Source organism: Colletes gigas, unplaced genomic scaffold (genome assembly GCF_013123115.1).
Source record: "Colletes gigas isolate AHSC1104 unplaced genomic scaffold, ASM1312311v1 Colletes_gigas_Sc00019, whole genome shotgun sequence".
In the NCBI taxonomy this organism is placed as follows: Eukaryota; Metazoa; Arthropoda; class Insecta; order Hymenoptera; family Colletidae; genus Colletes; species Colletes gigas.
Genome location: NW_025106648.1, coordinates 5,656,029 through 5,728,117, shown reverse-complemented (window position 1 = coordinate 5,728,117; position 72,089 = coordinate 5,656,029). Strand labels below are relative to the sequence as shown.

Below are 72,089 nucleotides of genomic sequence, written 5' to 3'. Positions count from 1 at the left end.
GAATAAGAGTTTTTTTAGTTAAAAGAAATTTTTGACAATCCAAAATTTGTTATCAAAGACCGCTTGTAAAAAAAAGAATGTTGCGAATCACAATTGTCAAACCATTGCTTTCAAGAAAGTACATTGAAAAACGATTAGCATAGGTACCTAGAAAATTAAGTTATTCAAAGAAGTGTTAAACACTCATAGAAAGTGCACGTTTGGGCTACTTTAACGTTCGCGGTTTTGGTATATTATACGTAAATATTAAAAATTAATTAAATTGTATGAATAAGATCTTCTAAAGTTGTCAAAACAACAATTTAATCATAGATGAGAATAGATTCTTGAAGAAGAATGATTCAAAGCACCGAAGCCGCGTTTCTGCCAAGTAGAAATACAAGAATTTTATCAATGTGTTAGACTGGTTCTTCCTATCCCCAGATACCAATCCAATAGAAAATGTTTCGTCAGTCATAAAATATAAACTTCGCGGATAACATAATATGCCACTCAAAACATTAATTTAAAAAATTCATAAGATATGGAAGTCTTTATCTACATCGTGTACCGAAAAAGTTCATAGAAAGCATGCCTAAACATTTTGGAGCGATAATCGCAAATGGAAGATAATTGGATCCATTATTAAACAAATGTGTATTAGTTTTTTAAATACACTTGCAATTTGTATAAAAATGTCTACAAAACAGATTAGGTTTTATAGATCTATTGCACCCATGCTTTTGGGAACAAATTATATATGTATTTTGAGAGTGGAGAGAAAAGTACAACCTCATATAATTTATTCAAAATGGCAGGCTCCGTTTGTATAACAAAGTTACAGACAAGTTAGGAACTTTAAGATTAAATACAAGCTCTCAGGAGTTCAGTATTCAACTGTAACGAATGTAGGAAAACTGATTTCCAATCAAAGCTGACAAGGGAACATCGCGAACTCGAAAATTGAGAAAGTTTTTCGTCCGTGCGGAATTCCAGTTTGAGGGATTGAAGTTACCCCTTGACAAAAATGTAGATGTTTTTCGTGATGTATCTTTAGAATGGTGAGAGATATAGGACAAAATAGAACTGTTGGATCCCTTTTTCATATCTACGGAACTACGCACAAATAATTGTCCAAGAATAACTATAAAACGACTACCTAACGACTATTGACATGAATTATTTACATTATTAATTATTTATTTATAATTTTGTAAATATCAAAAAAAGAATCGTCTTTTGCGTAAACTTTTTTTCGATAATTACTACACGATGAAAAAGATCTGTGGAAGGTGTTAAGTCGATCATACAGTACAAGTATATACAGGGTGTTCGGCCACCCCTCGGAGAAATTTTAATGGGAGATTCTAGAGGCCCAAATAAGACGAACATCAAGAATATCAATTTTTTGACTGAGGCTTCGTTAAAAAGTTATTAAAAAATTTCATATCATTCTAAAAAAATTATTTTTGATTGCGGAGATCAATTACAATCGTTTTTAATAAATACACATATCCCTGAAATCCTCCCCAATTTCGAAAAAAAAATTCGAGTAAGGGCTGAAATTTTTCGGCGAAAAAAAATTTTTCAAATCTTTCTAAAAAAATTATTTTCGGTTGCAAGAGTCAATTACAATCATTTTTGGTCATTATACATAGCCCGAAATCCTACGCATTTTCGCGAAAAAAATTCCTCACCGAAAATATAATTTCAGGCCAGAAATTTCTTGAGATTTCATGTGAATCTTTTAAACATTATAACTTCTGAACGGATTGGTCGATTTTAATGTTTAAAAAGGCAAACAACGCGTATTTTAGTGCAGAATATGTAGAAATTTTAACAATATTGAAAAAGTTATTCTTTGATCTCATAAAGTGAGAAAAATCTCTAAAAGTGGTCCAAATTTCAAACAGCCATATCTCCTACAATAGTGAATATATTTCAGTGAAACTTGATTTTGATGTAGAGCTCATGGATACCTACAAAAAGGTATTAGACAAAATTTCTGTACGGCGCCAAACAAATTTATTAAAAATGAAAAACGAATTTTTAAGAAAAATCGACCCAGGTGGTGCCTAAATTTTTCGGTGAAAAAAAATATTTCAAGTCGTTTTAAAAAAATTATTTTCGATTGCGGGGGTTAATTATAATCATTTTTGGTGAATAGACATACCCCCGAAATCGTGCGTATTTTAGAGAAAAAAATTCAATACAGACGAAACTTTAAACGTTAATAACTTCTTAACGAAGTCTCAATCAACAAATTGATATTCTTGATTTTCGTCTTATTTTGGTATCTAGAATTTCCCATTAAAATTGTTCCCAGTGTTGGCCGAACACTCTGTATATGTATTTGTAAGACCACATACGAATTATGTACTATTTATTATTTATAATACTGTGGGATAATCCATCAAAAAGATAGTCATCTTAAACTTCTGTCTGCTGTTGTATCTCATTCCCTTTAACACAATTAAACAGATACTACCCTCGTCTCTTGAACTAGTCTCAATAAAAGTCTTTTATCGTTATTTTCAACAATTCTAATTTATTTTATTAGTATCTATACGAAATTATAAATTTGCAATACTTATGAATGCCAAAACTAATTGTCAAGTTTTATTTTTCGTTTCAAATACCATCATGGACTTGTATACAGAATAAGAAATCAATAATATTTAAAGTAACGATTTTCCCTTTCTTTTCTGATGCAGTAACGAATAACTTCAAACGTATTTCAAATATCAGAGAAACGTTTATTATATTCTTTTTGCGAAACATTAATGAAAGGAGTAAAATTACGGAGTAGAAGATATTTCGTTCATGGAACTGTGTTTAGTAAAGAAAAGGAAAAGCAAAAACCGAGAGAAACGAAAATTACTGCGGACGGAAGATTTCGTGATTATCCGACAGAAATCACAGTAATTTTCGCAAGCTGGTAAGCCACTGGGTCACGATACGAAACGAACAGAAATAACTTACACTGCACATCTACGTAAAGGAGTTGGAAAATCGAGAATGCCAAGAAATATATTTATCAAAGGTAATGAGATTGGGATTGAAGATAGGAAAACAGAAGGAGATTGAATGAAGATCTAACAAAAAACGCAGGTAACTAAACGAAGTAGTATAAAAAAGACCGGAGTTTATCTACAGAATCTTTATTAATCAATTATTTGAAGTTTGACATCCATCACTTTCAAAGTAATATCCTTCTGCATCGATACATCGATCCCAACGTTTTTACCAAAGACTTCCTGGTAATCATTTTCTCCAAATGTTCAAAGCACCTTTTGCGATTCGCTTTGTACTTGTTCTAAAGTATCGAAATGACGTCCCTTGAGTTTTAAGTACTCCAATGAAATTAATCGATTAATGCCCAACCTTGATTTGAAATAAAACTTATTTTGAAAATATAGATGACCTCCATATCTTGATAAAAAAACAAAATAATACGAAATGGATTACGAAACAGAATATTCTCCAGAAAATCATGCAGCTTATATTTAATACGTTTTTCTATACAGTAAATAATTTACAAATCGCAATTTTACGACTATATAAAGTGAAAACTTGTTAATCAATCCGTTTAACATAAAAATTATAAGGAATTTTATAATTTTTCGGCCATCCCTGGGAAAAATTTACATGAGCGATTCTACAGGCCAAAATAAGACGAAAATCAAGAATACCAATTAATTGATGGAGGCTTCGTTACAAAGTTATTAACGTTTAAAGTTCTGCCTGTAGCATGGCAACCTGCGTACAGCTGCGTTCGCGCGGAAGGTTGCGGCAGGACGGTGCCAGTGGTTCTCACGCAGCATGAAAAATTCCACTTACCGACGTTATCGACAGCCTTAGATTTTTGTCCACTTATGGGAATGCGAACACCTTACGTTGAATAAGATTCAACCTGTCTTATGAAAATCCAGAAGGGCATATCAAAACTCGCCCGACGAGATTTTCACAAAGAAAGGGTGAATGCCACTTTCAATACATAATGTTATGCACAAAAATCACCCACACGCAATCGTCCACAGTGTCCGCAAGTGTCCACAAATAATCCTTTCAGGCACTAACCACTATTTAATTCAATAACCACGCACCGCGATTGTTATTCGTGATTGTTTATGTGTACGTCTACCAGGATTGTTCCGAGTTACTTACGAATAGAAATGTTCTTAATTTTTCAAATACACTTTAATTTAAAAATATAAAAAGGAACTTAATAAGTATTCGCTGATTGTTTATATCACTGTATTTCTTATGTTACGTCAAACGCGTGGAAAGGAATTCGAACAAAGTACTACGCAGTGTGTTTGAGTATATGCTTTATTCACGCTTCTCTTCCAGCGTCGGAAAACGAATGCCCCGGCCTGGGCCTAGTCCCTTTGCCTTTGTCGTCAGCCTTTCCCCATCGGTAGGGGTGGAAGTGCTGACGGACGAAGGCCACACGCGGTCCCTTAACGAACGCCTCGGCTGGGACCTCGCCTTTTCCTGATGCCTTACACTTACATGCTACTTGATAGATACCTAAATGAAATATGTCTAAAATGTGTCGCGTAAACTGTCTTGACTGATTCTTTTTCACGACTGACTAGCTAGCCGAACACGTGCCGATGCTGCCCTTTGTCTCCACTGAGTGTAAAGTGCGTGTATGTGTATGTGTGTGTGTGAGAGATAAGCGAGGCTAGTCACGTAGAATCGGGGTCCTGTTCGGTATTTTTTACTTTGAACCTCGTCGATCGATGGCACAGTCAGCTGCTAGTATAGTTACATTCTTCGACGTGAACGTAAATTGATGCAAAAATTTCATTTATTTTACGATTCCGTTTTACATTTTTAAATTGAAGTGTATTTGAAAAATTAATAACAGTTATATTCGTAAGTAACTCGAGAGAATCGTGGTGCACGTACACATAGCCATTCACGAATAACATAACCGCGGTGCGTGTTTATTTAACTACATAGTGGTTAGTGCCTGAAAGGATTTTTTGTGGACACTTGCGGACACTGTGGACGATCGTGGGGTTTGTATGATCGCGTGTGAGTGATTTTTGTGCACAACATTGTGTATTGAAAGTGACATTCACCCTTTCTCTGTGAAAATCTCGTCGGGCGAGGTTTGATATGCCCTTCCGGATTTTTATAAGACAGGTTGAATCTTATTCAACGTAAGGTGTTCGTGTTCCCATAAGTGGACAAAAATCTAAGGCTGTCGATAACGTCGGTAAGTGGAATTTTTCATGCTGCGTGAGAACCACTGGCACCGCCCTGCCGCAACCTTCCGCTCGTACGCAGGTTGCCATGCTACAGGCGGAACTTTAAACGTTAATAACTTTGTAACGAAGCCTCCATCAACTAATTGGTATTCTTGATTTTCGTCTTATTTTGGCCTGTAGAATCGCTCATGTAAAGTTTTCCCTGGGGTGGCCGAACACCCTGTACAAGATACCTACCTAAAGGTGTCGATAACGAAGAATTGAGTCTATGTACTTATTACGCGACATCTCTGACTGCTAATTAGCACTAGGTACATACTTCTAGAATATTCGGTAAGAATGTACATAAAACTGTGGTAATATTGTTATCATAGATTGTATGAAAAGATAAGAAAGTGAATCTTATTTGTATTTCGTGGCCTGGTGTTTGTTTTTTGAAGTAAGCATGATAAAGTGTGCCTAAGTAATATGTGTATTATGGTTTGTAGGCGGTAAGCGACCGAACAATGTATGTAATGGTCAGTACGAATCAAGGATCGCGAGAGAGAGTACTGAACTAATTGTGAGTTAAAAGACGTGAATGAGTAAGATAGAAAGAGAGAAAAACGGACTCGTATATATTAGTGTGTTTTAATTGTTCATACCATTTATATTGTGTCGTCGTTATGTAAATAAATCATTTTATTGTCCATTTTACTCACAAAAACCACATGTCCCAAATCCTGTAATACGGAAAGTCGTAAACCGTTAAAAGCAAAACATATATCGAGTTAAGTCAATCAATTCTCCTAAAAATCCAATAGGTTTAAAAAACATTAACCCTCGTGTTGGCAAATTCAAGATATTTGAACCAAGCTTGCGATCGAGTGAGCTGAAATACCCAGAGGATTAAAATTTTATCTGGCTAAAAGGCGTCCCTGAGCAACGACATTTAGTAGCCACTTATCTGCAGCCGCAGCGTCGATGACACGAACGTTTTATTTATATTTCCTGTAAATTCTCGTTGAACTGGGCACAGACAGGCTCTTTGCAGCTGCCTTCTGCTCGATAATTTCTCCATAGTCACATTTTACGATCGCGGACAGGAATGAAAGAAGTCAAAGTAGCGACGGTTGTCGACCGGCGTGAAAAGCACGAGGGAGGATGGATTCGTGTTACCGGAAGCGCGGAAACGAAAAGAATCCGAAGCTATAATGGTATGAGGTCCAAGAGGGGGAGCGCAGATTCGTTGAGGATAGTGGAGAGGGCGAGAGGAAACATGCGAACGCTATTGTGATCCCGGATATAATGGTGCGTCTACACGGAAATGTGGCTCTCCCGGAAAATAATGGCACGCTATCGGGGCTCCGAGTCTTTGCGGCTTGGTTTTCACAATTCGAGAGAAAACGATGTAGTCATGGACGTGGGGCTGGCACAGTTTTGTTCGAAGGTACGCGATGGGTGCCGTAAATAATTTCTTTATTACGAGAAAAGCCTGACAACAATGGAACTTACAAACCGCCGTCAAGGCAATGCTCATTGCGGAAGTCAGTGGTAATTTATATAAGGTACTTATGGCCGAATGCAGAGATATCTTTCAGATAATCGCTTAAGGATTCATTCTATTATACTTTGTGGATTCCAAAAAGTCGTCTTTTTGTACGTTAAATTGCAAGATGCTTGAAAAATGTGTTCGACGGATTCTTGACGAGTTTAGTAACAGTACAAAATAATTAAATAATTAATTGGAGTTCGTTGATTGAATTTAGTTAAAGAATTATCATATGTCATTGAGATTGAAATTATCAAGCTGTAATCGTAATGAGTTTTTTTTATGTACATTTATAGTCTATGCTCGATAGCAAGTTTCCATGATCAACTACTAACAGTATTAACACGAAGCGATGCACAGTGTGCAAAATATCCAAAACATAGCCAAAATATGAAAGGGAGATTTTATTTTTATGAAAAGTATACTAGAGTTTTCGAGGTCGCTGGGTACAAATCTGTTGTCAAATTAAAGATTTAATTAATTGTGTATTAATAAATAAATGTTGTCATTAATAAAACAATAAAGTTTTAAATAACACAATGACATTATTGCGAAGATATTGTTTAATCAAATACAAATTATATTAAAAATTCAGTTTTCGTTATTGTAACTTTGTGAAATTATAAGTAATGTTAGAAACAGGAATAATGACCAGGCAAAATAATGTAAAACAGTGATACTTTTCTTTATTATAACGCTTGGACGCGAAACGCCTTTACAATGTCCTTTCCTCCAGACTCGCCGTTCCTTTTTTTTCTTTTCCCTCACTACCGCGCTCATAGATGGCGCTGACCCCCCTCCAACCGTACCAATCCACAACATCCTCCCCCCTTTGGAGAATCGTCGTTAAATCTAAACCAGACGGATTTACAAAGATTGCACATTCCGAGTCTTACTATATTATATAACACATAAATCTATCCGATTTCTTACTAATTCTTCCGCTTCTTGTTTTAACAGTTTCTGTATTACACTCCTCATAACTATCATTCACGTTTCTTACATTATTATTTTTCGGATTGACTGCCGAATTCTTATTATCTACCTTATTATTTAGTTCTTTAACAAGTTTGTTACTTTATTGCGCTACTTCTAGAGGGTAAATTCGTTGTATTGGCCTTTTTAACAATCCGTTTTTTGTTTTCAATACATACACTCTTGTTTTACCATCTCGCCCCAAAATTGCCTCGACAATTCGTGCTAACGGCCAATCTACTCGCTTGTGTGTATCATCGCCTATTAGGACTATGTCACCAACCCTGATTTCTCGTGTCTCTTTTTTACCCTTCTTAAGTAGCAGTTGACTTAAATATTCTAATCGAAATCTAGCTCGAAGATCGTTTCGAATCTTTTGCCTATATTGCCATTTTTTGTTTAACTTCCGATTGCAAAGCATATCCAAATCTGGAATTCCGGATTCTTCGATTTTTTTGATGAACATTGCCGGGGTTAACGGTTTTAAATTTTCCGGGTCATCTGATACGTATGTTAGTGGGCAGGAATTAACTACCGCCTCCGCATCACAAAGAGACGTCGCTAAACTTTCATATGTTAAGCTAGCCTTTCCCAAAATCTTCCGTAAAATTGTCTTTAAGACGCCTATAAGCCTTTCCAACCAGCCTCCCCACCACGGTGCTGATGGTGGGTTGAAGCGCCACTCGATTTGTTGCACCGACGTTTGTTTAATAATTATTTCCCAATCAAGACTCTCTAGCGCTTTCGCCGTACCGGCAAAATTGGTCCCATTGTCGGTGAATATATAACGTGGTCGTCAGTGTCTAGCTATGAACCTACGAAGACATTCTACTAACCCGTCCACAGATAAAGATGACACTAACCCAAAATGTACAGCTCTATACACTGCGCATGTAAATATGCATATCCACCCCTTCCCCCCACCTTTAATAAAAACTGGTCCAGCAAAATCTATCCCAGTAGTTTCAAAAACCCTTGAATCGCGTACGCGCATACCGGGGAAAGAAGGTGGCTCACATTGCATATGTTTCGTTCAATATTTTGTTACGAGCGCGAGCGCGAGATCCTGGATTCGGTCGAGGAGGAGTACTCGAACGGAGGTTTTGGGTATGGTTAGGAAAGTGACAGGAGGTCCGGACGAACCAGGGGCTCTATACCCTGGGAGCCACGGGGTTAGATTTATAGGGAAAATGTAAGGTTTCACGGACGAACCAGGGACTCTATACCCTGGGAGCCGCTAGTAGGAGTGGACGAACCAGGGGCTTTATACCCTGGGAGCCACGTAGGTTTTTAGGATGTTTTTAGGATCTTGCTCTCTGTCGTGATGGTACACCTCGAGCGGTAAAGGTGTACCGGGTTCGTGAGATACCCCTTTTCGTGGGGAAAATCTTCGAAAGACTCCCTCCCACCTCTTTGGGGAGAGGCGGGAGGGGTGTGTGGGATTCCCCGCGCCCATTATAACGGGCGCGGGACCTACCCACTAAAAACCCCACGGTGACCCTTCCGCACGATTTGGGAGGATACCGGGAATCGCTTGAAGTATACTTCCGGTATCCTCCCCGTGCCCGCGCTTTGCGCCCACCCGCGGGGGGGACAAAACGGTCCCCCCGGTATCTGGGGAAAATCTTCGAAAGACTCCCTCCCACCTCTTTGGGGAGAGGCGGGAGGGGTGTGTGGGATTCCCCGCGCCCATTATAACGGGCGCGGGACCTACCCACTAAAAACCCCACGGTGACCCTTCCGCACGATTTGGGAGGATACCGGGAATCGCTTGAAGTATACTTCCGGTATCCTCCCCGTGCCCGCGCTTTGCGCCCACCCGCGGGGGGACAAACGGTCCCCCCGGTAATCGCCCTGTCTCATAGCGGCAGGACGAGGTCACATCGTCCTGCCGCCATCCGTCCCGGGGCCGCGTCTAGTGGCGGCTGCGAGCCCCAACTCGCAACCGCCGCGACCCCCCTTCCACCCCTCGGAGGCCGGCAGCTCATGGCCGCACCAGGCCACCGAGGGTGCCGCTCCGTGCGCCGGGCCCGGACAGGAGGCACTGCCACCCCATCCGGTCCGACCCTACGCCGCCTGGCGGGAGGGGGCTCCTATCAGGACCCCCCTCCCAGCCTGGGTCATGCGCCACGCCGAGGGGGCCGCCCGCGTCGCCTGACGCCCAGGCGACGCTCTCTCGCCACCAAACGAGCGCGAGCTCAGCACGCCGCTGACGCTCGCGCTCCCTTCCCGCGGTCTCCTTCTGCAACATTACGATTTCGCAGAAGGAGGCCACGGCCCTCCACTTCTCCTCGCTGCCGAGCATGGCGCGCACCATGCCCGGCAGCGAGACATCCCGCCCGATGACGCCGATCAGGACACGGCGTTCACCCTCCCATGCAGCGCATACCTCGAGGGTATGTTCCGCCGTGTCCTGCTCAGCGTCACAATGGCAGCAACGCGCCGTCGGCTCCTTCCCTATCCGGCACAGGTATCTCCCGAAGCTGCCATGCCCCGAGAACACCTGTGCCATCCTGTAAGTGAGGCTTCCATGGCCTCTGTCCAGCCACTCACATAGGAGTGGCCGAACAGCCCCGACTGTCCGGTGCCCCGCGGTAGGCAGAGCCAACCGCTCTTGCCACGCGTGCACCACGGACTGCCGGGCCTGGCGCTTCAACTCGCCCCAAGCAGGTTCCTGCACACCCGGGACCGCCCCCACCCCCGCGCGACGGTCGACGCGGTGACGATACATAATCGCGTGCGACCGCGCGAGGAGATCCATGGGCGGCATCCCCGCAAGAACCGTCGCCGCCTCATGTGACACGGTCCGGTACCCGCGGACGACCCTTAGAGCCATCCGCCTCTGCACCCGACGCAGCATAGTCATGCCGCGCCGGGAGGCCGCCAGGTCGTCCGCCCAGACGGGGGCCCCGTATAGGACCACCGACTGAACCATTGCCACATAGAGGCGGCGAACTCGGCCCGCCGGGCCCCCCAGGTTGGGCAGAATCCGGCCCAAAGCCCCGACCATCCTCTCCAGCCGGGGGACCAGGCAGCGGAAATGCTCCTCGAAGCGCCAGTGGCTATCGAGGATCAGCCCCAGATACCTCATCTGGGGCTTCACCTCGATATTAGCCTCACCCACGCGGATCAGAGGGGGTGGCGGATCCTGCCGAGGTGAATGGAACGCTATCACCTCGGTCTTATGGACCGCCACCGTCATCCCCATCCCTCTGATCCGGTCGACGACGCGTTGCGCCCCCTCCTCCGCGAGACGCTTGGCCCTCCCCCAGTGCGCCCCGACGGCCAGCACCAGTGTGTCATCTGCATAACACACGGCGCTGACGCCGTCGGGGAGGTCGGCCCGCAACACTGCGTCGTACGCGATGTTCCACAGGAGTGGCCCGAGGACCGACCCCTGCGGAACACCGCAGTACACCTCCCTCCGCATATGCCCATCCCGGCTCGGATACTCGATCCACCTGCCGCGGAGATAATCCCCGATGACCGCCCCGAGACAAGGGGGGACCCGATGATATTCGAGCCCCCTCCTTATCTCCTCCCAGGGCAGGGTGTTAAAGGCGTTGGCAATATCCAAGGATATTGCCAAAGCCACCCCTCCCCGGGAGACGGCCGACTCCGAGAGGGCCCTGACACGACCTATCGCGTCGATGGTCGATCGACCCTCCCGGAAACCGTACTGGCAGTCGGCCAGGCCGGGGGCACCCCGCGCCAGGTGCTCGACGAGGCGGGCAGCAATCACCCGCTCGAAGAGCTTGCCCACCTCGTCGAGGAGACAGATGGGCCGGTATGCGGAGGGAGACTCCGCGGGCCGACCCTCCTTCCGGAGGAGGACCATCCTCGCCACCTTCCAACTGGGGGGGAATCGCCCGTCCCTCAGGCATCGGTCGAACAACCGCCTGAGGTCAGCCCCAAGGACGCCCTGGGTCAAGACCCAAACCCGGCCGGGCACACCATCCGGACCCGGGGCCGTGTTACGCGCCCCGAGCCGTCTGATGGCCGCGGCCAGCTCCCCCTGAGTGACCCCCAGTTCGGCCGCCCACTCCCTTGGGACTGCCGCCTCCGCCGGAGGACGTGGTCCCCTCACCCGAATTGGGAAAAGAGTATTGACCACGTCCTCCAGCAGCCGGGGGTCAAGACCCTCGGTGACGGGGGGCGCCCACGGGCGGAGCTTCTTCAGCACCACCCTGTACGGGCGCCCCCAAGGATCGTCATCGAGGGTCTGGAGGAGATCCTTCCATGCCCGGGTCTTGGCCCGTTTGATGGCGACCTGCAGAGCAACCCGCGCCATCCGGTATGCCTCATACAGGTCATCTGCCCTCGCTCGCGCCACGCCATCGTCCGGTCGTAGACGACGGCGCGCGCGGGCGTACTGGCGTCGGGCGCGGACACTCGCGACCAGCAATTCCGCGATCGCGGCCGACCACCAGTACACCGCCCGGCGAGGAGAAGCTCGCCCGACCCGGGGCATCGACGCGTCGCAAATGTTTGCGACTAGTACCCCGAGCCGGGCAGCCTCCTCCTCCATGCTTGGCAACTCGGCCGCCACCTGCGGCCAAGTTGCAGCGAGGGCAGGTGCCATCAGGGCGTCCTTGTCCAGGCGCCGAAGCGCCCAGCGGCGCGGTGGGGTGCCATCCCGGCGGCGGTGCCGGGACGCAGCCCCGGCGGCAGAGACCTCCATCCTGAGGCAACTCACCATCACGACCGGGTTCATCGCCCGGTCCACTCCGTCGACGGCCTGCCCCGTCCGCTTCCTCTTGGAGCCTATGTGGCTCCTCGTGGAGGAGAAGGACGAGACTGACGCAGTCTCGTCGTCCTCCTCCACCTTCCACGAAACTGGGCCAGGCGCTGAGTGAGGCGCGAGCGCCGTCACCCTAGCCCCAACACCGTCATCGTCCTTCCCCTCCAATATAACCCGTCCCAACCCCGTTTTATTTAGAAAATCCATATGAATCCCACGAGTAGGTCGGAAATAAAGGTCCACCCGGGCAGAGCCGCCTTACCCGGGTAAGCCTAATACTCCGGGGGTTCGGCAGGTGCCCCGGAGGTGGTCGCTTGGGATTGGGCCTTCTCCCCCAACCATGCATCCCATCGCCGCGCACCATAGCTTAGGATTGGAGGGCGATTTTATAGAGTCGCCATACTCTTGGCCCAGGCGGTTAAGCCAAGGCCCCCGCTTCTCCTGCCGTCACGTACCATTCACAAAACCAAAAAAGGAATTGTGAATGGGTCGTCGTGACGACCAACAGGAGGCTTACGGTGTGATTAGCTTCAGGTACCTCGGGGTCGCTACGCCCCGTACTGCGGCCGACGATTGCCGGACACAGCCCCTGAGGGGAATTGGCGAGCCTCGAGAAATCTGTCTACTGTCCACTGTGTAATTACATGATATTTTTCATGTGAAGAACCATTTCTTTCAATTGTCTGTTTCCAATGTAATAATTGGCTAGCAGAGCACAGCTGCCTTGTCACACTCCTCTGAAGGGTTTTCCAAGTCCACGTAGGATGGAGTTTTGCAGCGGTTATTGCTTTTATTTTTGGTAGCCCACGAAATAACTTCTCTTTTCTCCTTCTTTGCGGGTGGGCTGTATGTAGATTCATTGTCAGTATTGCTTCCCTCGCTGGATACTTCTTCGTAGGGACCAGTTTCCTCCACAAATTGGTCGTCTGCATTTTCATCCTCTTCACAGTGGACTACTACCTCTTCCTCACAGAGTACCATGCCTTCTATAGCATCTTCGATGCGTTTGAGAAACTCATTCCCAATTATAATTGCAGCACTTGTCATGGTGAAGGATGCTTTTTCGGCAATCAAACCTTTTGACCGCAAGGAACGTACTGCGAAATCCACAGCGTCTGCACAAATAATTTTGTACTCTTCGTTCACTGCTGCGACCGAAGTAGACGGTTGAGATTCCATTTTATTAGTAGATAAAGTCTGCAGTAAATCGGTAGTCAAAAGGCGCGTTTTTTCTATGTTGCAAGAGGTATGGTGTCGGAACGAACTAACTTCGATGACAATTTTTACTTAAAATTACACGTCGGAGGATTCCTGATTGGTGGAGGCTATTTGAGGTAATGGAAAGCTTTGAGCGGATATAATTCTGCAATTGGTTATTAGGAACGTCGTGGGAGGGTTTTTTGGAGAAAATAGCGGGGGTGGTCTTGGAAATAAAAAGTAGAGGTAGATACAAAGGGTGACGGCGACTAGGTTGTCAACGCACTGGTGAGGACAGTTACTTTCCAATTTTTGGGAAATTTCTGGCAGCCAAATGTTGGTATTGTTCTGTAGTGGCTTTGTCTCATCACGTACAGGGCTACGGAATATTTCTTCGCGCAGGGGACGAAATTACGGTAAGAACCTTGGCACTGAATACATTGCAATGCAATAGAGTGTAAGGCCTGTCGCGGTACACGTGCCCAAAACATCCTCCCCAGGTCGAAGGTCGCGCAAATTTAGGGATGAAAAAACGATATTCCGAATTAGCGATGCGGCAGAGTTGCCTTGCGTCTTTTGCAGATGTTTTATGGCTATATGGTCCCGCGAGTCGGCGACGATCGTTGACGTCCGTGCCTAGGTTCTACCTCCTTTACCGTACCGCAATATACATAATCCTTCACTGGTCAACCCGGGCATAACGCATTCGCTCAAAAAGCGCTATTTACTTTATAACGCCCTAAGAAATAAAAAATGCTGTACAGAACAAGCATTTATAACATGCGCTTGGTGTATGAAACCATTATGTTTTTCCTGTTTTTATGATAAAAATCATACAATGCATTGCGAACCCCGTATGAAATAAATATCTAATTTTTGTATTTATTTATACGTGAGATGTAAATATATATGAGAATATGTTTGTAAGTATGTGTGAAAATAAACATTTATAACCATAATAGTATTTTATTTATTTGTAACAGCCATCTTTTTCCATGATATTAAAAATTAAAATTAAAAATAAATAAAAATTCAAAAATAAGCGAAGAAAAGAAAAAAAACAAAATGTTCTAGTTCCGGGGACACGAACCTCAGTCTTCCGACCCGAATTCCTCGACGCTAACTCCACAGCTACCATGACTGCTGAAAATACGCTCCAACTACCGTAGGCCGATGAGATGAAGACGAGGCAAAAGTATGCGGGTACGATTGGTCACTGTCGCTAAGCCACACCTCATGCACACGCATTCTAGATCGTCGCGCGCTATTAGCCGACGCGGTCACACACACTAATCGTGTCGCCTGACAAAGACGCTTGGAGACAAAGTGAGATGAGACGACGTCTGCGTTGCGGTGGATTTTAAATCATGGGCGTAGGCTCGGATTATAGCGTTCTATCTACAAAGCAAATAAAAATATCATTATGTTTCTTAATACACTTATTTACAATTACTTATACATAAATATCAGGGTGTTACTTACTTATTCCGTATCTTCTGAAAGACTGCTTCCACTTGTGCTTTCTGCTTCAGAATTGCTATCTGCGATTGTCAAATCTGCCATCATGTCATCTATTAAGTTATCCTTCTCCCAATACTGTTTCTCGAGCTTCTCGACGTGTTCGCAGCAATTTTTCCAATTTTCGGCTGTTATAGAAGTTAGAGCATCATCTGTTAGTTCAGATAATTCGGCACTGGATAATGTAGAGGGATTATTTTCCCTTATTTTACGTTTTACTTGTGCCCAAATCAGCTCAATAGGGTTGAGCTCAAACATATAGGGCGACAATCTTAATATTATATGCCCATTTGCTTTCAAACTTTCATCAATTTTGTATGTTTTTTCTTTCGATTTATTTTGTTCGATTCATTCATGTAATTCATACCGTCGCATGCTTTCAGCGAACGGAATATTATTTTTAGTTAGCCATTCGATCATTTTCGGCTTTGTTGCATATTTGGAAGGAGGCTTGTTTATTTGCACCGAGTGATAAGGTGCATTATCCATTACAATAATGGTTTCTTCGGGAATGTTCGGTATTAATTTTTCTTGAATCCATCTGTTAACAATTTTTGTATTAAGAACAAGTGTGAAACGTGAGTAGAATAACTTATCAAATATCTAATTAACTAAGAAATTAAAGTTAATTAAAGACACATGTAATTCAATTTCATGTTAATTTATACATACCTTTGAAAATTTTCCCCATTCATTTGTCCGTGAAAATCTCCCGTTTCACACCGGGCTTTAAATACTAATTTCGCACCATTAACAAAGCCTGCCTTCCCTCCAGCATGTACAATTATAAGACGATGTGATGCACTGGTGTTTTTCGCAATGCCAATTATGTCCTCACTTTGCCAACACTTTCCGAAAGATAGGGTATTGTCCACCCAAGTTTCATCAATATAAATTATGTTTTTCTTCTGATTGCGGTAATATTGAAGAGCTTTTAAATATTTGCCTCTCCAGGCAACAATTTGGGGCCGTTCTATTAGGACTTTCCTAATACTGATGCTTTTCTTCCATTTAAAGCCCATACTTTTTAACAATTGCCGAAGTGTATCTAATTTCCAAGGAAACTCAATTTGTTGTCTAATTGCGGCTAATAGTTTTGGGCCACTGGGCACAATTTTCTTCTCGACGTAAAAATCGTAAATTATGTTTCTTATGACACTCCTATCTTCTTCCGAACAATGAAACTTCTTCTCAATACTTCTCGGACGTTTTTCCCCAGGAGATGAAAGATGTTCATCTTCTGTGGACTTGGAATCTTCCTTCCGGATCCTCGTCACCGTTGATACGGAAACACCGGTATAGTCCGCAATACGCGCATTGGCTTGCTTCACGGCATGCAGATATTGCCCTTTATTTGCTTCTTCGTCACACTTTCGGATTACATGCCGAATAATGTTTCGGGCCTCACTATGGATTGTTTGGCCCCTCTTTCGAGATTCCATTTCGTTTATTAAATATTTAATTTAATAAAAAGTAAAACTATAAAACTAATATTGAATAAATAAAAATGTAAAAAATGCAAAAAGTAAAAAAGGATAAATATGTATAAAGACAAAAAGTAAAAACGACAAATATGTAAAAAATGCAAAAAGTAAAAATGGATAAATATATATAAATGCAAAAAGTAGAAAAAATAAATACGTATAAATGTAAAAAACGAAATATATAAAAAATTAACTAAAATTAAAAACACGATAATAAACTAAACTAAACTAAACTAAATTGTAAAAAACACTACACTACTATAATAGAAAAAAATAATTTAAATTAAATAATTAAAAAACGCTTTGGATAGACTCGATACGCACTGGCAGACTACTCTGGAGAAACTGTTGGTCGTTGAAAAAAGCGTTGGAAAAGCAACGTTTTTCCCACTCTTTGCTCGAATCCAGTGTAGAGAAATTATTGCCATGTGGTAAAATGAGAAATGCAGAATAGTTGACCTGCTCATAGGGTGTAATGTTCGTTTGTGCTTAAGATAGTTTATTCAACATAAAGATACAATACTTCACTTTATATCTAAGGCTTACAGCCACGTCCCAGCAGGGGGAGCCTCGTCGACTGCCCCGTCTTCTTACACGCACACTCCTTGCACACATACGCAGGCATCCTACTATTACACCTCCCTTCCTTAGCTTTAATATTAGGTAATGTTAAAGTACGCCGGTCTTCTTACAATTCTACCGCTTCTAGTAATAATATTATTTTTATCGCTTATATCTTTTTTGTCTTTCTCCTCGCACAGAGTTATCTCGTCTTCAATATTAATGTCGGTGACATCACTTGCGCTGTTTACAGACTTTTTAATATGATACGAATTACGCCTAATTGTATTGCCCCTTTTATTTCTTAAAAAGTACGATCTCGGTTTTTTGCATATTTCCGTTATCACCGCCGGTTCCCATTCAGTCTTATTTCTTACCACTACCGTATCCCCTATCTTAAACTCCTTTCTCTCTTTTGCACCGCGATCATAATACATTTTTTTTACTCGCTGCTTATCTCTTAGCGCCTGAATTACAGTACGAATCTTTGGTTTTAGTAACTTTTTCACCATTGGCAGTTTAGTACGCAGTTTTCTCGACATCAAAAGTTCCGCTGGTGACACGCTTAATCCCGCTAGTGGCATATTTCTATATTCTAATAAGGCATTGTTTATATCATCTCCTTCTTCCTCACTCTTTTTTAATAACGCTTTAGCTATACCTACGGCTTTTTCCGCTAGACCATTTGATTTTGGATATAATGGACTAGATGTTATAATTTCAAAGCCCCATTCCTTAGCAAACTGTCGAAAATCCGAGCTATTAAACGGCATATTGTCACATCTTATCTCGCTAGGAATCCCATACATGCTAAATACACGTTTAAGTCGTTCAATGGTTTCTTTACCCGTTTTACTCTTAGTTTTAATTATCTCTAACCACTTAGAATAGTAATCTATTAGCGCAATATAATCTTCCCCTTTATAATCGAAATAATCTATAGCTACTTTCTCAAATGGCAACGTAGGAACTGTATGAGGTATCAATGGCTCCTTTATATTATTTCTGCTATACTTCTCACATATTTTACACTTGGCTATGTAATTTCCTACATCCTGATTTAACTTGGGCCAATAAAATATTTGTCTTAACCTATTTTTTGTTTTTTCAATGCCAAAATGCGGTTTATGTGCTATCTTTAACATTTCTAATCTTAGTGATGTAGGAACTATTATTTTATCATCATTTAGAAATAGTAGCCCATTGTGATATGTAATCTCATTTCTTAATGTCCAAAACTTATCGCTTACTATTTTACAGCTGGGCTTACACTGTGGCCACCCATTTAACGAATAGTTTATTATTTCTTTTAACTCGGCCTCATTGATTGTAGCCTTTTGAAATTCTTCAACTCTTGAGTTACTCATGGCAACGTACAGTGACTCGCATTAATATTCGGACACCATGCTGTGTGCGAGATTATTGCTCTATATATTTGTTTACAATAGTGTTATTGAATTGTTTTTTTCGTAATATATTAAAACACTTATCGTAGTTAGTAGAAACATAAACTTTATTTATTTCACACACATAGTTTTTTGCAAAATAAGTGATAAAGTCAAGAATGTCGAAATTTAACATCGCAAAAATATTCGGACAGTGAATAACTTACATAAATTTTATATAAAATATACATATTTTTTGAACAGTATTAATATTTCGTAGGTTGACCCTTTTGTCTTATTACTTCCTGTAATCGTTTGGGCATATTGGATATAATTTTATTTAAATATTCCTGTGTTATACATTTCCATTCTTGTAATAAACGTTCTTTTAATTCTTTTATTGTTTTTATGGGTGTTGTTCGAATTTTACGATCCAATTGATCCCATAAATTCTCAATAGGATTTAAATCTAGCGATTGAGGCGGAGGGTGTAACACTTTAGGACAGGTATATAGTAAGTATTCCTGTACGATTCTCGATTTGTGCTTAGGATCGTTGTCCTGATAAAACTTAAAACTATTGCGTATGTTCATATTAACAGCACTTTTGATTAAATTTTGTTTCAATAAGTCTAAATATTTCATCTTATCTACAATGCCGTCGATAAAAACTAGTTCACCAACACCTGCAGTTGAAATGCAACCCCACACCATTACACTGCCGCCGCCGTGTTTCACTGTTGCTCTCAAATTTTTTAATTTCAATTCTTCGTTGACTTTACGCCATATCGTTCTTCGTCCATCTGACCCAAAAAGATTAAATTTGCTTTCATCCGCAAATATTACATTATTCCACCATGTTTGGTCTTTAGAAACGTAGTCTTTAGCAAAATTTAATCGTTTCTTACGATTCACTTCGTTTATATATGGTTTTCTTCGTGGAACCCTGCCGTTATATCCATGGTTTTTTAATACCCGACGCACTGTGTCGGGATGCACTTTCTTTCCAGATTCTTGGAATAATTCGGCAGCTAGTTTTATAGCACTTTCTTTAGGATCATTCTTTATTTTTCTAACAATCTTGCGTTCTTCGCGAGAATCTAATAATTTTGGACGTCCCTTTTGCCGAATTGAATCGATTCGATCTTCATGAATATACCTGTGTACAATATCTGCTACAGTACTCTTGCTTACATTTAGCAATTTGGCTATTTCTCGATATGATTTTCCCTTTTCTTTGTGGTAAATAACCAGTTGTCGAATTTCAAAGGATGTATTTTTGCCTTTTCGTCCCATATTCACTAATAATACGTCTACTATTAACGAAGTCAATAACAGTACTGACTCTTGGATGCACGCTAGACGTTATGTTTACAAACAATGTACACTAGCAAAATAACCGACTGGATCCAACGACTTACTACAGCCAGTAAACTGTTGTGTCCGAATATTTTTGCGATGTGAAATTTCGACATTCTTGACTTTATCACTTATTTTGCAAAAAACTATGTGTGTGAAATAAATAAAGTTTATGTTTCTATTAACTACAATAAGTATTTTAATATATTACGAAAAAAACAATTCAATAACACTATTGTAAACAAATATATACAGCAATAATCTCGCACACAGCATGGTGTCCGAATATTAATGCGAGTCACTGTACTTAGAAGCAGAATATGATCTTTTATTTCATTTTCTTGCTGTGCTGTGAAAACTGGTTTTCTACCCATTTTGTTAAAAATGACTGAACGAGATCTGTCTGTTTTCTTCACATAATCTGAGAGTGTCATTACGGGAATGTTGTATAAAACAGCAGTTTTCCGTAATTTAGCTCCACCTTGTACAGCCTTCACAGCGTCTTTCATTTTTCGTGGCGACCAGGTGCATGTTTTGCTTGGAGCCATCTAAAACAATAAATAAATCAACATATTGTAGACAATTGGAGAGGTGGTAGGAAACTTTTACACTCACAATTCGGGTTAAATTGTTCTTTATTTTATAACAATGTACAGACCGACAAATCAACGGAGATCTGAATAAAAAAACTGACTGACTGACTGTGACTGACACTCTGACTATCTCTGATTCTGACTCTCTCGGGCGATCGGGGCCCGGGCTTATATACCCCCAGACCCGATCGTCTTTTGGCTCTTTCGTACCGGGTGCAAAACTTCCCGGCGCGTGCCGTGGAACCTTCTCGATCGTTCGACGATGTTCCACGGACACGTGCAGCCGATCGACTTTTGCACCCGGTCCGAACTGGCGGCCCGCGGCCCACGGCCCACGGCCCCCTTTGACGGTCTACAAAGTAAAACAAATCTAATGGTCTACAGTTCGGCCATCCTGACCTGTTAGCCGTCTCGGCTAACCCGATCGCAAAAGGCCAATGTCATGTCGCGATATACGGTTTCATATTGTCCGGTGATAAAACGCCGCTGTAAGGCCTTTGGCTTATTTGGAATCCGTCAATATCCCCAATTACATATCGGTCGCAATCTAAAACTTTCTTTACCTCGTATGGCCCCTTAAACTTAGGCAATAGTTTTTTGTTTACGCCCGCTGACGTATCGACATTTTTAATCATGACGTAGTCTCCTACGTTGTACACAAATGCCTCCTTATGTTTCCTATTATAATAATTTTCATTGATTGTTTGTATTTTCCGAATGGCTTCCGCTGCCTTCCCGCGGATTTCCTCTAAGTCCCTATTTTCGCTTGAGGCCGTCCGTATCAAAAGCCGCAGGTAGTCGTGTGGCTTTCCTGCCTGCTCAACGCCAAACAATAATCGACTAGGCGTGTCTTTCGTCGCTCGGCAAACTGTGTTGTTTATCGCAAATTCGACCTGTTCAAGCACACGGTCCCATTTATCTGGGGTTTCGCTCAACTTTGCTATCATCGGAGTTATTACACGATTGAACCGCTCTATTTGCCCATTTGCCCGAGGTGTACCAACCGCAATCAAAATATGGCCAATGCCCTCGGTCTCTAAAAAGTCTTTAAAACCGCTTGATGTGAACGCGGTTCCGCGATCGGTAATTACTCGTTCCGGTCTGCTGTAGGCCCGGAAATATTCCCTTAAAAACCTGATTACCTCTTGGGAACCGGTTGACTTACATGGGTATAGTTTAATGAATTTTGTAAACCCGTCAACTATAGCCAGTATATGTTTGTAACCCCTCCCTGTCTTCTCTAGTGGCCCTAAATGGTCCAGATGGATGGTGTGAAATGGCACGCTTTCTTTAGGTAGGCTATGCAGATGTCCCGTCTGTTTACCATCCGATGGCGAAAATTCAATACATCGCAAACAATTACAAATATACTCCTTAACCTTTCCCCGCAGGTTCGGAAACCAATACAATTTCCCGAGATTACTAACAACTTTGTCTTGCCCTACGTGCCCGAGATCGTCGTGACACGTACGAATCACGTTATCTTCCATCGATCGCGGTACGTAAAATAGCAGCTTCTTTGTCCTATCTTTCCGGTACACGAGTCCGTCGCGAAGTTCGAATTGCTTTAACTCCCCCTTTTCCAACTGGTCTCGAATTTTTCCCTATCTCGGGATCTTTATTTTGACACACCGACAGTGTTTGCTCGAAGGTATTGCCCTCAATTACTAGCACGCTGTGACAACGGCTGAGCGCATCTACGTGATTCATTCTTTTCCCCGGTCTATGGTGAATTTCGTAGTCGAAATCCTGCAGGTACAAAGCCCAACGAGAAATTCTTGGATTCACGTTCTGCTTACCTAGTGTTAAACGGAAGCTATCGCAATCGGTAATAATTCGGAACCGTATTCCGCTCAGGTAGACTTTAAAACGTTTTAGCGCGTTCACTACCGCGAGGCACTCCAGCTCGAAGCTATGGTACTTCGCTTCCGTCGGTGTTGTCCGTTGGCTATAATACGCGATCGGTTTAAAATATCCGTCTCCCTGCTTCTGGAGCAACATTGCGCCAAATCCCGATGCGCTAGCGTCACAGTGAAGTTCCGTTTCGGCGGTCGGGGAGTAAATAGAGAGAATTGGCTTACTTGCTAATTGCCTTTTCAGGGTCTCGAAGGCCTCGTTTTCTTTTTCCCCGAATATGAACTTAACCCCTTGCTTAACCAAATTGTATAAAGGCTTCGCAATAAGCGAGAATCCTGATATGAAACGACGGAAGTAGCTAGCGAGGGATACAAAACGGAGCGCATCCTTCGCGTTGCGCGGTATCGGATAATTGATAACAGACTCAATATTGCTGTCGTTCGGTCGAATCCCTTGAACGTCCACTCGGTATCCTAAATAATCGATTGCTGTCTGCGCGAAAGTACATTTATTCAATTTAAAAACTAATCGGTTTTTCCCGGCAATTTGGAAGACTTCCCGTAAAATTTGCAAATGTTCGTCAAGAGTTTCGGTGGCAATCAAAAAGTCGTCGAAATAGACTAGCACCTTCCCTGTTCTGATTAGATCCGAATACAGCTTCTTAATGAACCGTGCAAAAACTTTCGGCGCATTGGTTAACCCAAAGGGACAATACAAGAATTCATATTGTCCGAGAGGCGTTACAAAAGATGTGGATTCGACCGATTCTTCCGCCATGCGAACATTATAGTAGCCGTCTTTCAAGTCAAGTGTGGTATAGTAGCGTTTACCCTTCAATCGATCAATGTTATCGTCAATTAATTGGCTGGGGAAATTATCTTTAACCGTGATTTTATTTAGTTCGCGGTAGTCCACGCAGAGTCGAGTTTCGCCGCTCTTTTTCCTGACTAAAACAATCGGACTGCTATACGGAGATTCGCTCGGCCGTATTATATTCCGTTTCAACAAATCGTCTAAAATAATTTGCACTTTCTCCTTATCCGCGTACGAAAGTCGTCGCGGTCTAAAACTAATTGGCTGTGCGTGTTTCAGGACAATTTTCATTTCGAAATCGACGTGTTCCGTACTCGAGTTCATCGTTTTTATGTAATCTACCGCGTATGAGTCCTTAAGGCAGTATTGTCGTGTATAGTGCTGTTTTGGAGGTAATTTGTAGGATAGAATAAATTTAAAACTGTTGGGGTTTTCTTTCTAAAATTTTTTACACATATTTATTGCTTCGTTAGAAATGTGCACAAATTAAAAAAAAAAAAAAAAAAAAAAAAAAAAAAAGAAAAAAAATGTTATGTATTTTTGTATCCTTGAATACGATGGTGCGCGGGAAAGACCTGTAATTAGCAACCAATGTTGTGGACGTTGTATACATCTAAAAAAAATAAACCAAACATATTCTTAATTTATACGGGTGTTGTGATGGTTGGTACCAGATACGGGCAGGAAAAATACTTCTTTACAAAATGGCGGTATGCTAAACTGTAATATCGATTTTTCCTATGTTTTTGTCTCTTCTACAAGTTAAAAGAAAACACAACAAAAACATTTTGGCTCAATTGTGCTACCAACGTCAGAAAACAGTCTACTGAAGGTGTATACTAAATTTGAGCTCAATCGGCCAATTGGTTTCTGAGATATCGTGGTTGCCAATTTGTAAAACATCGTTTTGAGAAAACCACGTTTAAAGTTTTCGTACTGTTTGATGAGGTTTGAATGAAATTATTGATTCTTACTAATTAATCAGCCAACCCGGATCCATAAATGGCTCCTTCCTCTGTCTCGTGAAATTGATTTTTGTCAGACAGTGCTTCTCTTCTAGCAGTCCTAGCTTTTTTTGAAGCGGCTGACGCTCGTCTTTCGGAACGGTCAATTCTATTTTGGTCGCGTAACATTGCATATGTCTTTGCTTGCTGTCCGATTTTGACACCCATCGTGTCTAATATTTTTAATATGCTTGAAAACCCTTCGTTAAAAATGCAGGCAGCCAAAAAAGTGGCGATTTCAACCGTAGCGGTTCCAGAGTGAATATGTTTAGGAGCAAAAGTCCAAATCAATGAATTTAGAGATTCATTATTATTTTGCGTCTCCGCTCCTAAGCACCGCTCTAACAAATCCTGTGATGAAAGATTTTCATATACAGGTTTTATAGCTTTTAAAACTTCATCACAAAGAGGTGGTTTATCATGACTAAATTCCTCGAGCGATCCAGCAGTCTCTGCGTTACGCCACTTACACCAGCTTGAAGGTCCCGGAGGGCAATATGTGTGCTGAGGATTTTCGTCACTCGAAGCGTAATGATAGAATGTTGACCATACAGCCTTCTTCATTTCTTCGATCGAGTGACAATGTCTTCTAATAGCCAAACCATAGTAAATTGTCAAATCACCGATAACCTTGTCAGTCAATTTTCCTTTGCCTTTCCCACCTATGCCTTTACTCTGCTTTTTCACGCTGCGTAATCTTGCCCCCATTCTTTTTGCAACATGCCCAATACACTCTTTTTTTTCTACAATTGTATCTTCGCCGTAAGGGCACGCGTCTACAATTGCTTTATATGTTTTGCAATCTCCATCGCCGATGTATCGAGTATATTTTACACCATATTTTTCCACCGATCGAAAAAACATTTCTACTGCCGCGTCGACTTCCATCTTACCCGCACTGCCATGGTGGTTATTACTACATTTTTCTTTGTGATTTTCAAACCAAATATCGAATTCCTCAGTAGCCATTTTGCTTTTCGATAAGGCACAAGCTTGGCAAAAGCTTGATTTGATCACAGCATCTAGCACTTTCTTGCTGTATTTACCGATTAAAGTAGTCACACCAAATCGTGAACTAAAACCTCTTTTTTTCCAAGTCCCATCCCCTGACACTGTTAGATTCGATGATGAAGATTCTGTTTCAAGAGTCATTTCTTTCTCCTCATCCATGGCTCTTTGCAGCACGCAATTGTACACAGCTGCAGACGCGGAATGAAACTTTTTCATCACAGAAGAATAACACGATGTTGAAAGTCCAAGTCCGATATCCATTATCCCGCAAAATAAATTCACTCCTTCTCTGCCAATTCCTAACAATCGCATTGCCACTATAATCAGACGATTGACTTCAAATGCTTTATCGATAAACGGAGAAGAGTTTATATACTGGAAACCGCACGTACATTGCAATTTGATTTTGAAACCTAACCCGCGAGAGCTGGTTTTAGTAAAATGAACTTCGTTTTTACAGGTCTTGCAAATAACAGAAGCACTGATTGCAGCAAAAGCAGTGTAAAAATTTAATATACAATAACCATGTTGTATATCAAGCGGAATTTCCATGTCACCAGTTCTTCGCAACTTTGCTGCTGTTGCACTTATTAAATTTTCACTCATTTTCTCAGCATACTGATTGCCCCTAAATTTTCTTTTTTTGGTCACTGAACTCCGACACGCGCGAGAAATATTTGTTTTCGTACCTTTCCTACTACTCATTTTGCTCCTAGTTTCGCTAGTTTTGGGTTTACTAATTCAATACAGTACAATGTTATGTTCGAGCAGATCCGAACAGGTCTATCGTTATAATGTATTGAAATAATAAGCTGCGCGCTCGTTTGTTACCGCGCTTCGCATTGTTACCACGATTTGTTACCTAGCCAACAAGTCATAGTAACAAATGTAGACTATATTTTGTTTTTGCTTACCATCACTTGTTATTTGGTTCGCTATATTGTCCGCTAATTGATGAATTTTATATCCGATATAATATCGGATAATAATAAGTAACAAATGTAAGTAACGCAGTGATAGAGACGCGCGGTTCCTTCTCAGTAAGAGCGCGCAGCTGCGTCTTGGCCGCGCTCCCAGACTGAACTTATAATTTCTATAACTCAGCTGATTTTATGAGTATCGTTATACGGTTTTAACAGGCGTAATTAGAAAGGTTTGCAGTATAATAAAATTCGAAAAACTCAAAATCAATTTTTTCAAATTTCTGCACGACAATACTGCCTTAATAGCCAATTTCTCGGAAGTGGTAAACGGTTCATTAATACAATCGATATTCATAATTTGTGTTGTGGCTACGTCTACTTCTTTTAGCGATTTACTTCTCCGAGATACTACGAGCCCGTCCTCGAAAGACAATTTCACCAATGGGTGGGAGGAAAAATCCCGACCGAGTACTGCCATAAACGACATTGTATCTTCCGGAACTACGTAAAATGTTAATTCAATAGGGATTCCTTCTACGTCGACTTCGCAATTAAAAAGGCCTGAAATTTCCATTCGCGAGCCGTTAATTCTCGCAAATTCCTGAATGTTATTCGACAACGGAGTCCGCGCTTCTACCGGGACAATACTATTTTTAATAAAACTAATCGGCGATCCGGAATCTAACATGGCGCTTAATACATACTTACAATAGTGATTGTTCTTATCAATTACGCTATAACTCAGCTGGAGGAGGTACGGCGCTGGAAGGGTTGGTTGAACCATGTTTGTTGAAGTGGTCGCGCTCGGTTCCCTCCGTGCGCTGCTTCCTTCTCGCAGATTCGGCATTCGTCGCGGGCAATTCCCGAGTTGATGGGCCGTCGACCCGCACCCGAAACAGGATCCGGACTCTCTTTGTTTCGGTTTTGGGCATCTCAGGGAAATATGTCCGGGTTCCCCACAGTTGAAACACCGCACTGGTTTCCTCTGCGCCTCCGGCTTCTGCCTCTCCCTCGGGTCGCTGTGCCACTTGTTGATAACTTGTTTCCGTTCACCGGGAACAATCTTCTTTGGTTCGACAGTAATGTTCTCGAACGCCTCCAATAAATCTGCCGTGGTTCGGAACCGTAATATTCGGGCCTGGTCCCGAAGCCGCAAGTCGGTGATCCCGTCGATGAGGTAATCAATTAATTCATCGTTCGGGATCGGTACTCGATTCCTCAAAATCACCTTATCGTGGTGGTAATCCGAGAAGCGCTCGCCTGCGGTCCACACCCTGTTTTCGAACTCTTTGCGCGCCGCTAACTTATTCGGACGATGATCGAACATGGACTTCATCTCCTGCAACAGCGTCTCGATATCCATTATGAGATGTTCCGCTCTTGAGTGAAACCAACTGGCGGCGCGTCCCTTCAATCTCGAGCTAACCAAAATTCGTGTGGCCTTGTCGTCTAGCTCATACGTGTTTCGCAAAAGTCGTACCTGCTGCTCCCACTTCCAATACGTGTTGTCGTGACCATCAAATTCACCCAATAAATCGCTGATGGCACGTACACTCATATTTCTGGACGAAGCACCCTGACTGCTACCCATTGACAATCCTGGGCTGTCCATCAATCGATTACTCAATCCAGCTTGTTCACGGCGCAGGAGCTCAACTTCCCGCTGCAGAAGATCGCGTTCTCTCCGCACTAGTTCCAATTCTCGTGCTGCCAGATCGCTCTCCCTGTGTCTGCCGTCCCGAACAACCGGTCTAGTTGCTTCTTCTTCCTCCTCTCGTCGTTGCTGGGCCATTTCTTTCCCCGCCGCAATTACATTCCAAATGTCACTATCGAACTCCTCCAATCTCAGAATCAATTCTGATTTTGAGCCCGACACTGCCAAATTTCGTACACGCAGAAACTCTTTCAACTCGTTACTCGTGTAATCTTTCGACATGTTGCTGGTACGATTAACGTCGCTCGAGTTCACACAATTGCACCAATGCTGGATCCTCTCGCTACACAATATGTTAACCGCACTACCCTATGTCGAGAGACGCAATTATTCCACGATCAGACTGCTGAGCGAGACAATTAACACAATTCTCACTTAGTCGCACGCGATCGTATCTCGTCAAGAGGAAACAAGTTCTTTATCCCACTTCTGAATTTCTGTGGACAATTGGAGAGGTGGTAGGAAACTTTTACACTCACAATTCGGGTTAAAATGTTCTTTATTTTATAACAATGTACAGACCGACAAATCAACGGAGATCTGAATAAAAAAACTGACTGACTGACTGTGACTGACACTCTGACTATCTCTGATTCTGACTCTCTCGGGCGATCGGGGCCCGGGCTTATATACCCCCAGACCCGATCGTCTTTTGGCTCTTTCGTACCGGGTGCAAAACTTCCCGGCGCGTGCCGTGGAACCTTCTCGATCGTTCGACGATGTTCCACGGACACGTGCAGCCGATCGACTTTTGCACCCGGTCCGAACTGGCGGCCCGCGGCCCACGGCCCCCTTTGACGGTCTACAAAGTAAAACAAATCTAACGGTATATGTAATACAAATAGTTATAGCGGGTAATACCGTACAGTGTACGGAAATTTCCGAAACCGAATTTTGGCTTTCAACGACGTGTAGTTACAAATACAAACGCAATAAAGTGATACATCGACCATGATCTCATGCAAAATAGTCTTACAGTATGAAATATAATACCGTCACTACAGAATTTAATAAAAATATGTATTTACGGCTTATTTTCTGACGTTACAATGTTGTAACAGCGAGTACAAAACCACAACACATCCAACTGCACCGAAATCGTTGCGCGGAATGACGCAATAACTGACGAGGATGCGAAACACTACTAAACGAACGAGTGTGACAAAGGCAAACATATGTAACTCGATTCCTTCCGTGTAAACACTGCTGTACGGTATTAGTCTCCGCTCCCCTATTGCTCGCAACTTTAGCAATTTGCCTTTCAGTACGAGGGGATAACTTCTTCTTAGGTCCCCCTTTCTTATTTTCCCCATACTTAGTAGTATCTCGTAAAAAATTCAGTACAACTTTATGAGATCGCCCGAGTTTACGTGCGATTTCGCGTATCCCCATTTTTTGCTCTTTGTACACAAAATTGCACCTTGCTCTTGTTCATTAACCAGTTAACTGTGGCGCGCTCGTTTGAGTGCGCGCACCGTTTTGTGTCGCCAGAATCGAGCCATGACGAGTATACTCGTCAATCACAGAGTAAGTTGCGCTGGTAAGATATTGGATCAAAAAGATGGGTTTATTTTATAAAATTGACAATTTTATTAGTAATATTTACTTATTTGTTTAACATACACATGTATTACATACATATGAAACTAAACACGCAATAAAAACTAAATATTATACATATAAAAGGAAGAATTTAAATTCTTGCTGTGGAGTGGTATTCAGCGAAACAGGGTACTATACACAATGGGACTTTACAAATGGAACACCAGTAACGCGATTCCTTCCTGATCTTACGTTTATAGCAGTGTGAACACCTTCGCGTAGGGTTGTTTGTTTTTGAAGTTCCGGGTATATAATCCGGAACATGATTTCCGCCTAATTGGCTTACATTAGGTCTAAATGGCCGGGTTTGTGTCGATTTTTCTCTTTGAATTGGATACGTCGCAAGAGTGTCTTCAATAAATTCTAGCAAATAGTTGATTCGCGATAATGTTCCATTATTTTTTTTATATAATACAAATGCATTCAGACAAATTATGTCTAAGAAATGGAGAAATATTTTTTTATAGTACTTCTTGAGTCGTTTTCTTGCTGTGGAGTACGCTATGATAATTCCATCGCTCATATCCACTCCACCCATTTTTTTATTATAATCAATCACTAGTTCCGGTTTTCTTGTTATTATTTTCCTTTTCTCTGTTTCTATTATGTTGTCATTATGTACAGTACTTACTAAATAAACGTCCCTTTTATCTTTCCATTTCATTAACATAATTTTATTTTTAAACCTAACAACGCATTCGCCTTTTCTAATAGGGGTTTGTATCACTTCTGAAGAAATGCCAATCCTATTTTTCCGAATGGTTCCAACCACGTCCGTCTTATGCATGCATAATTTTTCCATCAATGGAATGCTGGTATACCAATTGTCTAAATATAGTCTATATCCACGATCTAAAAGGTCGCTACATAACTGCAGTACAATACGTGCAGAAATGTTAAATTCTAGATAACGTTGGTTATAATCAGTATCTTTTCCGGTATATATGAAAAAATTCCATATATATCCCGACTCACTCTCGCATAAAACAAAAAATTTTATTCCAAATCGACTTCTTTTTGATGGGATATATTGTTTCCACGATAATCGTCCTTTCCACATTAACAGTGATTCATCTATACAAATATCCATTTGCGGAATATATAAAATTTGACACTTTTTTACAATATTGTCCAAAACCGTTTTGATTTTAGTCACTTTTGTTCTTGGCCTCGTCTCATCGCGAGGTTGGTTATCTTCGAAGTGAAGGAATTTACACAACAATAAAAATCGATCGGCTGACATAACTTTAGGAAAAAACGGCGTACGAATACATTCCCTGTTTGAAAAGTACATTTGAAGAGTGGGCTTTTTTACGATGCCCTGCAAGATCAAGAGCGCGATAAAGCATCTAATTTCATTGTTATTAGTCGGATACCATTTCCTCACCCTTGATCGCGGCTTTAGATTTGGATGGCTTTGTAAAAATTGTTCAGTATATAAATTTGTTTGCGTTACTATAATACTAATAAGCTCGTCATCTAGAAATTTTTCCATATAATACAAACTCTTATTTCTGTAACGTCTTGGTACTATTTGTTGCTGGCCAGGATTCGCAGAAAATTGAAAAGGTTCTCTGTTACCTCCTGTGGTATTCCAGGTAGCATTTGTGTCCTGATTTTCATTCTCAAATTCGTCGTCCTCGGAGTCAGTATATTCAGATATGCTGTGATCGGATTGAGTGTCAGGCTCGATGTCTTCATCGCTGACGTCCTCGGAAGACGATGAAAGTAGTTGTAAATGTCTTCGCTTCATTGTAGGTGAAACAATATCATCGTCGCTGCTATAACTGCTCATTTTAGGGATAAAATGAACTAAAAATAAAAAAATAGTAATTTACAGAACTTTTCTGAACAATTTTATAATATTTACGCACTTGAAATTCTTACGTTGCACTGTACTTACTTGATAAGAACCGCTAACACTTGATAAGATATGCACTGACACACATTTTTTGGTGTTTGATACAGTAAGATGAAGATCAAGATCACCGAAAATTCAAAGTTGCTGCACTGCTCACGAGTTAGCTTTCAGGAAGTCACCGAGTTTTGTGGATGTATAGTAATTAAAAAATGCGAAAGAACCCTTATATATTTTCGAAAATGCGGCAAAGTAGGGGAGTTGGTATTTCACTGCCTTCTGATAGGTTTGTGTGAAGTTTGTAGAGTGTTGAAATTGGCCTATGGGCTTACTCGTGGGTGTGGATTTCGGTGGTATCAGTGTGGGGGTGTAAAGCGCATGTTTTTGGATAATAACAATAACGAGGGACCTTTACGGTTCCTCCAACTGTAGGTCATTTGGTCTATATACGGGGCTATAAAGTCATTTAGCCCAGTCACGGTTTCGTGAGGCCGACGGTCCTTCCAACGGTAAGTTTTTATGAATATCTATGAATTTTAGTGACCGTCAAAATTCCCGGACTGAGAGACCTAAACACACACTGATTTACTTCCTTCCTTACTGACAAAATATTTTCTACCTGCCTTGACACTAAGGAAGTTCTGGAGTAGGTGCTGTAGGGTTGATCGCAGTCCTCTTACCAGAAAGCATCCTTGCCTTTTCCACCCCAATAAAATAACTGTTCTTTAGGCAGCACGGTATTGGGGCATTACTCTAATGTCAGCACATGGTTCTAACATCAAACAATTGGCATTTACACCACTCGATAGCTAGATATCTCAGCGCCTGGTCGGTGTCACGCATTTGTCCCATGACTGACCATATCTGAAGGAACCCTATTATAAATCAACTTTCTGACTTTTGCCTTTGCCCCTTTTAGGCTAACATCTAAAAAACGTTATCATTGCACATAAATAAATTCGTTATGCGAACTGGTAAGCTGTTTCAGCCGGTGCATACGGGAATGCATAAGTTCATCTCAAATTATTTATATTTTTTATTTGCTTGTTTTATTCCGGCATGGCCTCAAAATATTCTAAACATCTTGAAGTTTAAGAATATGTTTTGTTTTTGTCAAAAATTACAATTTAAATAGTCAATGGTAACTACTTTATAGGCATGACGAGTATACTCGTCAATACACAAAATCGTGCCACTTCTCCATGACGAGTATACTCGTCAATCACAGTTAACTGGTTAAGGTAGCTGCCACGTGGCATTGTATTAATTAACTAAGAATTCCCGGGTTTACTAAAAAAATTCCAACAGAAACCCTTGAAGTGCGTTAAAAATGAACTGATTCTATTGTTTTGCACCGATCGCCAAACGATTATCGATTACATCTTGACATATAAGTAGACAACTTCAATGAATTTCACCTAAAATCCATTATTTACAATGCTTTTTCATACCATATAATTGGTTGTTTCAAATTATTTTCTTACAGGTCGGAAATGTTAAAAATGTTAGTGGTGCTATAGTTATGCTCCGCAGTGTATGTATTTTCGAACGCATTTCTACGCTTATTTCGCTTCTTTTCGTGCCCATCGTGCTCTTACAAGTATTTAAACTGAACTGATCTAACCAAATCACCAGAGTGATCGCTGTGCTCTTATCTAACATTCTTTCGTTTCGAATTACATTTCCAAATGTTCATGTTACTCTGAAGAAGGCAACAGACCTCACTCAAGTGGTGCAGTCATCGTAAACTGCGAGAAAATAGCCTTACAAACCGTACGCACTAGGGTGATCCTTAGCTACTCTTGGTGAAAATTTTTTTGCAAAATTTTTTTACGCCGCCCCTTAAAATTGTTTCATTGGATAAGAAAATAATTCCCGTAAAAGATGAAGTTGATCGGATAAGAGGAAGACGTGGCACAATGTGGCACATCCGCGTTAAAGTTCCAATAAATGTGAGATTTCGTATGAACGGAAAGGTATGAAGAAAAATATTAGAATGATGGTTAAACGTTCTTTTTGTGCACAAATATTTACGATAATAGTGCTACAGTATAATTTTTTCAACATAATAACTAATTAATATTTATATCGTTTTAATTAATTATATTAAATTTTATGTATTTTAATGAAAGTGACCATTCTTTTAATTTCTTTCTTATATTATTTGCAAGTTAATAATAATATTAATTTTAAAAATGGAGGAATGTTCGTCATTAATATTTTATATTTAATAAGAAGATAGTATTTTTAATATGAAATTGTGAATATTATTATTACGTTTCCGGATATAACGAAACTTTAATATTCAGCAGAACACAACTAAGCATTAACAGGAAATGACAATAAATATTGAAGCAAAGAAAACTCGGTATTCTCCAAAACGTCAGTTCACGATCGCGTTCCTTCTCCAAGACCCCGCTTGACAGGCCGATCGATTCGATCGTCTCCTCCCCGCCGTCGCTTGTCTCACTCGCGGCTACCAGTGAGCCATGGATCTCTTCATAGGGTGCTCGCAACATTATATTATAATATTATATCATAAATAGGCGAAAAAAAGAAAACACGGATATTGAATTTACACACTTTTTAATGCTCGCATTTAAAAACAATTTACAAATTCTTCATTAACGAAGTTTTTTTGCGTCTGGATAGCGCTTTCGGTAATCTGAAACTATTTGCAGTATAATTTGTTTTTCCTCTTCATTTCGCGATAGTACATTATTAAACTCTTGCATAAGTTTCACTCCTCGTTTGGCTGAATCGTTAACCACTCTTAAATTATTAACTATATTTAATCCAATATTATAATTTGGATCATTTTCCCATTTTGAAGGATCCTTATTAATAAAATCTGTGGGTATCTCAAATCTTTTAAAAAACTGTAACGTTTTTTGGGAAACAAACCCTTCAATATCATTGTTGATGTATTGAGGTACATTATTCGAACTAATTATTAATTTTTTGACGTCAGTATCATTCAGAGTATCTAAAGCTACTACCATTCGTTTTTTAGCGTCATGCGTAATGTTGGAGTCAAAAAAGGCCAGCGCTGCTGCTTCTGGTGTTAAGTACCATAAATGATAACAAAATTTATGCAATGCTCCGCGACTTACATTTTTATTAATTGCACTATATGCATATAAGTTTTTTAAAAACTCGAAATCTTGTCTAGGAGCTTTTGCAGCAACTAGAGCTTGAATCCATGCTTTCAAATACAGTTTAATCAGAAAAATACAAATGTCGCGGATCCCATTTTCTTCATCTTTTGTTAAAACAAATTCGTTCCGAAATAAAAATATTTTTAAAGAATATATAGCCTTGGCCATCCATCGAGCATGGTGAAATGCTCCTGGTATACGGAAAGAAAACTTCGGAACTATTCCATTAAGAAAAATTATTGATAATTCCAGAAATTCGCGATAGTCTTCTCGTGGTTGCTTAAATTCCAAACTATATGAGGCAAAGTTTATTATTTCTGCTACATTGTCAACGGACTCTTGAACTATCTGATCGTCAACTCCCGATTTAAAATTTAATTTATTGATTTGAGACCAGGATCCTTGAAAACGTTTAAATAGGGGAATATTAGGTACAGTAGATTTACACAATGTTTCCTCAAAAACGCCCCGTAAAACTATCTTATAAATATTGTGTCGGCAAGGCAAATATAAAAGATCCCTCCCGATCTTTTGCTCCAAAATTACGCATGCACCTTGTAATCGTCCCATATTTGACGCTGTGGTATCGCAAGAAAGTGCTTCTAGTTTATCAATAAGGTCCCATTCATAAAGTAAATCATAGACAGTATTGGCCTGTTCTTTTCCAGTGCCTGAAGAAATCGCTGGAATTCCAAGCAACTGTTCATTTCCATTGAAAGATATTATTATCGGTAATCGATCTACAGTGAAAACTCGATAAATGTCCTCAAGAGCTGTTCCATAAATGATACATTTTTATCCCCACCACTAGGGGTATCCCCCTTGAACCAGTGAGGCGAAGTGTAACCGGAGACGTAGCGGCTTTCTTTAAAAATCTTTATTGCCTTCGTCATCTTAGTTTAAATGTCCCTGTCAGTGTGACCACACTACTGTACAAGAAGAAAGTTTTTTATTTTTTACTTTTTTTTAATAAAAATTTTACTATCATGTGGGGAAGATTTTTCTAATTAAAATGAGACTAAACACGATATAAATCGGCCAATATTTGTTACCATAATATTGAATTAAGTATTGTGTACTCGTATCTTCGCAAGGCCAGTGGATTGGTATATTTATCGAACAGTGGTAGCTAACGAAACCCCCTATTTCATAAGTGTTGCAGTTTTTGATCACTTACGAAACGGTGGAACCGTTCCGTTTGAAAATAGCTACCTCCCGTTCGATAAATGTAGCCAGCACCTCGATGCGTCGTTCTTTGATATTTCCGAACATAGAAAAGGACAGCACAAGAAGGATAAATAAAGAGAGAAAGACTCGCAAGTACAATATTTAATTCAATATTATGCTACCAAATATTGACCGATTTATATCGTGTTTAGCCTCATTTTAATCAGAGAAATCTCCCCAACATGATAGTGAAATTTTTATTAACAAAAAGTAAAAAATAAAAAACTTTCTTCTGTGCAGTAGTGTGGTCACACTGACGCGGATATTTAAACTGGGGCGATAAATCCGAATTTCAGTCCCTCTTTCTTCTTTAGCTACTGACTCTTTCTACGTTCGAAGCGTCGGCAAACTACAATCAAATTCGAAAGACGATTCTCCTATTCCGTAAGTGTTGCTGACCGGACCCGGAGTAGCGACATTTATCGAGTTTTCACTGTACTTGTTCTTTACCCATTAATGATGGTAACATCTTTCCATTCCAATGTACTATAATTGTATTGAATTCTTTTTGTTTGAATGTAGTGTGTAATAACGTAGCTCTCTCAGCGCGCAAACGTGTACGACAGCGACGAATAGTTGTTTTACTTATTATCAAATCATCGACATTATGGTTCAGAGCTTCAGCTGTTGTTATTATAATTGCGACTGCGTCACGATCACTCACTTTACATTTGTCCGTGGTCGCCACAAGTTTGGGTGTTTTTTTTATTTTTTTTTATTGAATGCTGTGTAACCCTCTACAGGATTATTAGCAACGCATATAAATGCGTAATACAATTAGGATATATACCTACATTAAGATTATCTGAATATACTTATCGATAGAAAATTATAAATTACAGAAAATCAGCAGCTGATTTAGATTAAATATACAGGGTATTTCACCTAACTTGACCACCTTAAATATATCGCTTATTTTGTATGATAGAAAAAAAAGTCAACGGGAGAAAGTATTCTGTTCGAAGGCGCCAATACGGTGATGGATCGAATTTTTTTTTCAAGGTCATTTTTTTCGAGATTTCAAGGTCATCGTATTTTTTTTAAATGGGACCACATATTTTCGCTACAACAGTCTTATAGCTTATAAAAAGACGAATCCAACGATGTGCGATATGTTGACCTTCACGTGACCTTTAGCGAAGGAATTATGAAATGTTTGTCAGTAACTTCAGTACGCGTTCGGAGACGGTAAATGAAGGAATTTCAATTTCATTGAAACAGTCTTAAATTAAATGTTTATTTTAGAAGGTGTTCAAAATGTGCACCATGAACCTGGATACATTTTTGGAGGCGGTAAATAAATTCTTGCTGAACATTTTTATGCGGCGGCAGCGAGAACCCCTCGCTCCTGAGGGCCGCCATGTGATCCCCGCTGGGCTTTGCTTTGGGGGACCCACAATGCCCCTAGTGTGGCCCTTCCAAGGTCTCCACCTATAGGCATATTTCGCCCACCCCCTCTGTCCCGTAAGATCGTCGTCATCTCTATCCCGAAGGACGTCGTCCAAATTCGAAAGTGGGAGTAGCCGTGAAGACTTTTCATGAAAAATGTCGAGAATGAAAACTGTGGAAGATGTGTTCTTTCGACTGTTAATTGCATCCGATCCATATATCTCCAGCTTAAGGGGGGCAACCACTTTAGGAGACCGAAAATTAAATGATTTTTGGGATTTTTTTTATTGCGAAAAAAATACGGAAATTTCCGCAACTCTAACAATAATTTTTTCACATTTTCATATGTCTCTGGTAATTTTTTCAAGTTGTTTCATCCATTGTATTAAGGTGTAATCCGCTGTGTCCCTTGGCGTGTCCTCATCATCGTTGTCGACTTGCGGGAATCGTGCAGTTCGCAATTAGCATCTGAAATAGTCCAAAAAATGTTGATACATTCTTGAGATGTTTTTTAAGAACATGAACTTAAATTTTAAAAAGAAATCGAGAATTTAATGTTGGAACGTGTTTGAAAAGAAAATGATCGATTTTTAGCATTTTGTTTCCCGGCATTTTGCAATAATAAATATGTTTTAAACAATCTAAGCTTTCCAAATTTAGGTTCATGTTTTAATAAATTATATTATGTAAACGTGTTCCAAATTTGAAGATGATCCATCAATTAGTTTTTGAGTTATGATTCCGTCAAATTGAAAAAATGTCGTTTCGAGAAAAACACGTTTAAAGTTTCACAAACGAAAAACTCAAACTCAAATGCGTTTAATCAAATGATAAAGTGTCTTACCGATTAATCAGCGATTCCAGCACCATACAGTAGTCCTTCCTCTTCCTCATGGAACTCATTTGCAGCTTGCATTTCCTCTTTACGAGCTGTTCGAGCTTCTTTTGTCTCTAATGAGTTTCTTCTATTTTGCCGAGCCACGCGCATCTGATCCATTTGCTCAGCATATCCGTAGCTCTGCCTGCCAACTACGATTTGTAATTCATTCATGACCATGAGTAGGGCTGAATTTCCTTTGTTGAATAAAATAGCAGCAAAAAAGGCCGCTACCTCGATTACTTTGTACCCAGAATGGAGATGTTTCGGAGCTAATAGCCAAACGGTCGAGTTAAAACTTTCGTTTGCATTCTGCGTATGACCGCCTAAACATCTCTGCAATAAATCCTCTCTTGCTATTATAGATCTTCATATATAGGACGAATATGCTCTTGTACATCCGGGTGTAATGGGGGTGGATGTGGCTCAGGCTCCGTTCCGAGAGCTGTAGCCTGCTGCCAATTGCACCAGCTGTCGACTCCCTCCGGGCAGTTTTCATGTCGCGGATTTTCGTCTGTAGACTGCAGATGATGGAATGTGGCCATTATAGCCTTTTTCATGTCCTCCACGCTGTTAATATTTCTCCGTATTGCCAATCCGTAATAAGTAGCAAGTTTCTTCAACAAAACCTCGGTCAATTTTTCTTTGCCACTTAGTTTCTCCTTTTTCCTGATATTTCGCAGGCGAGTCCCCATTCTTTTCTGAACGTGGCAAATACATTCGCTCTTGCAAGCTGGAAACTCATCGCCGTAAGGATTGAGTTTCAGGATTGCATTGAAAGTTTTGGAATCACCATCACCAATGTAATTTCCATATTTCACTCCATAGAGTTCTTCTGATCTCGAAAACATCTCTTTGATTGATTCTACCTCTATGCTTCCCGAAGAGCCATGGTGATTTTGTGCACAGTTTTCTTCATCATGTTCTTCTTTCCACTCTTGATATTCTACTGTATTTTGAGGCTTATTTTTCCAATATGTACACGCTTGACAATAACTACTTTTTGCCATCATATCGACGACTTTTCCAGAATAATACCCTATGAGAGTTGTTACGCCAAACAACGATTTAAAGCCACGTTTTTTCCAACTACCGTCACCAGATACTTTTAAATCCAGTAGTGGTCTCTCGCGTTGCTCATTTTCTGCCTTTTCCTCCTCTACAGCTTTTCTACAGCAAAATTCAAACACTTTCTTCGAAACCACATGGATATGACTTTATTGTAACTTTCTTCAGCCAAACCGCTACCGATGTCCATATAATTACAGAATGTATTTAACCCCTGTCTACCTATGCCTAAGAGACGCATGACGAACACAATTCTACGATTGATTTTAAAACCAGTATTGATGAAGGGACCTGAATTTATTTCTCTTCGTCCACATCGGCAATTGACAAGAATCTTAAAACCAAGGCCTCTGATTCCAGTTTCTTCAAATTTTATGTTCTGCTTGCAACTCCCACAAATAAGGATATCAGACAACGCCGTGAACACAGTGAAAAATTCAATGAAACGATAACAGTGTAACGGATTCATGCGAACGTTTTCACTCGTAGCAGTACTAAGTTTTTTCGCGCTAGCACTCGGACCCGCGGTTTCACTTGCATCTTTGCTAGTAAACTGATTCCCATGGAAAGATCTCTTCCGTGGCTTTTGGCGTCTTTCAGATGTGTTATGATCACCTTTTGGATACGATGACATTTTGCAACTGTAGAATATTCACGATGCGTCCTAGGCAAAAGCCGAAGCTAAACTGAATCCAGAATGACGGTGACGCTTCTATAGTAGCTTCTATTCTATTCTTCTGACTCATCTGTTCCACCCCAAAGCAAAGGTACTATGATCTACGTTACCAGGTGAGTCATAAAAAGGGACTACCTGACTCAGCGCTCGTGGATACCTGGGCGCGCTTGGGAGTCGAGCGGAGAGTCTTTATCATTTATATACACTACCGGCCATAAGTGTTTGCCCACCTTCAAATTTCGTTACTATTCAAATGACAGGCATTTTATTGTTATGAAAATGTCCGTATCATTAAATCCTAATTATAAGACTAATAAAAACCATCCAAAACTTTCTGTACATATACAATCAGGTACTGTTAATGAGTTTACAATTTTTTATGAAAAACGACGATTTTAGAGTTCAGGTAAAGAAACCCATTTTTCTGAAGTTTTTATAACGATTAGTAGGAAATATGAAAGCAGGTAGTACGGGCACCTTATTCTTCTTAAGGGGGTATCCTGGTGTAGATCACCAGGAAATAAAGGAATCTTTGGGAATTTATTTTAAAGAAAATATTTATTAAATCGAATTCGGAGCTATGCGGTTTTAATGGTTGTTGATTAAACTATGTAAAAATATTTTTTTTTATTAGGCGTACAAATAAGTTTCCTCGGTTTTTTATAAAAAGTTAGGAATTTATTGTGAAGGAACAGTACATTACGTTTTATTGAAAGTATTTTCCATCATTTGCCACTACTTTTCCCCATCTTTCTGGCAACATTCGGATACCCCGTCGAAAAAACTCTTCATCTTTTGACGCTATCCACAAATCTACCCAATTTTTGGTGTCTTCATATGATGTGAAGCGCTGCTCAGACAGACCATGTGCCATCGACCGGAACAGGTGATAATCAGAAGGGGCTAAGTCTGGTGAATACGGCGGGTGGGGTAAAACTTCCCAGTTGAGTGTTTCCAAGTATGTTTTTACCGGCGCCGCAACATGTGGACGAGCATTATCGTGTAAAAGAATAATTTTGTCGTGTCTGGAGTAGTAATGGGCGCGTTTTTCCTTAAGTGCCCGACTCAATCTCATCAATTGTGTTCGGTAGAGAGCTCCAGTAATGGTTTCGCTTGGTTTGAGTAATTCATAATACACGACACCAAGCTGATCCCACCAAATACACAGCATGAGTTTTTTCCCATGAATATTCGGCTTAACTGTCGATGTTGATGGTTCGCCGGGCTTAACCCATGACTTTCTCTTCTTTGGATTATCGTAGTGAATCCATTTTTCGTCACCAGTGACTATACGATGCAAAAAACTCTTTTTTTTATTCCTGGCAAGCAGCATTTCACTCATGCATAATCGGCGTTCAACGTCTCTCGGCTTTAGTTCATATGGAACCCAAGTTCCTTGTTTTTGAATCATTCCCAACGATTTTAAACGATGTGAAATTGCTTGTTGAGTCACTTGTAATGTAAGTGCAAGTTCTTTTTGCGTTTGGGACGAATCTTCCTCCAATAATACTTCTAATTCCATGTCTTCGTACACTTTCGGCCTTCCACTGCGTTCTTTGTCCTTCACGTCAAACTCACCGTTCTTAAACTTTTGAAACCATTCCTGACAACTTCTCTCACTTAAAGCAGCTTCACCATATGCTTCTAGAAGCAATCGATGCGCCTCAGCTGCAGATTTTTTCAAATTAAAGAAGTAAATCAAAAGTTCCCGCAAATGATACTTATTCGGCACAAAACTTGACATTTTTGCAGGAAAAAAATTACGTGATGCTGATACGGAATCACTAGTACTTTAAGGTTATGGTGTTGCCGGATGACGAAACTTGGGATATTACGTTTTACATCTGACAATTTCTCCATAACCTTCTGGTTTGGCCATCTTTTGACAAACCGCGGAAACTTATTTGTACGCCTAATAGTTTTAAAAAAATTATATAGCGGAAGTAGGACGGCATATGTACAGTGTCTCGGCGTCGAACGCCTGAATTTGCGGGTGCTCCTGTTCCTTTTGTACTCGTCTGAAATAAAAATACAAAATATTTCTTACTCTTTATGAACACAGTTTGTCGATGGACCTTGAAAAGTGGAAAAAACTTGAAAATTGACAAAGTGGCGGCACTTTGAAAATAAAACGCGATTTTTCGCTGGAAAATTCATTTTTGTTCATGCAATAAATATGCTTTAAATTAATTAATATATTTATTTTGTAGGTTCATCGACTAGTACGTGTAGTAAACTATATGTGTGTAAAATTGCAACCCGATTAGTCAAGTAGTTTTTGAATTATTTGACCCGCAAATCGTAAGAAAGTAGTTTCGAGAAAAACACGTTTAAAGTTTTCGGTACAGAAAAGTCGGAAAGAATGTGATTTTTGGATACTTATAGCTGTTTTCTGTTAGTCTGCTATTCCAGGCCCGTATAACAATCCTTCCGCTTCTTCGAACAACTCGTTTTGCTCGATTTACAATTGTCTTCGAGCCATTCGAGCCTCTTTGCTGCTCCATAAGCTGCGGCGCTTCTGCCTCTTCGTCCGCTTGGCATTGTAAGTGTCGGCGTACAACTTACACGGAGGTCCGATTGTTATTTCTAATGTTTCCATTATATGTAAAATGGCAGCATACCCTTCATTAAATATGCCAGCGGCTATATAGCTGGCGATTTCGATTATTTTTCGCCCCGAATGCAAATGCTTTGGCGTTAGTCGCCAAACTGTAGCATTAAAGTTTCCATTTGCATTTTGTGTATGCCCGCCTAAGCATCTTTCTAATAGGTCGTGATTAGAAAGGCTTTGATAAATGGGCAAAATATTTTTCTCGACATCTGAATGAAACGGAGGCGGGTGCTTGTGAAATTTTGACCTGAGGCCTGAGCGGCATGATACCCGCACCAGCTGTCTGCACCTACCGGGCAATTATCGTGCCTTGGATTTTCATCCGTCGAACATAGATGAAAATAAGTTGCCATTATGGCTTTCTCCATTTCATCAGCGGATTCAATATTCCTCCTGATTGCTAGTCCGTAGTATTTTGTTAACTTTTTTATGAGGGTGTCAGTTAGCTTCCCTCTTCCGCCAAGTTTCTTTTCTTTTTTTATATTTCGTAGCCGACTGCCCATTCGTTTTTCAACGTGGGAAACGCATTCACTTTTTGTTACTTGGAAATCGTCTCCATATGGTTTTAAATCTAAAACAGCTTTAAATGTTTTAGAGTCACCGTCGCCGATGTAGTTTCCGTATTTTACTCCATATTTTTCTTCGGATGTAGAAAACATTTCTGTGATGGAGTCAACCTCCATTTTTCCCGCCGAACCTTCATGGTTTGATGAGCACTCTTCTTTATGATCTTCATACCATTCGGCATACTCCTCTGTGGCTTCTTTTTGTCGCCAAATCGTGCATGCTTGACAGTAGCTGCTTTTGACAACGAGATCTACCACTTTGCCGCTATAGTAGCCAATTAGTGTTGTTACACCAAACAACGAAGTGAAGCCGCGTTTTTTCCACGACCCATCGCCGGAAACTTTTAAATTTGTTGGTGATCTTCCTTTTTTCTCGGTTTCTTCTTTTTCCTCGTGTATTGCTTTTTGGCATAAACTGTCGAATACTGTTTTCGTGGCAGTATGAATATGCCCCACCACAAGGTCGTACATGGATTTACTTAGCCCTTGCCCGATGTCCATAATGCCGCAGAATAAATTTATGCCGTCTCTACCGACGCCTAGAAGTCGCATAGCGAAAACTATTCGTCGATTGATTTCATATCCGTTATTTATGAAAGGCCCCGATGAAATTAGGCGACGGCTGCAGTGGCACAAAACAACAACTTTAAATCCGATGCCCCGAATTTTTTCTTCTTCAAATTTTATATTTTTTTTACAGTCTTTGCAAATAATTATATCTGATAGCGCACCAAAAAAACTTACGAATTCTATTATTCGATACGAAAACTTAGAAACATGGGTAATGTCGGAAGTACTCGAGGTCGATAATTTTCGAGCGGATGCACTTTCTCCCATGGGTTCATCTTCTTTTTGAAGATACTGATTCCCGTGAAACTTTCGCTTTGGAGGCTTCGATGCACGAGTATTGACGTCCCTGTTTCTTCTTGGATAGGACATTTTGATGTACAAGTCTGTACCGTCCTACCAATCGCAATTTTATCAAAGTGACTTGTAAGATCACTTCCGCGAATTACACCTTATCAAACACAATCTAATTATTTATTAAACAACAACGAGTAAAACTTAACACTATATACAAAAATACGTTGAAGATAATGTTCCGTTATGAGAATGATGTTACTTGTCAGTCGGTTTTTTGAAGATGATTGTTCTGCGGAGTCTGTCTGTCATATTTAAGGATGGAATTTCCGTTGGAAGGGGAATCAAAATTTGGGGGTGTCGTCTACCGGAGGATCCGCCTCCGTACTTGGAGGCACTTATTTTTAAATTTTTGCTAAGGGTTAACCCTAGGCTGGCCTCGGTACGGTCGGAAAATGACGGTCGAGCCCAGGTGGTGACCACCGGTGGAGGCGTAGGCAATAAAGTCGTAGGTTCGCTAGATTTGTAAATCATACTTGCAAGACCGTAAGAATCGTAAAAGAGAAAGTTTCTGTGACTTCCAAAATATAATCTTAAAACGGGATTGATGCGACATCGACTGACGTACGAGTTTATTGCTGGTACGTGCCTTTAAGGATTTCAGAAATTTCACGGAACAATGGGAACTTTCCGAAGCTGTGAAGGTTCGGAACTGGACAAAGTCTGTTGTTATGAGTCAAGTGAAGAGGAATATATACACTTTAAAATAATAAAATACACTTAATTAATCAGGAAACGACAAGAGTATCCTCGAATACTCTGCTGCGCGTAAATAGCTTCGTTATAATGACTACTCGTGTAATATCACGGTTTGGAAATGACCGGTCATGTTTTTTTGGGGTCTTATTATATGTACCATTTTTTCGTGGTGGGGTACAGGGTGATGCATCCATGGTGGCGCATCCACGGTGACGTGACTGTTATGATTCAAACCTAGTACCCTTTTGATAACGCGTCGGAGTCATGAACGAACCCCAGTAATTTGTAACCGTACAACTAATAGTAAATACATTTGTGTTACCTAAACTTCAAAAATATCTTTTAGCAGGTATACAATGACTCACATAATAGTTCAAGAGTAGATCTGCTTAGCTATTGTTACAGCGCAGGAAGAGCGAAGGGTCCCGACAAAAAAGCCGCCAAGCGCGTGGCGCTCCGCTCCGCGATCGTATACCTGCGCGTAAGAAATGGGCTGTGGGGCCCTTAATATTTCGAATTTCCAATTGTAACTTTGGGAATATATTCTATGGAAGTTGTACAATAGATTAAAGCAAAAAAAAAAAAATCGATTTTTACACCAGGATCCCCCCTTAAATTTCCTACTGCATTTCATTATGCGTTAAACTTTCGTAGAGTAAACAGTTGATTTTCACGTGCTTAAAGAATTTTGCAAAAATTTCAAATAATGTCGGGGAGAAAAGAATTATCGATTGAAACACGCGCTCTAATAGTGTCCCATCATAGTATCGGAAGAAATAATAGAGAAATAGCAAAGCTATTGAAGTTAAACCGTAAAACCGTGGACTATAATGTTAAAAAATATAAAGATACTGGTAGTTTATCCAACAAAAAGCGATCAGGACGGTCAAAAATAACCACACCAGCAGAAGATCGGGTAATTACAATAATAAGCAAACGTAATAGAAGAAAAACGGCACCGGAAATTACAGCTGAAATAAATGCATCTCGCCCTGAACCAGTAAGTTTGACAACAGTTAAAAGGTGCTTACGGAAAGCAGGTTTGCATGGACGAATTGCTATGCGAAATCCCCTTCTACGCAAACAAAATAAAGCAAAACGGTTAGCCTGGGCAAGATCGCATAAAGATTGGACATTGGAAGACTGGAAAAAAGTGCTCTGGACCGACGAGTCTAAGTTTGAGGTATTCGGCTCCAAAACGAAGATTTTACCTACGGTAAAACACGGAGGAGGATCGATTATGGTTTGGAGTTGTTTCGGAAGCACATCAGTGGGCGACTTAGTCAAAATAGATGGCATATTGAATAAAGAAATTTACAGAGGAATTTTGGAGACGAATGCCCTTCCATCTGGAACGCGACTAATCGGTGAAAACTTCGTGTTTCAACAAGACAATGACCCTAAACACACTTCCAAATTATGTCGCGAGTATTTACAACAATTGGAACGAGAAAAAAGAATTGTACATATGATCTGGCCTCCTCAAAGCCCCGACCTGAATCCCATTGAGCTTTTATGGGAAAAACTAGACCGACAGGTACGAAAAGCAGCCCCAACATCTACACAAACCCTCTGGCAACAACTACAAGATGCATGGTCCAGAATAGAACCACTCACACTTACAAAATTATTGAACAGGATGCCGAAATTATGCAAAGCAATAATAAAAGCTCACGGTGGAAATATCGACGAAAGTAAAATATAGATATAATTGTGATAATTTTTTTAACAAAATTGGAAAAAAACTGTTTTTAGAGATCTAAGTTGTACTACTAAAAAATAAATTAAAAGAAATTGATTTTTGATTAATATTTCCTTTGTTTTTGTGTTATTTTGAGGGTGGGCAAACACTTATGGCCGGTAGTGTACATACCGTTAGAAGGAATCCGAATATCGTTTTGAAATTTTCAGGGTATATTCTTAAGATATTTTGCTAACGATTTATGAAATAAAAAAAAATTGATTTTTTGAAGCATCTAAAGTGGTTGCCCCCCTTAAGAAAATTGCCACAAATCCACTTGCAAATAAAACAAAACTATTAAAAAGTATCATCTGAACTTGATGACACATCAGTGTCATCATCGGTACTTTCTTCGGAGGTAATTGGTAGAAGTAATAGTTGTAGAGCGTACGGCGTGAATTTCTTGCATTTTTTTTTTTATTCTTTTTTTAAATTTGATATATATGGATCTGATGATACTAAGAGCCGCAAGAATACATCTTCTATTGTTTTTGTACGAGAACATTTTCGTGAAAAATCTCTCCGAAAGCTTTTAATATATTTGTGGCTGTGTTCTTGTGCTTCTTCAGACATTTGTCCAATCGGTAACAATGCGTAACTTATTATTTCTGGGCTGTGTATTAAAATTTTGTGCACCGAAGTTGGCATGTAGTACCACGGATATAGTTCTACGAATCTTGTTGCCACTTCAACAGCGTACTTTTTAAATTCGACCAAATTTACATCGTGGCCACTTGAAATTGTTTGCAGTATTGCGAAAAAACTTTTAATTAAATCTTCATCAACTCCAGTTATTGATGCAGATATTTGGTAGTTTTCAAAGAAACGGCGAGCCGTATTACCATCATTGGTGCTACCAAATCCAGGTTTCGGACGGTCTACTAATAGCCCCAGTTGTAGTTGAAAACCTCGTTGAATAATTTCTTTACGGTCTTTCACTATCTGTTTTTCTTCGGTGCTGCGAGCTTGCCACTTCTTTGTTGGTAGCTTGTATGATAAGTGCAGACAACACTCAAAAAAGCGTATCCATGCATGTAGCGTTGACAATCCAAAGCGAAGATGACATTCATTAATTTCTTGTTGCAGCATTTTATTAACATCATTGAATTGTTTTGCTGTTGCTCCGCACAAATAGCAGTGTTGAGTGGACAAGGTGGATGAGATCGCGTTGCATACCTTACCATCAATCATGGTTAACGTAAGTTTATACGAAATTGAAATTTCTTTCCCATCTATTATCGTATCGAAGGGAACAAGTTTTTTGATTTGTTCTTCAATATATTTTGTTTCGTTTATATTTACTTCCGTGCTTTCTTGAGTAAACTGAATCTTCATGGGCCTACAAAATCGAGGGGATGATGGCTTTGCATTCTTCCATACAATGGTTTTATCTCCAGATGTAAGTTGTAGTGGCACAAGTGATGTCAGAAAAATATCTGAATCGGATTTTCCATCAACAGTAAATATTTGTTTGTACATACTTTGACTGGAACTTCCATCACATCCCCACTTGCAAATCAAAGTCATTTGTCGTACCTTTGATGGGGTCAAAGTTTTAATAATGTCATTCTGAATTAACAAAATCCGGTGAATTGAATGATCCAATAAAGCTTGCAGTTTTACCTCTGCACTATATTCTGTAATTGTAATATCCACTGCGGACGGATAACATTTTCTTTTGGCTTCTAATACCATGTTGTATGGCGGATATAAATTGCAATTATTTTCCTTACTTGTAGTCCGCAATCCTAGATATTGCCTCTTGGATAATTTATTTTCAATTATCAGTGACAGAGCAGCATCACCGGACAGTGTTGTTTCAACAACTTTCTCCACAGATCTTCTGTAAACTGCAGCTCTTGATATATTAGGTGAAGTTATATCTTTTATAACTTTCGAAGCGTCTACTTCTCCTGCACTTCGAAGCCTCATCTGTGTAGCGTAAGACAATTGTTCGGGAGAAAAGGTTCTTCGAATTTCCTCGGTTTTTCTTCGTTTCAACCTTTCGCTTAAGCCGTCGAATTGTAAAAAAGGTCGACCAGCTCTATTTTCAGACGACTCTGCAATTGCGGCTGGTATGCGGATCGCTAGTGAGACACTGAGCCATTCTGTGTACTTCTCAAAAAAAAATTTCTCACATCTACTTGATTTCACCCATTTCTTCTTCATGACAGAAAATAATTTCGAAAAGAACGATATTCTATCCTTTTTTATTATTTTTATCATGTGTAAAGTTTTCTGGGTTAGCTGCTCCTCTAAATGCTGAAGAATAGCCCTCGATGAGTGATTTAAATGGCCTTTTACCATGAAATAAATTTCTTTTCTGGTAAAATATATTTCACTATCGGAAGATGCTGTAAATAAATAAAATTTCAATATATTATACATAATTATACATAAATTACAATATATTTAAAACACACTGTTCAAGAATTAAAGCAAAAGCTTTAAGATTATTCATCGTAGGCTATTTTTTGCTTGCTCTCTATTGGTTTGCTATATAAGGTGTTCGGCCATCCCTGGTCAAAAATGTTAATGGGAGATTCTAGAGGCCAAAATAAGACGAAAATCAAGAATACTAATTTGTTGATTGAGGTTTCGTTAAAAAGTTATAGAAACATTTCCGGCCACACAGTATATTTTCGGTAAAGAATTTTTTTCTCGAAAACACGTCGGATTTCGGAGGTATGTGTATTCACCAAAAATGATTATAATTGAGCCCCGCAAACAAAAATAATTTTTTCAGAATGATTTGAAATTTTTTAATTTAATTTTTTAATAACTTTTTAATGAAGCCTCAGTGAAGAAATTGATACTCTTGATTTTCGTCTTATTTTGGCCTCTAGAATCTCCCATTAAAATTTTTCCCAGGGGTGGCCGAATACCCTGTATAAGTAAAAAATCTAAATGGAAACGAAAGGAAGAGAAAACGAAAGGCAATACCGCACAAATGTTTTATGTCTGTCATAAAGTCAGGCAGGTATAAGGCACAATTTACAGCTTACAGCAGTGCCTTCATATTATTTGATTCTTAGTGCTTTTACATGGCAAATGCGAAAAAATGTTTCAGTTTGGAATTCTCAAATTTTATTAACTATTTTCGAAATAAATAATTTTTCATGTAAATAGTTTAATGCAGATTTATTGTCAATAATGAAGTAGATCAACTGGTTCATTGAAAAATATACAATATTTAATAATGAAAAATTATTTATGCATTAATTTAAAAATTTATTAAATCTAATAATAAATCCACCCAAAATTATACATTATTTATTTTAAAAAATTTGTTGTATCTGCCACAGTTTCCAAGAAAAAACCGCGTGATTTAGTAACGCGGTCACCCTCCATTATAAAATAGGGTGGTACGACGTAACTTGCAAAAACTTGCAGCTAATTCTTGCAAATTCTGCAAGGTGAAAGTATCACATACAAGCCTGAAAAAAAATGGCAGCGGGATCTTGAAGGATGAGCAACTTTTTGCCTACTTGTTTGCGATGCATGCATGAAATTTTACATTTTATTTTCAGTAATGAATGTACCAGTTTAAAAAATTAATGGATAACAATTTTTAATATGTTAGTACTCAGAAATGTTCTACTTACTTCCAGGAACAGCATCCATTTTGCAGAATTGAAATTGATCTCTTCTAAAAAAACTTATGCACTTTTCACTCTGTGGTACGAATTGACGCTTACGCTCTCGACAAACGACTGACTAACGAAGCCGAAGTTTGGATCGCAATTGCCATCCAGGTATAAAAATATGACTCGTTTCATTTTCCCTACCCTAAGGAGACATCCTTAAACTGCCGATTCCAACAGGTAAAACCTCCATACCGAAAAATTATTTTTTGGGGTTTTGGCCACGATTTCACGATTTGGGACCATTGTGCATGGGTTGTGTTCTCTGTAGATGATGTAGGATGCTAACCCAGTGACGTCAATCATATTGTAGACAAATGCCAGAGGCCAACGCAATGTTCGTCGTTTCACAGTGTACTCTCCCAACATTTTATCCATAACGTCGACTCCGCCTTTGGTTTTGTTGTAGTATTTGATTACAGTAACTCGCATTAATATTCGGACATCATGCTGTGTGCGAGATTATTGCTCTATATATTTGTTTACAATAGTGTTATTGAATTGTTTTTTTCGTAATATATTAAAACACTTATTGTAGTTAGTAGAAACGTAAACATTATTTATTTCACACACATAGTTTTTTGCAAAATAAGTGATAAAGTCAAGAATGTCGAAATTTAACAGCGCAAAAATATTCGGACAGGGAATAACTTACATAAATTTTATATAAAATATACATATTTTTTGAACAGTGTTAATATTTCGTAGGTTGACCCTTTTGTCTTATTACTTCCTGTAATCGTTTGGGCATATTGGATATAATTTTATTTAAATATACCTGTGTTATACATTTCCATTCTGGTAAAAAACGTTCTTTTAATTCTTTTATTGTTTTTATGGGCGTTGTTCGAATTTTACGATCCAATTGATCCCATAAATTCTCAACAGGATTTAAATCTGGCGGTTGAGGCGGAGGGTGTAACACTTTAGGATAGTTATATAGTAAGTATTCCTGTACGATTCTCGATTTGTGCTTAGGATCGTTGTCCTGATAAAACTTAAAACTATTGCGAATGTTCATATTAACAGCACTTTTGATTACATTTTGTTTCAATAAGTCTAAATATTTCATCTTATCTAAAATGCCGTCGATAAAAACTAGTTCACCAACACCTGCAGTTGAGACGCAACCCCACACCATTACACTGCCGCTGCCGTGTTTCACTGTTGCTCTCAAATTTTTTAATTTCAATTCTTCGTTGACTTTACGCCATATCGTTCTTCGTCCATCTGACCCAGAAAGATTAAATTTGCTTTCATCCGCAAATATTACATTATTCCACCATGTTTGGTCTTTAGAAACGTAGTCTTTAGCAAAATTTAATCGTTTCTTACGATTCACTTCGTTTATGTATGGTTTTCTCCGTGGAACCCTGCCGTTGTATCCATGGTTTTTTAATACCCGACGCACTGTGTCGGGATGCACTTTCTTTCCAGATTCTTGGAATAATTCGGCAGCTAGCTTTATAGCACTTTCTTTAGGATCATTCTTTATTTTTCTAACAATCTTGCGTTCTTCGCGAGAATCTAATAATTTTGGACGTCCCTTTTGCCGAATTGAATCGATTCGATCTTCATGAATATACCTGTATACAATATCTGCTACAGTACTCTTGCTTACATTTAGCAATTTGGCTATTTCTCGATATGATTTTCTCTTTTCTTTGTGGTAAATAACCAGTTGTCGAATTTCAAAGGATGTATTTTTGCCTTTTCGTCCCATATTCACTAATAATACGTCTACTATTAACGAAGTCAATAACAGTACTGACTCTTGGATGCACGCTAGACGTTATGTTTACAAACAATGTACACTAGCAAAATAACCGACTGGATCCAACGACTTACTACAGCCAGTAAACTGTTATGTCCGAATATTTTTGCGCTGTTAAATTTCGACATTCTTGACTTTATCACTTATTTTGCAAAAAACTATGTGTGTGAAATAAATAAAATTTATGTTTCTACTAACTACAATAAGTGTTTTAGTATATTACGAAAAAAACAATTCAATAACACTATTGTAAACAAATATATAGAGCAATAATCTCGCACACAGTATGGTGTACGAATATTAATGCGAGTCACTGTATCTCTGGCTTGGCTGCTTGTGTCTCTTCGACTTCTCCCGTCATGTGCATGGATGATAGAAGCACGACTGCTTTGTTCTTCTTTGGCACATATGAACAGACTGTTGCATCATGGTTGGAGGCAAAATTGGTCGTCTTTAGAGGCCTTTCTTTGGCAGGCTGCATGTTGCTTGGCAGGAACCTTTTGTTTTTTCTCACTGTACCAACTAGTGTCATGTTCCATGAGTTTAATAGCTTAGCGAGATCCATAGTCGTAAAGAAGTTATCGGTGGTGACATTTCTTCCAGAGCCTTTATACGAGCTCACTAGGTTTACAGTTCGTTCACCGACGTTTACTTGTCGAGGACCATCTGTTGGCTTCCCAGTGTAAAGCTGACCTTGTAACGGGTAGGCGTTTGATGCGCCACAAGCCCAGAAAATCTTTATGCCATATTTAGCCGGTTTAAAAGGTATATACTGTGTAAAAGTATGGCCTCTGAAGGGAAACAATTGCTCGTCGATGGTGATACATTCATATGGTTTGTAGGCTTTCTCCAAATTTCTGTTCAGCATTATCCAGATGTCCCGTATTGGTGCAGCTTTATCTGTTTGCACACGTTCTGCTCGTGTATTTTCGTTGTCAAATCTGATAAATCTGAGCACCATCTTGAAGCGGTCACGGGACATGGCGGCACGTATGAGGCAGAGCATCAACATTCCACATATCATCTAGGTTCTCTTTGTTGTCTCTATGCACACCAGCAGCAATCAGTATGCCCAAAAATGCATAAGAGTTCAGTTTCAGTAAATGGCTCGATTGTTTTTTGTGGTGGCCGTTTGGAATAATCGGGAAACCTTTGTACCAGTTCATTATTGTAAGCCTCACAAACTCTCTTGGCCTTTCGATTTGTTTCTCGTAATATGATGTCACACATCTCTGGAGTCATGATTGACTTGAATAGCTCTTTTGCTGTATACAGATTGCTGATTGCTGCAGGCCCACCTATTTGTCGTAGGACGTTACGAAATCTTGTTTGTGCAATTGGTAGTGGATCACTACGCCATTGAGTTCCATCCTTTGCAGTCCAAATGTCACCTACACTTTGAGGCACAGGCTCATCCTCAACACTTTCATTTGAGTCGCATTCATCTTCCTGCTCTATGACCATTTCTTGTTCAATGTCTGACTCTTCTTCAGTTGAAGCACCCGCTTGTGGTACATAGTTTTCATCATCAGATGCAACATATTGTTCTTCCTCATATTCAGAATCAGATTCATTAATCATTACCCTTATTTCGTCGGACGTATATCTGTAAATTGATGGAAAAATAAAAACAAATAAATAATTTTCGTTATGAAATACTACTACATTATAGGCTTGTCACGATATGATACTTACCTGCAAACTCGTCTCCTTGGATTACGGCGGATACTTACTAGTCCCAGCTTCACTATCACTCATGATGATTTGGTACAGTGCCGGGCAAGTGATTGCTCACGTGTATCCTCTACTAGAAGTTCTCCTCGTGAGGTATCCCCGTCATGGGTCTCAGCCACGCACGAGCCGAGGTGGGAAGACGTCTCTCCGCGTCTGTCGCCACGGTTCGCGTGCGGCTGTATCCCATGGTGGGGGAACCCCGCGAGGAGAACTTCTAGTAGGGGATACTCGTGAGCAATCACTGGCCCGGCTCTGAGTTAATAGATGACTTTTCAGTAGTATTGGTTTATGTTGGCGATTACTTTCTTTAAATAGGTTTGAAAAGAAGGAATAAAACACTTTCCTTATAAATACACAGTTTATTATAATGTTTCATTCACGTCTATGCACGCAGTGTATACGCGTACCAGTATGAAATAGTATGAAGGGTGTTTGGAACTTTGCGATGCACACTGACGGCCAGATACTTTCGGACTGCATGGTCGTCGCTTTTGTCCCTGCTAGGACCCCCGCCCCTTTTTCTGCTTAAGGAAAAAAACAGACCCCCTTTCCCCAAGGCCTTTAAGTGTAAATCGTTGCATTCCAACAGTTTAGTAAACAAACTTTTGTAATTTATATCGAATACCTTCTTGACTGTACGAAAGCACACGATACTAAATGATTCTCAAATATACTTTTTATTTTATACCTCTTTGTTTGAATATGTATGTGAACATAAAAATGCCGGTTATATTTGTGCAAAAGTATAATACAAACATACCAATACATTTAAGAATGTCTAAGGGTGCTACGAATTAGTGGGGTAATAAGAACCTGCTTTAAATTTGCAGGTATCTGTTAAATAAAAGAAAAATATCCAGGTAGCCCTGAGTATAAGTAAAATATTACAAAACATGACCTAAACAATGCGTAAGCACTAAATGTTATCCAGTTATCGTACAAAATTGTGCCTACAGTGAAAATTTTCGTACAAAATATACGAAGGTACAATTGTACCTCTACCGCCAGTTGCCGTTGTAAAATTATGCCGCCTGACGAAGGTTAATATTTTTTTTTGTAATTTCTTGAAATATTTTTGTAAAAAACAAACTAAAATTAATAACTAATGTGTAGGGGAATATGTTTAAAATGATAAACGGGATGCGGCGAGGTAGGAAAATATAATAGTTATTTGGAGAACTGATGTAGCAAATAAAGTGTAACTTCTGCGCGGTCTATAAGCGTTTGTTATTTATAGAGACCTTGTCGATAGCTCGGAACGTTACGCATAACTGCCGGTCGTTTCCCGAAATTCGGGAGCCGTTACCTACAGTGGCGGCCAGTTACTTAAGACCGCTGGGTAGTTAAGGAAATAAATAGTGCTAATATTTTATTCATTGCATTTTTCGTATACTAAACTCATGAAATATATTTTGAAGTATGTTATACCATAATATCGCAATAATTTTATTTACAATACTATTAGCTACAAATATTTTTAACATTTTCTCAGATTAGGTCGTTATGACAGCGAACAACTACTTAAGACCAAATCAGACTAATACTATAAACACAGGTAAAATTAATGAAACTTGTTAATTGCGGAAAAATAAAACTTAGCAAATAGTTAGTAACGCGTTGCACTCCCTTTTTGTCATATCACTTCTTCACAACGTCTTGGCATAGACTCAATTAAACGGCGACAACGCTAGACTGTAAATATTATTTCACCCTTTTTGAATAACAGCGTACCATTCATTTAAATGTTTGGGCTTTTTATATTTTACATGTTTCTCCACATCAATCCATAGCATCTCAATAGGATTGAGGTCTGGAGATTGAGAGGGCCATGGTAAAATGTTTACATTTTGCCGACATAAAAATTGTTTAACCCTACGGGCTGTGTGTTTCGGGTCATTGTCAGCTTGCAAAATCCAGTTATCTGGCATTTGATTTCTTGTAAATGGGAGCAATACCTCATTTAATATATCAAAGTATTTGTATTGATCCATTATTCCTTCAATTCTATGAATTGGGTCAACACCTTGTAACATAAACGCTCCCCAAACGTTCACTGAACCTCCTCCACCTTTCACGGTTGATTTTATGCATTTTGGTGAAAATTCCTCGTTAACACGACGTCGAACATACAATTTGCCATCTGAACCCATTCTATTAAACTTGGACTCATCGGTAAAAACAACTTTTGACCAGTCTGCTCTTGTCCAGTTGTGATGATTCTTAGCGAACTGTAAACGAAGCTTTCGGTTTCGTTTGGAAATTAGTGGCTTCTTGCGAGCTTAAATTCGTTTAATCTTCTTCGCACTGTTCGAACACTAATTTTCCTGATAATTTCGACCAGATTCATTGAGAACTTGTTCGGCTGTTTTGTAATGATCCGCTTCAGAGATGCGGTGAAAAATGCGATCTTCTCGTGCTGTTGTAACACGAGGCCTTCTTTTACGCGACACGTTACAAACTGATCCTGTCTTAGATATGAATTGCATTGCCTGTATACACGCCGTTTTGGAAATATTTAATTTTGTAGCAATTGCTGAAAATGAGTATCCCTCATCTCTCAATAATGTAATTTCAATTCTTAGTTCAGGAGTAACGTTCTTCTCTCGACTCATGATTGTTGACTGATTAGCAATTGTTTGCGATCTTAAATGCAGTGATCCATCGCAACCATGTCAACAGTGATGGTAACTAAGGATCTGATGCAACTATGTAATGTGAAAATAAGCAAAAAATGAAAAACACGAATCGGTCTTAAGTAGTTGTCCGCTGTTATAACGACCTAATCTGAGAAAATATTAAAAATATTTGCAGTTTATTGTGTTGTAAATAAAATTATTGCGATATTATGGTTTAATATACTTCAAAATATATTTCATATGAGTTTAGTATACGAAAAATACAATGAATAAAATATTAGCACTGTTTATTTCTTTAACTAACCAGCGGTCTTAAGTAGCTGGCCGCCACTGTATATCCTCTCTGTGCGGAGAGAGAGAGGCCCTGTATACATTACAGCGACACACCGGGTACAGCAAAATACAGATTTGAAACGACGGTTTAACGCTTACAAATGAAATAAATAAACATGATATTATTAATTGTAAAGCGCATATAATTATTACAAAATAAATAAATAATACTCACCAATTATAGTCGTACTATTTGTTAGTTAACTTCAACTTGTCACAATATCACAACAATCTAACTTAGAGCCAATACAGCCGCTGCCGTTCCAGGCTTTGGCCTTGTAATCGACCAATCGCACGAGTGGCAGTTACCCGCAGCAATGCTCATAGTGCTTACGTGTTTTGGAACGGCAATTCAGTGGCACTACATGAACAGTAAATGCATCAGAGGGAGTAGGCGGGAACCGAGCCAACGCCCAGTACGTTGTTTAAAGAAAAATTAAGCGTTATGAGCGGAATACATAAATCAATTTTTCTAAATCTTCTCTTCTTTCTTTTATGCTTTCACCGCCCCCTTCTTACTCGTTTGGCGCGAGGACGGTTCCCGACTTGAAACTGATATATATATATATGTCGGAGAAGCAGAATCATGAACCACTTCTCTAGGGTGGTTAGCATTTGGTCCTCTCGGGCGACCAAGCCTTTGTCTTGTCATCATATGCATTTTTCTAAACTAACAGAATTGGGCTTGAAAAAGGCGAACAGCTTGGCCTGATTACACCAGCATCTAACAGCTCGTGAACCTTTCCTCGAACTACTTCCTTCTCCTCAGGACTCAACCTGTATGGTCGGCGCTGAACAATTCTGCAAGGATCAACAAGTCGGATCTCTAACTGTCCCGAGCTAACACGAGATTTAGCTATTCCCTTGGGAAAAGAATCGGAATACTGTTCTAATATTTCATTTAACCGAGACCTGTACCCATCGCGAATGTCGGTGTCAATGTAATTAAATTTGGTTTCATTATTGTCTGAATCTTTTACCTCGCATACGTTGCTTTCTTTCATTTCCTTATATCGTGTAAGAACTATTTTATCAGAGGGCATGCTTACACTAAAACCTTGATTTAAAATTTCGCGGCCAACCAAAATGTCATTTTTTAAGAAATTATCGGGGACTAGATGGAAAAGTATTTCTAAATGATCGATTTGGACCTTCGACAAAATTTGAACAGTACTAAAAATCGACGTCTGCTCTATACCCGTAAGCATCACATTTTCATAAAATCGCTTACCAGAAAATTTCGAAGCAACATTTTCTTTAATGAGAGAGCATTCGGCACCAGAGTCATAATGGAAAAGAAACGACTCACCATTGCAGACCAGTTTTCCACTAGGGTTACCTATCTGACAAACATCAACCCGTCGCTGAACCGTATTTGACGTAGCTGCATTGTTAAAATCTCTGCTGCTGCTAGCACCGCCGCTACCCTTGCCAGCTACTTGGTGACACTTGGAAGCATAGTGACCAGTTGCACCGCAGCGGAAACATGTTAAGCTCGGAGAAGAGCGCGATTCCCCCGAAGTCGCTATTGAAGAAATGACGTTTGAGGTCCTCTTCGCATCCCTCTTGAAGCGACAATCCTTAATCCGATGTCCCGGCTTTCCGCAAAAGTGACAAGTGTTTTTTGAAGGTGGAAACGATTTGAAACGCTTATTGTCCACCGGAGCATCCTTGGTAAATGACGGCAAAGCTATTGCCGCCTTCCTCTTCAGAAATGAAAATGCCTGTAGCTCGCGGTGTAGCTTGTCCCTTGAATTGATTTCTGTGGTAAAAGCTAATCTCTGGAGTCGTCCATCAAATTGAGCCGTGTGCGCCAGAACTAGGCATGTGCGAGACCCCGAAATATCGGGTCGGGTCGAGAACACGAAATTTTTTCGGGATCGGGTCGGGTTCCCGACAGTTTCGAGACTTTTAAATTTTCGGGATTCCCGAAAACAGTCGGGATTCTCGAGGGATTCGGGATTCTCGAAGGAGTCGGGATTCTCGAAAGAGTCGGGATTCTCGAAGGAGTCGGGATTCTCGAAAGAGTCGGGATTCTCGAAATAATCGAGATTCCCGAAAGAATCGGGATTTCCGAAATTTCCGAGAGCCCACTAGTCATTTATATTCGTTTTAATGTATACAGGGTGAGTCTCCTAACATGACGACCTCAAATAACTCGTAAGGTATTCATTGTACGAAAAAATGTTTGAAACAAAAGTTGCATGGTATCTAGAGGAACATACAGTGCTCTAATCTGTTTTTTATTAACTTATTTTTTTATTGAGATATTAGGGTCTGGGTTAGGTCTGGGTTATTTGAGGTCGTCATGTTAGGAGACTCACTCTGTATAACAGCTTCTTGCCCGTATGTTACTGAATAATAATAATAATAATATATTCATGATTTTGAATTGCTTATTCTAGGTGTCTGTGACAAATTATGTTATTTTAATTTTTACTTATTCAATTTATAGTTATAGAATTATACGATTCGTGGAATAGGAATAGTACACAAATAAGTAGAAGTATAATTATTTATTCCAAGTTTTCATGCAAAAAAGCCATTTTTTCGACATTTTCTGTCAGCAATCTTGTTCGGTTCGATGTTACAATATTTCCAACCGTGGAAAATAGTCGTTCACTAGTTGCTTGAGTTGCGGGTACACCTATGTATCGTCGTGCCGCCTTTGCTAATATTGGCAATCTTCTGCAATTTTCTTTCCACCAGTCTGAAATACTATTATTTCGAGAAATATTGTTTTCTTCAAAATATATTTTTATTTCTTTTTCTTTAAGTTCATCATAACTCTCTACCCGATTTGTAGCGACTCTTTCGTTGCCAAGCTTATCATCAAAAAATTTGAAAAGCTTCGATTTTGGTTCCCCTATAATATATTTATAAACTCATATAAATTTGAAAATTCTAAAGTTATTAGTTTATAAACAATTTTGTTTATGTTACCATCATCTTTATATTTTTCAATTAATTCATCGCCATTGTTATTATAATCTGTATCTTCTTCAGATGTGATGCTCTTTTTCAAGCTATTAATTGCTTCGTGTCTTTGTTCATTTGGTAACAGCCGATCTTTGAAACGTGGATCTAGTAACATTGCTTCTACTAAAATATTACCTTTTACAATGGGCTCAAAACGTTCCTGCAAGTATATTATATTTTCTATAATTTAAATATCATTTTGTTGATAATCTTTTTTTAGTTCAATATAAAAATAATAAAATTACTTTTAATTTGTTATACAAACGTTGGCATATTTCTTTTAACATTTCGCCCTGCGTATTGTATGTTGAATATATGTCAGTTAATGCAATATACATTGGAATATAGTGTGATAAAGTAGGATACTTTTCACCGCACATGAAATCCGTGGCATCTTTCATCGGTTCAAGTACATCTGCCATACATTCTGCGAACTTCCACTCTTCATTGGATAAATTATCCGGCATCTTTTCTTCGCATAAAATTAAAGTCAATGGTCTTCGTAAAGTTATTAATCTTTTTATCATTATGTACATACTATTCCACCTCGTATCCACGTCTTGCATTAATTTTAATGGCGTTTCGTTAGGATTTAATTCTAACTGCACTTTAAAAAATCTTTCTTTCGCAGAAGTAGATTTTGCAAAAAAGGAAACAATATTTCTGCATTTCCTATTGATGTTCATATACATGGGAAATTGTTTCAATGCATTTTTTATTGCCAGTTGCAAACAATGTGCAAAGCACGGTATTCTTGACCAATCATTGCATGTATTAATAGCCTTTACAATATTTCTACCGTTATCGGTTACAAATATTAGAGGTTTGTTAGCTCTGTCTAATTTACATGTACTTAAACACAATAATATCTGATTTTTAATATTTTCAGCAGTATGCGATTCTTGCAAATGGCATAAATTTAACATATAATTGCAGATTTTAAAGTCTTTTGTTGCATAGTGCACTGTTAATGATAGATAACTATCAACGCTTCGTGACGTCCACCCGTCCGTTGTGAATGCTAATACGGTATCTATCAATTTCATAAAATACAGATCACAAAAATGAAAAACTTAACAATAATAAATGTAAGAAAAAATAATAATAATTCTTATAATAATAATTTAATAATAATAAAATCTGTTACCTTCTTCAATATCTTTATTTATTTTATCTAAAATTTGTTTCTTCAAACCATCATACATGAGTGGTATTTTTTCCCTTGAAAACGTTGTTCGACTAGGTATTTTGTAATGTGGTGCAACAAGCTTAATTAATTCGTTAAAGCCCACGCCTTCAACTATATCGAAGGGTCGCAGATCTAGAACCATCAGTCGAGCAATACCATTTGTTATATCTTCTGGTTTAACAATCTTTCGTGTATCATTTTGTACATGTAACAAATTCTTTATCGATTCAGTTTCTTTTCCAGTACATATACTTATGTTTGGATGCATACGTTTCAAATGGCGTAATAAACCAGTAGTATTTCCATACTTAGTTTTAAATTCATGATGACATTGTGTGCATTCCGCCTTTGTATCATCTTTTTTCTGGAAATATTTCCAAACAAAGCTTCTCTTTACCTTCTTCCTTTGCATCATGCCTTCTGCACTACTTCCAGCTACCACAACTTCATTCTCACTATCACTTGACATTTTTGGGGAAAAATATTTAATCTTTATTAAATTCACACACAGTTTGAAATATATGCGCTCCCCGAATGTCCAAGCGATACTGAATGGACAGCGTACACAATGCCCAAGTACAGTGCTGTCTCTCAAATAGCGCGCGTTTTCGGATTCTCTATAGACGCGAAGCTATCCCCACTACTTCGTTTGTAATCACCGCGCCGCCGAGGGGAGACCGGTGCCGAGAAGATATTAACTTTTTTCGACCGCGCCGCGACATCGGGTATCGGATATCAAAGAAAGCCGAATAGACTACTCGTCTCTCAAGTTGCGTGCGCCCGGTCCCGACACGCGCGGCTATAGAGAGACAATACTGTACTAAGCACGCAGTCAGACGTTTGTTTACATTAGATCACATGATTCTCAGAATCCGTGTTTCCAATAACTTCACGAAAACTAGCAGAAGAAATTCAAAGAATTCAGTGATGAACACTGATGACGATACATAGGTGTACCCGCAACTCAAGCAACTAGTGAACGACTATTTCGAGAATCCCGACTCTTTCGAGAATCCCGACTCCTTCGAGAATCCCGACTCTTTCGAGAATCCCGACTCTTTCGAGAATCCCGACTCCTTCGAGAATCCCGAATCCCTCGAGAATCCCGACTTTTTTCGGGAATCCCGAAAATTTAAAAGTCTCGAAACTATCGGGAACCCGACCCGACCCGACTCGACCTCTTCCCGATTCGTCCCGACCATCGGGTTCCCGATGTTTTCGGGGTCTCGCACATCCCTAGCCAGAACCATTGCTACAGCAATCTGCTCTGTAGACAAACTCTGCCATCGCAAGGTGAGCATGGTCATAAGCCGCGCTGCATATGCAGCTAGCCACACTCCTTCCTTAGGTCGGTCGTTGAGCAGGTTGATGAGTGTAGCTGCGGGAGTTTCAACACAGTCGTAATGAACCAAAAACTATTGTTTAAATTGTGGCCATGTCATTCCAGCAAACGAAACTTGGGACAACCATGATGATACACTCCCCTTCAAAGCACGACTAATTGCCATGACCAGGGCTACGCCTTGCAAGTCCTGATCGGTTAAGCACAGCTCCACGGTAGCACACCATGCTCGCGGATCGGCATCAGGCTTGTCAGGGTCGAAAATAGGCAAACAAACATGTCCCTTACTTGAAGAGGATTTAATTCCATCAATTAGACTTCTTAAATTCTGGTTTTGGGCTTCCAGAAGTGTTCGAAGCAAAACCTCACCCGACTGCGGCATCGTATATGCGCTGTCTTGAATGGGCACATTTTCATGCGGCTGATGTTCGCAATTTGCATCTGACTCGCTTTGTGCCCGAGGATATCCCACTTCTGCTTCTCCGACATATATATCAGTTTCAAGAAATTTGTACTTATATATTTTTGTACTTAGAGATCTCCGTTTATTCGTCCATTCACGAACCATCCGTGTAAATTCTCCGTTAATCCGTCACTCTGTCTATCTATCAGCTTATCTATTTCCAACTTCACAACTCCTCCCCTCTATCGAGCATATATGTCTCTATATCTAGCTCGCCGACACATACACAAAGCTTACGTATAGTTTTATGGCGACTCGTCATTTGAAGTGCCCTAAACTGTTGCCTTGCCATGAAGTGGCGTGGTTAATGAAAATATTCGTGCGTAGGCACGATTTTCGCTTTTCCAAGGTGCATGCACTTGGAGAGTGAATTATATGACCGGAAATAATAAATTGTCTTGCCATCGACCGAAGAGAATGCTACAGTTCGAAACATTTGGGTAAATTCCCCATTATGTATTGTGGTATTTTGGGGTTGTATTTGCAACGGCGAATGCATTTATGTAAAACTTGTTTTAACAATGCTTTTGCCAGATATAGGCCAATAATTTAATCTTATTGTGTGTAAGGTGGCTTGTGGCTTGTGTAATTGAACTAATTTAATCACTCGAAAATGTGCGTTTCTACAATTCTGTTCAATCGATCAATGGACGAGTATTTATTTAGCAAATCCACGGATGGTTGCGTAAGTAGAGTTATGGAGCGTCTTTTTTTTTAAATTTCTATTGTATCTAATTTAGTGATAGGCCAGCGAAACTCATTTAACACTAACCAATGTGGGCTGAATTTCCATATTGCGTTCTCCAGAAGCTGAGAGGGGAGTTGTCCATGCGAAACAAAATCTGCAGGGTTATCTGCTGTTGCAATATGGAACCACTTGTCCGGACGAACTTCCGTTTCTATTTCGTTAATCCGATTGGCAACGAACGTTTTTAACCACTTAACGCTCAGATTTTTTTTACATTTACCGTCCAAAAGTGCACAATTTTTTTTTTACACAAGAAAGACTTTCGACGCTGCTTATTGCTGCCGAAGACCCCCAGGGCGTTGTTTGTCGATTAGACTCAAATCATCGCTTTTAAACCGTTTAAACTAAAATGCGCACACATCATACGATACAACATCTTCACTGAGAAAGGAACAAATCGATTCGCATGCTCTTGCAGCATTTTTCCCTTGTTGGAATTCGTAAAGAATGCAGTGTCGGATATGCACCTTATCTGTTGCCATTTTCGACTCTACTGAATTGAATACTATTGAAGGTTATGTTGGGCCTTTCGCTAAACTATCTTTTGTTTTAACTAGCTATATGTCAGCACTATATGACAGCAAAAGATCGGGAAAATCTGTTGACTTTAAACTTGATTTTATAACTGCTTAAGATAATTTGGATTATTCATTTGTACATCTAATATAATAGAAGAATATAAATATCCTGTTTTCAGTTCGCATAAAAGAAACATCTTTATTCCGAAACGAGCTCGTTTCAGTGGAATGCATTGTTTCCAGCTCAATCTGCCTTTATATAATAGTAAACTTTCATCAATTGAAATGTCTCTTTCGGGAACCAGTAGGTTTGCACACTTTTTATTTATGTAATTGTAGACCGACCATATCTTGTTTAGCTTCGGGTTTGGCTGTGTGCCTGGGTTATATTCATCATTATTGCAGAAATGTAAATTTTTCTTTATACGCTACCGCTCACAAGTATTTAGGCACTCGCAACAAAAGCATAAATCATATAAAAACTCAGGAAAAATGGGAAAATATTTATTTTTTATGTACATCCACATATACATTTATGGAAGTATACTAAATAAATGTGAAAATGAAAACCTTTAATTTAAATTTTTGTCTCGTCTATGTGACCTCCTCTTGATTGAACAATCGCAGCGCACAACCGAAGCATTCTGGCAATAAGTTTTGCGAGAGTTTCTGAAGTAATTGAGGTCCAAGTTGATTGAAGCTTATTCCACATATCACTAACTGATGTTGGAGCTGATTGCCGCACTACCCGGTCCAGTTCTTCCCACAGAAATTCGATCGAATTTAAGTCCGGGCTCTGAGGTGGACATTCCATAATTTTAATTGTTCCTTCCTCCTCTAAATGGCGTAAATAGTCTTTATATAATTTAGACGTATGTTTTGGGTCATTATCTTATTGAAAGATGAAATTTGGACCCAAAAGCCGAATTCCTGAAGGTATTGCGTGGATCTCCAGAATTTCTCGGTAACCTTCATTTCTTAATATTCTGTCAATTTTTACAATACCTCCTAGACGAATCCCAGCAAAACTGTCCCAAATCATCACTGAGCTACCTCCATGCTTCACAGTAGTGGCAATACATTCTTCTCTGGCACGTTCGACCACAAATTTGGACTCATCCGTCCATAAAACCTTGTTCCAATCTTCTATCGACCAATGTTGGTGTTCACACGTCCATTTAAGTCGCTTTTGCGCTATTTGATTTTGTCGGTGAATATGTGGCATTATACATACTACCTTGATCAAAAAGTTTTAGGACTTTATTTATAAAATCGAAAATACAAGTTTATTCGTCCAAATCGATATGGTCCCCTTCAAAGTACTCCCCATCGACTGCAATGCACTTGCGCCAGCGCTTTATCCAATCCTCGAAACACCGCTGGTACTCAATTTTCGGTATGTCCATCAGAGCCGTCTTCGATTTTGTCATGACCTCCTCTCGGGTACTGTAACGCGTTCCGCGAAGCGGTTTTTTAAGTCGGTTGAACAGGAAAAAGTCGCAGGGAGCCAGATCTGGTGAATTTGAAGGCTGCTGGATAGTATTCGTGTTGTTTTTGGTAAAACTCACGGATAAGGATCGCATTGTGCGCCGGTGCGTTATCGTGGTGCAAAATCCACGAGTTGTTTGCCCACAAATTCGGTCTTTTTTGACGAATTGCTTCGCGAAAACGTCTCATAACGCCCAAATAATATTCTTTGTTGACTCCCTGTTTTTCTGGCAAGAATTCTTGATGCACAACACCATAGTAATCCATGAAAACCGTGAGCATCGCCTTCTTTCTTGATTGAAAACGACGTGGTTTTTTCGGTCTCGGCTCTTTCGGTGCACGCCATTCACTCGCTTGATGTCTGGATTGTGTATCATACTCATAAATCCACGTCTCGTCTCCAGTGATGATACGTTTAATAAATGTTAGGTCGGATTCGGCCTTGGAAATCATGTCTTTCGCAATTTCAACGCGGTCCTTTCTTTGCATGAAATTGAGGTCTTTCGGCACCAGTTTTGCAGCGACACGTCTGAGGCCCAAATCACTAACCAAAACGTCTTGAACGGATCCATAAGCGATGTTCAAGTCCTCTGCCAGCTCTCTGATGGTCAATTTGCGGTTTTCGGACAACATTTCTCTAATTTTATCGATGTTTTCATCGGTTTTCGACGTCGACGGCCTGCCACTGCGTTTGTCATCCTCGACCGACTCACGACCACTTCTGAAGCGTTCGTGCCATCGAAAAACGTTTGATCTCGAAAGAGTATCGTTGCCAAAACACTTCTCCAACATATCTGAGGTCTGCGGGCCGTTAAATCCGTTTTTTACACAAAATTTAATGCAAACTCGATGATGCTCAAATGATGCCATTTTAAAATCGAAAACACGAACAAAGGAGATGTACTCAGCACAGCGTAACTTTTACAAATATCAAGCTATGACGCTGAAATTGGAAGGAAGTGTTAATGATAGATATGGTAACCTAACAGCAATCGGGTGATTGACAGCGACACACGGTGGACAGTCCTAGAACTTTTTGATCAAGGTAGTATACATGGTGCGGTGCCAAAATCCGGACAAATAAGAGACTATTTTCAAACATCATTTTTATTGCAAAAACGGAAAAATTTACAAATTTTTTTTGCTAAATTGTTTTGTAAGATCATAAAAAACACATTTATTCAATATATTCTCCCCCTGCTAGAATGACAGCCTCTATTCTCGGTCTAAAGCGTTTGCAGGCCCGTCGCGGTCCATATCGGCAAATGTTGCTTCAATGGCGGCTCTCAATGGTGCGACATTTGGATGTCTGAACTTGTTGATGACCCTTTCAACCATACATAGCTCCATACATAGAAATCTAAAGGTGTTTCGCGTGGTTGTAGCGCGGATGAATGGTCGGGCCGATTCCGGTTGTACGTCGGAATCAACGCTTCTTAAACGCGACCGAATTAACCTTAAGTAAAACTCGGCTGTTTGTACTTTTCTAAATAAAATTTGTACTTTATTCACTACATATAAGTATTTCAATATATTAAAGCTAACCTATTCAATAACTTTCAGAGACCGTAACTGTTATAACCTAAATTTTTAAAGTTATGGCATAAGAATTAATATCTTTCTTTAAATGATTTTGGTTACTGATAACCATTATTGTAAACGGAAATATTTTTTGGTTACTGATAACCATTACTGTCGACGGAAATCTTTTTTGGTCACTAATAACTGTTATAGACCACGGAAATTGTTTTCGGTTACGAATAACCATTATTGACGACGGAAATTGTTTTCGGTTACGAATAACCATTATCGATGACCAGAATTTTTTTTGGTTATGAATAACCTTTATCGATGACTAGAATATTTTTTTGGTTATGAATAACCATTATCGTTGACGAGAATTTTTTTTGGTTACGGTATATGTTAGAAAACTAATATTTGAGGAGTGGCGAAATATCAGGCAGATAATTGTTATCTCTGGAATATTAGAATGATATATGAATTTATTCTTTATTATAACTACGGTTCGATACAGGGCGCGCCGCCCAACACTCTGGCTCAGACACCACAACCAACAGAAGAGAAACAAAACACGACCATCACCGTAAAAACGAACGATACAATGTACACTGTATGCATTGACTTTTCTCAACAGTATAACCAATATATATTGCTGGAATTTTATTTTGGGTACGGCGTAATCAATATGAATTGCGGGAATTTTTTTTTGATTACGGTATAACCAATGTCTATTGCGGAAATTTTTTTTGGTTACGGTATAACTATTGAACTATAGAATATCTGGAATGCGAACTATGGATATTAAGAGCTGCGGCGCGCTATTGAAAAGAGATAGTTGCACTGCGTGGAATTCTGTTTTGGTTACCAGTAACCAATATCGATGGCGGGAGTTTTATTTTGGTCACTTTAGGCCATCAGCAATTTTTATTAATATTGTTACGAATATAGAATTTATACGTTCTAATCAATAAAAACACATATGTAATAATTATTTATATATTTTATTAACTACCTCATAACCTAGGGTATAAAATCGGTGTTCAGTTTCACAAATAATAATATGTGTAAATTTTCTTCTGATATGTTACACCGCCGATCGTCCAGCATCAATTTTAGAGCCGAGAAGGCTCTTTCAACGCTAACCTGAGTAGCTGGAACAGCATGGCAAATTGTTGCCAGTTTTGATAAATACGGCAATGTATATTTTTTTTCCTGCCAATATGCCATGATATTTACATCTATATCGACACGCTTTTTCTTGTAGCTATCAATTTCAGCATACATTTTTGAAAGCTCGGTGGAAGTTGTAGTTTCTGTGTCGTCATCGGACAATGAATCAACTTCCATCTCATTAATCGACCTTTGTAACAACGACACAGAAGTGCCGCTTGTACTTGGTACAGGATCGTCTTTTTTACAGGCCTCCGCTATTTTTCCAATTGCCCCGTCACTCTAAGGATTGAATAGATTAATAAGAAAATTACATTACCTATTTCAAGAATTAAATGACAGCTATGATATACATAATAGACACCTGTTTTAACAAAAGCATTTGTGTAGCGATTATTCTCAAATGCTTTTTAGCCTTTGCCTTCTGGTCTGTTGGCAATAGACGTTTAAGCCGAGGGTCCAAAAAAATCGCGGAATTAATAGCGTCATTTTTCAAAAGCTGCGATTCCCTTGCTTTTATGTTATTTAGAATCAGTCTAGCTGCATTTGAGGTCATAGTTTCCAGTTTGAATTTCAAGGTTAGCCATTGTTTATAAAAATCTCCAAAAAATAGTTGGCTTTTCTGTAGCTTTAATGTAGCTTCATTCAATGAAGTAAGAACTTTCACAAGATCTTCTATTATAATCCACTCCTCTTTCGATAAAGCTACCGGATGTTTTAAATTGCTATTACAAAACTCTTTATGCTCTATGAGCCGGTGTAGCATGTCGAATGTGGAATTCCAGCGGGTTGGAACACCCATCTGCGGTTTTTTTAAACATAAATGTTCTAACGAGTATCTGAAAAAATAATACAGTGGTGCCTCACACAACGAACTTAATTCGTTCCAGGAGCAAGTTCGTAATGCGAAAAGTTCGTTATGTGAAACGCGTTTTCCTATATAAATACATGTTAAAAAAAATAATTCGTTCTGTAGCATAAAATATGCTAAGATGACATAAAAAAAGATAAATTTTTTGTTATTATTTTTATTTAGATACATACACTGCCGGCGGAAAGTTTCCGACCACCTCGATATTTGTGAATGATTCCGGAGTTAATGAAAATGGGCTACAGTGCTGCTCCTTAACGTATAATCATGGTATATGTAGTATCGTACAAAAGTTAAGTTAACTTTTATTGGTAAACTAATGATAAACCGTTATACAGCTCCTTTTTCGTCAAACGAGCCTTTACATCTTTTTACTTGGTAGCTAATCTTCGGCATTCTATCGATTAATTTCGTTCCGCATTGTTTCGAAACTAATCTTTCCACGCACTCTGCAATATTCCCATAAGTGTTTGTTGGGATGGTTGGGCACTGCTTTCTCACCGTTCGACTCCAGGTGATCCCAAAGCAGCTTCAATCGGCTTCAAGTCTGGGGATTGAGGGTTGCCAACCAGGTTTGTTTAATCTTCCTTCGCGTCTTTTGGTTGAAGAAATATTTTGCACTTTGGCGTGTGGCTTTGATCATTGTCTTGCGAGTACAACTCCGCGCAATTAACCGAGTCCCTGAGGAATTTCGTGGCTTTCCCAATATTCTTTGTAGCGTTCCTTTTTGAGGATACCGCTATCATAACCAGATCACCTGTTCCATTTCGTGAGAACATCCCAGACTTGCATCGACCCACCACCAGGTTTCCTGGTGGGTTCTATGCAACGGTGGCAACATTTTTCCGTGGTAGTCGGCGGAACGTAAAACACGTCGTGCTGAGCCGAATATTTCCAAATTTTTGTCATCGTCCAGAGAACTTACTCCCGTCTTCTGATGTCCATGTTTCATAAGTAGAGGCGCATTCGACGTCGCTTCTTTTTATTAATTTGGCGAAGTGGGTTTCTTTACTGCAATTCGCCAAATAACCTGCATCCCTCAAGCGTGTCTTTTTTTACGGTTAGGTAAGTGACACCCGCGTTACCTCGTGTACAATTTATTTCTGCCGTAATTTGTGATGCAGTTTTCCCCCCCCCCCCTTGCGAGTCCGCTTCTTAATAATATAATATCATTATCTTCTGCCCCCGTGGTAACCCTTGTCTCCCAGTCGTTCTGGACACATTGCCCCCGTTATCGAAACCAGCACAATGCATCGTGTACCGTGTTTTCGATATTTTTAATTGAGTCGCTATTGTTCGCTCTGATTTTTCCTCAGAATGCAAAGTGCAATATCGCACTTCTAGTGCAACACTCAATTGTTTAGATTTTCCCATTTCCTACGTTTTATATGCAAGATCTGTTTCTCTGAGAGATTTCTCTGCTACATGAGCCTCCTCACCCATTACTCGATATTTATAACTAAAGTTTGTGAACAATGTAGTCTATATCAAAATGTAACAATCACCTAAGTTACCTACCCTAGAAGGTACGAAAATTCAGTTACGAGCAATCATAAGGTTACGCTCTATCCGCATTCCTACAGGCTGAAATGGCATTTCTTCCATAAAATAATCCTAACTACGGTTTTGGGGATTCCCAGGGTGGGACAAGCAGTACTAAACCAAGGAGAACTTCAATACGAACCAATAAGCAAATAACAAATGTTCGTTTTTATAACTTCAGGCTGTGTTCCACCGTATTATCGAAAAAAGTAAAAGGTGTTCCGGAAACGTTCCCGCCGGCAGTGTCAGCTAAAAACATAATTTTTTTAATTTTAAGACAGACTAAGTAGAGTCTACCGAATCTTGCACATCTTCATCCATTTTCTGCTTTTTGGCCGATGGTTTCATGAAAAACCTGTCCAAAGTCGTTTGTTTTTCTCTTTTCTTCAACATCTGCCGGAAATAACGGACAAGAGTATCGGAGTAAAGATCGTTGATCCTGTTTGCTTCAGCTGAATCCGGATAGTGGGCATTGGTAAACTCCTGAACTGCTTTCCATTTGACCAGGATGTTCTTGATGTCAGCAGTTGGGATTGGTTGATTGTTTGATTGTTGATCCTCGTTATCAGATGACGCTTCCCTTTGAGCATTGTCCTGTTGCAGGACCAGAAGTGCTTGGAGCTCTTCAGTTGTCAGCTCTTCTTCGTGTTCCTCAATAAGCTCCTCTACATCCTCTTCCTCTACCTCTAATTCCAGCCTTTGGGCCACTGTGATGATGTCCTTCACCACTTCTGTGTCATCAACAACTGCTTCTTCCTGGGTCCACGAAGGCACAAGCATCTTCCAAGCAGAAATGAGGGTCCTTTGTGACACTTCTTCCCAGGCCTTCTGTATAAATCGTATTGCCATAAGGATATCAAATTTCTTCTTCCAAAACTTTCGGACAGTCATATTGTCTCCACCAAACTCGCATTCTTCAAACACCTTATTAAAGAGGGCTCTAGTGTAGAGTTTTTTAAAGTTCGCAATAACTTGCTGATCCATTGGCTGAAGAATGGATGTGGTGTTTGGTGGCAAATACTGCACCCTGATAAATGGATAATTTTCCTGCAATATTTCCTCTAGGTCTTTTGGGTGAGAAGGGGCATTGTCAAGTATCAGAAGGGCGTTGAGCGGCAGTTCTTTTTCCAGCAAGAATTTCTTCACGGCAGGAGCAAAGGTTTCCAGAATCCATTCGTTGAAGATAACTTGGGTCACCCAGGCTTTTTGATTGGGCTTCCAGTGGACGGGCAGTTTGGACTTAATAACGTTATTTTGCTTAAAAATTCTTGGATTTTTAGAGTGATAAACCAATAGAGGTTTGATCTTGAGGTCTCCGCTGGCATTAGACGAAAACATAAGGGTAAGTCTGTCCTTCATGGCTTTGTGTCCTGGCAATTTCTTCTCCTCTTTTGTAATGAAGGTTCTGCTCGGCATTCTTTTCCAGAAAAGACCCGTTTCATCGGCATTGAACACTTGTTGTGGGCAGTATCCTTCATCCTTAATACATTTTTGAAAGTTAATACAGAACTTTTCTGCTTCTTTCTTGTCAGCACTGCCAGCCTCACCATGCATAGTAACGCTGTGGATTCCACACCTTTTCTTAAATCTAAAAAACCACCCCCTGCTGGCTTTAAATTCTTCTTCATTATCTTGATTGCTGCTACTTCCAGGGACGTTTTTCTTTAGATCGTCATAAATTATCTTGGCTTTGTGACAGATAATATCTTGGGTTGTTACGTCACCTTTCACCTGCCTGTCCTTAATCCAAATCGCTAATAGCTTCTCCAATTCCTCGTGGATTGAAGACCTATGTTTTTCATTAAATAGTTTTGATACTCCTTGGGCTACTTTGGCTGATTTGATTGCATCCTTATTTGTCAAAATGGTGAAAATGGT

At 39.8% G+C, this 72,089-nt stretch overlaps 2 protein-coding genes across 2 annotated transcripts; both read right to left on the bottom strand.

Moving 5' to 3' along the window:
- Positions 1 to 23,767: 23,767 nt before the first annotated feature.
- On the bottom strand, positions 23,768 to 26,169 carry LOC122400607. The gene has a single exon (XM_043402139.1). It carries the CDS (start codon positions 25,932 to 25,934, stop codon positions 24,192 to 24,194), a length of 1,743 nt encoding a protein of 580 aa, XP_043258074.1. The 5' UTR covers positions 25,935 to 26,169; the 3' UTR covers positions 23,768 to 24,191.
- Positions 26,170 to 42,116: 15,947 nt separating this feature from the next.
- LOC122400615 lies at positions 42,117 to 43,837 on the bottom strand. The gene is given in 2 exon segments (XM_043402148.1): positions 42,117 to 42,574; positions 42,577 to 43,837. Coding segments are annotated over 2 exon segments (1,719 nt in total).
- Positions 43,838 to 72,089: the final 28,252 nt, after the last annotated feature.

What these genes read in the sequence shown, in the direction of transcription:
- LOC122400607 (XM_043402139.1), bottom strand. Translation starts at nt 25,934, where the DNA reads ATGAGTAGTAGGAAAGGTACGAAAACAAATATTTCTCGCGCGTGTCGG.